The 72,089-nt window shown below is 35.4% G+C and overlaps 2 protein-coding genes, 1 long non-coding RNA gene and 1 other non-coding gene across 4 annotated transcripts; 2 read left to right on the top strand and 2 right to left on the bottom strand.

Moving 5' to 3' along the window:
- The first annotated feature begins 27,605 nt into the window (after positions 1 to 27,605).
- On the top strand, positions 27,606 to 30,093 carry LOC115709215 (large ribosomal subunit protein eL24-like). The gene is made up of 5 exons (XM_030637272.2): positions 27,606 to 27,773; positions 28,525 to 28,600; positions 28,749 to 28,850; positions 29,041 to 29,189; positions 29,676 to 30,093. The coding sequence occupies exons 1-5, from the start codon at positions 27,763 to 27,765 to the stop codon at positions 29,824 to 29,826; spliced, it is 489 nt and encodes a 162-aa protein (XP_030493132.1). The 5' UTR covers positions 27,606 to 27,762; the 3' UTR covers positions 29,827 to 30,093.
- A 2,433-nt stretch (positions 30,094 to 32,526) lies between these two features.
- LOC133036411 (small nucleolar RNA R71) lies at positions 32,527 to 32,633 on the bottom strand. The gene has a single exon (XR_009687068.1). It is a non-coding gene; the product is annotated as a small nucleolar RNA R71 (small nucleolar RNA).
- Positions 32,634 to 47,823: 15,190 nt separating this feature from the next.
- Positions 47,824 to 48,994, bottom strand: LOC115710752 (uncharacterized). The gene is made up of 2 exons (XM_030639105.2): positions 48,900 to 48,994; positions 47,824 to 48,325 (listed from the first exon to the last, which is right to left on the bottom strand). The coding sequence occupies exons 1-2, from the start codon at positions 48,992 to 48,994 to the stop codon at positions 47,824 to 47,826; spliced, it is 597 nt and encodes a 198-aa protein (XP_030494965.2).
- A 15,652-nt stretch (positions 48,995 to 64,646) lies between these two features.
- On the top strand, positions 64,647 to 66,858 carry LOC115709219 (uncharacterized). Its single transcript, XR_009686647.1, has 3 exons — positions 64,647 to 64,923; positions 65,323 to 65,479; positions 66,535 to 66,858. It is a non-coding gene; the product is annotated as an uncharacterized LOC115709219 (long non-coding RNA).
- The last annotated feature ends 5,231 nt before the right edge of the window (positions 66,859 to 72,089 follow it).

Raw genomic sequence — 72,089 nt, 5'->3', positions numbered from 1 at the left:
ATCTGCTATGCTGTTGGAATCGTGAGCAGGTATCAGTCTAATCCAGGACAACAACATTGGAATGTAGTTAAGTATATTCTGAAATACTTAAAGAGTACAAGGAATCTTGTGTTAGTCTACAAGGGTGGTGCTTTAAATCCCATAGGCTACACTGATTCAGATTTCCAGGCAAGTCTTGAAGACAGGAAATCAACATCTGGGATGGTGTTTACTCTTGGGGGTGGAGCAGTGGTTTGGAGAAGTGCTAAACAAACCGCGATATCGGACTCAACTATGGAAGCTGAATACATAGCTGCAGCCGAAGCTGCTAAAGAACTTTTCTGGCTAAGAAAGTTCTTCACCAGCATAGGTGTTGTTCCTGGAATGGAAAAGCCTCTGGTACTACTCTGTGATAACAATGGATCAATAGCAAATAGTAAAGAACCTCGAAGCCACAAGAGAAGCAAACACATTGAAAGGAAGTATCACATTATCAGAGAATACGTGGCAAGAGAGGATATACTAGTTGAGAAAGTTGACACAGAGGACAACCTAGCTGATCCATTTACCAAAGTCCTGGCCGTGACAGCCTTTGAAAAGCACCGTCAGAATTTAGGATTAATTGATATGTACTAATTAGTTTTATATTAGTGCAAGTGGGAGTTTGTTAGGTTTTATGCCCTAAATAAAACTCCATTTCAATGTAATCTATTTTATTAAACATCAATAAAGAAACAGAAGTATTTTTTATTCATTTGTGTATGTTTTGGCTCACTTTATCAATTGCTTGTCTAATTGATTTATAAATTCATCTTAAACCCTTTTCACATACTTGATCATGTTTATTGTGCTGTCATCACATTGGAAAGTAAACATGACTATGTGAATAAAGTTTTCTAGATTTATCAGACACAGGGTTTTACTGATATGATAATCTACAACAAGAGTTTACTTGTATTTGGAGAAATACTATGTTCTTTCCAGAACATTAGTTAAAGTAAAGCTCAGGTTGGATGCATGGAGTATGCATCGGAAGGGACCGATATTGAACTTTGATTTAGATTTAATTAAACTTACCATAAAATCTATTCAAGTCAATATCGCCAAGTTGATCCTAGATCAAATGATCTTAATCCTGTTATGATTAGGCTCAATCTTGAAAGGCTATTCGTGTTCTTTGATTTGTTAGTTAAGCCTACTTTTAGGTCAGGGTGATACGTACATTTTGGGAACACGGTAGTGCAATTGAGTGGGAGCGCTAGCATAAACATGGAATCTATAGCTTCTATCTAGCGAATAGTAAGCAAAGGATGATCTCCTTCGAGCTTGACCAAACGAAAATAAATGGTGGAGATCTCATTTCACATAAGCTGAAATATCATTTATACGGGGTCAAGTGTTTTAAGGATAAAATACATAGTAGGGTGTTACGGTAATTTAATCCCTTTACTGTGTAGATCATTCATATAGAGGATCATTGATCACATTAGGATTATAACAATGGATAACTAATGATGTGTCTATATGGTGGAACATATAGAGCATTCTATATACTGAGAGTGCAATTCTAAGTTTTATGCGTGGATTCAACGAAGAATTAATAAGTTAGTGAATTTTAGTGCTAAATTCTTGATCTACTTATTGGAAGCTCGGTTATATAGACCCATGGTCCCCCCACTAGTTGAGATAATATTGTTTGTAAGACTCATGTAATTGGTTTTGATTAATCAATTATAATTCGCGAATTAGACTATGTCTATTTGTGAAATTTTCACTAAGTAAGGGCGAAATTGTAAAGAAAGAGTTAATAGGGGCATATTTGTTAATTATGATACTTTGTATGGTTCAATTAATAAATATGATAAATGACAATATTATTTAATAATTATTTATAGTTATTAAATAGTTAGAATTGGCATTTAAATGATTGAATTAGGAAATTGGCATTTTTGAGAAAATCAGATACAAAAGGTGTTAAAATTGCAAAATTGCAAAAATCAAGGCCCAGTCCACCTAGCCATGGCCGGCCACCTTTATAGGTATTTTAAGTTGATTTTTTCATTATTTTAATGCCATATAATTCAAATCTAACCCTAGTGGAATGTTATAAATAGATAGTGAAGGCTTCAGGAAAATTACACTTTCTGAATCAGAAAAACCTAAGCCTCCACTCTCTCTTCTCTAGCCGCCACTCTCTCTCTTGCTTGTTCCTTTGGATTTCGAAATTACTTTAGTGATTAGAGTAGTGCCCACACACATCAAGCAATACCTCAATCATAGTGAGGAAGATCGTGAAGAAAGATCATCAGCAAAGGAGATTCAGCATCAAGGATTCAGAGAAAGAGATCCAGGTTCAGATCTTTATAATACTCTGCTACAGAAAGGATTCAAGGGTTAGAGATCTGAACGGAAGGAGTCATTTAATTCCGCTGCACCCAATGTAAGGTTTCTTGAACTTTATATGTGTTTAATTTATCGTTTTAGAAAGTTCTTATTTAGGATGTTAATAAACATACTTGTGAGTAGATCTAAGATCCTGGTAAAATAATTTCCAACAAGAATTCATGTGATTAATAGCAATGATTATATTGCCTATTCGGATCCTAAAAGGAAAAGGGTTGATGGTAAGGGTGTTAGTGGAGTGGGTGGGCTAGTTGGTAATATTGGGCCAAGTGGTGGTGGGCCTGTGGTAGGTGATTTGAATTATGAAGACATGGAACAAGATGGACTTCGGTTGGAGACGGGTTCAAAAAACGAGAAGTTGGCGGGTTCTGGTTTCCAGACTCGCCTTTCATCATGATCACTTTGAGTTGGAATTGCCGTGGGCTTGGGAACCCACGGGCTGTTCAATTCCTAAAGGACTTGGTTATTCAAAAGAGGCCCGATGTTATTTTTCTATGTGAAACTTTATGTAGAAAAGATGTGGTGGAGAGAGTAAAAGTCCAATTGGGCTTTGAGGGTTGTTTTGTTGTGGAAGCCCAAGGTCATAGTGGTGGGCTTGCGTTATTTTGGAAAGAGCAAAAGATGGCCATGTTGAGAGGTTTTTCTACAAACCATATTGATGCAATTGTTGGGTTTTAGGCCCTAAATAAAACTCTTTACAATCTGATTAGTTATCACTATAAGAAATTTGAAGTGATTTATGTTTGCATGAATTTTACATGTTAATGGTTTAATATGTTTATTACATTTACACACAAAATCAGTTAAATCCAGATCATATGTTTATTCACAATTACAGTATTGTCAACACAGTGGAATGTGATTGTGATCATATGAACCAAAAGACTAAGTCCATGTTTCATCAGTGTTTTGGATTTACACTAATGTGATAATCAGCGATGATGTGTACTTACACTTGGAGTATGTAACACCCTAACTAACATAGGCGTATTACGTGATTTTTAAACATGCTGTGCAGCTCGTTGCTAATCAACGAGGTTTATGGAAAACGTGATTAATTAAAATTTTTGCTTTTTAATTAAACTTATAAAATAATATTACAAAAGACTCGGGATCTCGATTATAAAATCATTTACAAAAGTTTACTGTTCATACAAAATAATTGTCGCCTAGCGACTAGTTACAAAAATCAGCCTTGCTGTCCCGAGAATCGTACGCTCCAGGCCTAACCACCCCGACATGTACAATCTTCATAAGCTCGCTCACGGTCCATCAGCTTTAGCCTTGCCTTTACCTACACATAAACGTAGAACTGTGAGTCGACAGACTCAGTAAGAAAAGCATAATAATATTCATACATAAAACCCGGTCATGATCAGACGCCCATACCCCTGATCATAACCCTAGCTTCTTGTGTCCGGCACGATGCGAGTCCCACTACTTGTCGTGTCCAACACGGTGCGAGTTACGAACGTTCATAGGGATGGTACTATTGACACGTAACGGCTGATCGGTCGAGCCGGTCATACTCATTGCTTGGTCATACTCCGGCTGTACCGACGTGTTCTTGTATCCACCGATCGGTCCGAACCGGTCCATACTCCGCTGCGGTCATACTCCGGCTGTACCGACGGGATACGTCAATAGTACGGAACCACCAACCTAAGTGTCGGCTGATCGGTCGAACCGGTCATACTCATTCTTGGTCATACTCCGGCACATGTACCGACGTGACAGGGTTGGATGGTTCGAAGCCAACATACATAACCAATGTAATCTAACAGGCTTCCTACATGCACGCTAAACATGTAATCTACATATGCATACTGTTATACTAATCTTACTCGGATTCCGAATTCGTGTGTGCGTCAACCCGTTGGAACTTATCCGCGCGGCGGACATGTGCTCCTAAACCATAAAAATCACAACACTATAAGTGACACGCTAAATCACTTCCCGGGGACTTAAACTAGGAACTAAAAGTTTCCCTATCGATAAAAAGCATGGCAATACCCCCTAAAACATAAAAACGAGGAAAACTAGGGTTTCAGAATTTTCCCCAACCGGTAGACCGGCTGCCCAACCGGAATTTCGGTTCTGGGAAAATTCAGAACCCCATCTGGAATTCCGGATGCACAACCGAAATTCCGGTTCCTCACAGGCAGCAAACAAAAAATCTCATATCTTGCTCAAAACAACTCCAAATCACTTCAAACATTCCAGACCTATTCCATATAACCCAAATAACATTTCTAAGGCATTAAACCTACCCAGAATGCACAGAAATGAAAAACACCATTAAAGCTCAAGCTTTGAGTTCTAAACTCAAACTTGAGCAAACCTTGCTAACATGCAACCAAACTAGCTCAATTCTACTTAATCAAGCTTAGAATAACCTCTGAAAACAATAACAAATATCAACAACATCACAGCAACAGATTCAAATCATTTCTCTTTGAAAACCATATTTTTGAGCTAAAAATTCCAAACTTGAAGCAAAGCAATTAACATGCATTACTAACAACCTAAATAACTTCAAATTAATATGCTTAAATCTCAGAAACAACAACAAGATCACAGCAGCAACAATATCAAAAATTCATGCATGCATCAACTATTTTCATCATTTTTTTCAACAATTTAAAGAAGAAAATAAGAGGAGCTAACCTAGCTTGAAATGAACCTTAAAGAGAGATGAATTCACAAGCAAAACTTCAAGGAAAAGGCCAGCTCCTTGCTGTTCCAAGATGGCCGAAAGTGAGAGGAAAGAAAGAGAGAGTTTTGTTTAACTGACTAATTATTAGATCACTAAACACCATTTATAGGTAGCTAAGTGTTTTAAGGGGCAAAATACATTGAGGGGTGAGAACGGTAAAATTATCCCATCTCGATGTAGATCATCTATATAGAGGATCTTTGATCACAATAAGATTATAACAATGGTTAAATGAGATAGCATATCTATATCGTGGAACATATAATATGCTCTATATAAGTCTGAGAGTGCAATTCTAAGTTCTAAGAGTAGATTCAACGAAGAATTAATAAGTAGGAATTTACTTGGTAAATTCAGTTCACTTATTGGAAGCTCAGCATATAGATCCATGGTGTAACACCCTAACTAATTTAGGCGTATTACGTGATTTTTAAACGTACTGTGCAGCTCGTTGCTAATCAACGAGGTTTATGGAAAAACGTGATTAATTAAAATTTTGCTTTTTCATTAAACTTATAAACCATTTTACCAAAAAGTCTCGGGATCCCGATTTATAAAAATATTTATAAACGTTTTCACTGTTTAACTTTTACATCAAAATGAAAGTCGTCTAACGACAGTTACAAAATCTCAGCCGTGCTGTCCCGAGGATCGTACGCTCCAGGCCTAACCGCCCCGACATGTACAATCTCATAAGCTCGCTCACGGTCCATCAGCAACTGCCTTGCCTTTACCTACACATGAACATAAACTGTGAGTCGACAGACTCAGTAAGAAAAGCATAATAATATCATACATAAAACTGACTGCCGTGTCCAACACGATGCGAGTCCCGCTCTTGCCATGTCCAACATGGTGCCGAGCACTACTGCCATGTCCAACATGGTACTGAGTTTTGAACGTTCAGGGGACGGTACTATTGACACGTAACAACCTGATCGGTCGAACCGGTCATACTCATTCTTGGTCATACTCCAAATTTCGTACCGACGTGTTACTATATCCTCCCGATCGGTCGAGCCGGTCATACTCCCATTCTTGGTCATACTCCAGACTGTACCGACGGGATACGTCAATAGCACGGAACCACCAACCAAGTGTCGGCTGATCGGTCAAACCGGTCATACTCATTCTTGGTCATACTCCAGCCTGTACCGACGTGACAGGGTTGGATGGTTCGAAGCCTAATACATATCTAATGTAATCTAACAGGCTTCCTACATGCACGCTAAACATGTAATCTACATATGCATACTATTATACTAATCTTACCTGGATTCCGATTTCAGGTGTGCCGGTCAACCTGACTGGAACTGAAGCTGAACGGCGGATTACTGGCTCCTAAACCATAAAAACCACAACGCTATAAGCGACATGCTAAATCACTTCCCGGGGACTAAAACTCGAAACTAAAAGTTTCCCTATCGATAAAAAGCATGGCAATACCCCTAAAAACCCAAAAACGAGGAAAACTAGGGTTCGAAAAATCCCCCATCCGAAGACGGTTGCCCAACCGGAATTAGGTTCGGAAAAATACGAACCCCCATCCGAATTCCGGATGCACAACCGAATTCCGGTTCCTCGCGAGCAAGAACCATAAAATTCCATAACTCGACCAATTTAACCCCAATTGATCCCAAACTTTCCAGACCTGTTCTATATACCCTAAAGAACAAATCCAAGGCAACAAACCTACCCAGAAACCACACATACAAATTTTGCCATTGGAGCTCAAGCTTTGAGTTCCAAACTCAAGCTTGAGCAAACCACCTAAACAAGCATGCAAACCAACATAATTCAACATAACTAAGCATAATCTAACCTCAGCAAACTAACAAGAACAACAGCAACAACACAGAACATAAACACAACACTTTCCATCCAAAATTCATACTTTTTTCATAAAAACAACAAAGCTTAGCTCAATCTAACTATCATGCTTTCAACATAGCTTAAATCCTATCAAAATAACATGCTTGAACTACACAAATCAACCACAAAATTACAGCAGCAACAACATCTAAAACAACATGCATGCAACATCACTTTTCATCATTTTTCTCAAGCAATTTAAAGAGAAAGAGTTAGAATTTACATACCACAACCTAGAGTTCACAATTAGAATGAATTTAGCTTTGAGAATTGAAGAAAAAACCCAGCTTTGCACCCCAAAGTTCCCAGCCGAAAGTGAAGAGGAAAAGAGAGAGAGTTTTCTTTGAAAATTTTCTATTTTTTCTAAGTGTTGAGAAATGAGGGAAATTAAAAGAAAATTGTCATATAACTAAACTTATTTCAGCCAACTCAAAATAACCAAATAATATTTAATTTCCATTTACAAAAATCACATAAAACAAAATATTAATGGGGCAAAAAGACCATTTTGCCCCTCCACCATAAAATCATGAAAATCATACTAAAGGGGTATTTTTGGGACATTCTAAATTCCCGGCCATTCCCGACATTCCCAATGTCTAAAACCCGTCCCCAAAATACTAACATACTAAGTTGTGATTTCTACTGAGCCAAACGCCGCGTTCCAAAATACCGGACACCGGAAATGCGAAATAAAAACTACCGATAACATACTCATGCATATCTGAATTCCATAAATATCCATAATAAATTATTTAAATGGCTATAAATAATTTCCTGATTAACATAAATAACTGCTAATTTCCAAATTAACTAAGCGGGCTTTACAACTATCCCCCCCTTAAAAGGATTTCGTCCCCGAAATCTAACCTGAATAACTCTGGATATTGAGCTCGCACATCTGATTCTAGCTCCCAGGTGGCTTCTTCCACCTTACTGTTTCTCCAGAGAACCTTGACCAACGCTATGGTCTTATTCCGAAGGACTTTATCCTTTCTATCCAGGATCTGCACTGGCTGTTCCTCGTAAGACATATCTGACTGAAGCTGAAGGCCCTCATAACTGAGTAAATGAGAGGGGTCTGAAACGTATTTTCTCAACATTGAGACATGAAATACGTTGTGCACCTTGTCGATAAAGTTTGGAGGCAATGCTAACCGATATGCCACTTGACCTATCTTCTCGAGAATCTCGAAAGGTCACCGTAAATCTAGGGCATAACTTGCCTCTTTTCCCGAAACGTTTAATCCCCTTCATCGGAGATACTCGCAAAAACACATGGTCCCCTACTCGGAACTCAACATCTCTACGTTTCGGATCTGCGTAACTCTTCCGTCCGCTTCCGTGAGGCAAGCATTCTAGCTTTAATCTTCTCTATTGCCTCATTGGTCCGTGAACTTACTGCGGACCTAGGTATTTCCTCTCCCTGTCTCATCCCGGTGGATAGGGGATCTACATTTTCTACCGTACAACGGTTCGTAGGGTGCCATCCCTATCGTACTGCGGTAGCGTTGTTGTAAGAGAACTCTATCAACGGTAGATATTTATTCCATGAACCCTCAAAGTCCATAACACAGGCTCTCGGCATATCCTCCAATATACCGAATTGTCCTTTCGGACCGACCATCCGTCCGAGGATGAAATGCCGTACCTTGAATTTTAGCTTCGTACCCATTGCCCGTTGCAAACTCTGCCAAAATTTGGAGGTGAATTTCGGATCCCTGTCCGAAACTATAGACTTCGGTACCCCGTGAAGTCTCACTATCTCCCTGACATATAACTCTGCCAACTGATCCACTGAAAACGTTGTTCTAACCGGCAGAAAATGAGCAGATTTCGTAAATCGATCCACCACTACCCAGATGGAGTCATACATACCCGTGGTCCTAGGTAACCCGACCACAAAATCCATCGTAATGTCCTCCCATTTCCATTCTGGTAGGGTTAGAGGCTGCAACAACCCTGCTGGTCTCTGATGTTCAGCCTTGATCTGCTGGCACGTGAGGCATCTCGATACGAATTCTACCAAATTCTTCTTCATACCGCTCCACCAGAAGTACGGTTTCAAATCTTGGTACATCTTGGTGGTGCCGGGATGTAGAGAATATGGAGTAGAATGAGCCTCCTCAAAGATCTCGTTCCTCAAGTCCACACTGTTCGGGACACAAACCCTGGCTTTATACAAAAGCATCCCACTATCTGACACCGAAAAGTCTTTGGCTTGACCAGCCAATACCTCATCTCGGATCTTCACTAACTCCGGATCTGTTGTCTGAGCAACCTTTATTCTTTCTAACAGATCAGATTGCAGCGTTAAGTTGTGAAGCTGACCTACCACAAACTCAATGCTGGACCTAACCATATCCTCTGCTAGCTGAGGTGAGATCTGAACCATATTAGCTACTTGCCCGGGACCCTTTATGCTCAGGGCATCGGCCACAACATTGGCTTTCCCGGGATGGTAAAGGATCTCACAATCATAATCCTTCACTAATTCCAACCAACGCCTTTGTCTCATGTTCAAATCTTTCTGAGTAAAGAAATACTTGAGACTTTTATGGTCGGTATAGATCTCGCACTTCTCACCATACAAGTAATGCCGCCAAATCTTCAGTGCAAAAACCACTGCGGCCAATTCTAAATCATGAGTCGGGTATCGCTGTTCATAATCCTTTAACTGACGGGAGGCGTAAGCGATAACCCGATCGGCTTGCATCAATACGCACCCCAAACCCTGTTTGGATGCGTCACAATAGACCACGAACTTCTCCTTGTCCGAAGGCAAAGCTAGTACCGGAGCAGTAATCAATCTCTGTTTCAGCTCCTGAAAACTAGCCTCGCATTTATCTGACCAGATAAATCGCTGATTCTTCTTTGTAAGCTCGGTTAGGGGCATTGAAATTTTGGAGAACCCCTCCACGAACCTACGGTAGTACCCAGCTAATCCCAAGAAGCTTCTGATCTCTGTCACTGTCTTCGGTCTCGGCCAATCCCTGACGGATTCGATCTTCCCGGGATCCACCTTGATCCCGTCTTTACTCACAATGTGCCCTAGGAAGGACACCTGAGACAACCAGAACTCACATTTCTTGAACTTGGCGTAGAGTCTATGTTCTCGAAGTCGTTGCAGTACCATCTGAAGATGTAACTCATGCTCCTCTTCTGACTGAGAGTACACGAGGATGTCGTCGATAAACACAATTACACAGATATCGAGGAAATCCTTGAATACTCTATTCATCAGGTCCATGAATGCTGCAGGAGCATTGGTTAGTCCGAATGACATAACCAGGAACTCGTAGTGTCCATACCTAGTGCGGAAAGCCGTCTTTGGAATGTCCTCCTCTCGGATCCTCAACTGATGATAACCCGAACGGAGATCAATCTTAGAAAAGACCGTCTTCCCTTGAAGCTGATCGAACAAGTCATCGATCCTAGGTAATGGGTATTTATTCTTCACCGTCAGCTTGTTCAACTCTCTGTAGTCGATGCACATCCTCATAGAGCCATCCTTCTTCTTCACGAACAAAACCGGGGCTCCCCAAGGTGACACACTGGGCCGAATGAACCCTATGTCAAGCAACCCTTGGAGCTGAATCTTCAATTCCTTAAGTTCAGCTGGAGCCATCCTATACGGGGCTTTAGAAACCGGATCCACCCCTGGTGCCAAGTCAATCACGAAGTCAATCTCCCGATGAGGTGGTAACCCTGGAAGTTCTTCGGGAAAGACGTCCAGAAATTCCCGAACCACACTGATGTGCTCTGGCCGAATGGTGTCTGGTCGAGTGGTGTCCACCACCACGGCCAGAAACCCTAAGCACCCACCGTGCAATAATTCTCTCGCTGACATAGCCGAGATCACCGGGATCCGAGATCCCTGAACCGAACCCACAAACACGAACGGTTCTTCACTTTCCGGTTGGAAGACCACCATCTTCCTCTTACAATCAATGCTCGCCGAATATTTAGATAGGAAATCCATTCCTAAAATAATATCAAATTCGACTAAGCTCATCTCTATCAGATCAGCGCTTAACTCTCTACCATCTATCCTGATCGGCATAGACCTAATCCACCTATTGGAGATAACCAATTCTCCGCCAGGTAACAGGGTCCCAAACCCTGATTCATATCTATCAAAGGGTCTACCCAACTTACTAAAGACTCTGGCCGCCACATAAGAACGTGTAGCCCCAGAATCAAACAGCACTGAATAAAACGAGTCGTTAATAAGAATCTGACCTGTAACAACTGATGGGCTGGCATCTGCATCAGCCTGCGTGATCGCGAACACCCTGGCTGGAGTGGGTATCGCTGGAGCTCTCGGTGCCTCTGACCGGAGCTGGGGACATTCCCTCTTGAAGTGCCCGGGCATGCCACAATGAAAGCATCCCTGCCCCTTGCACTCTCCCCGATGGTGCCTCTTGCAGATAGGGCACTCGGGGTAGGAGAATCGGGTCTCATTACCACCAGGACGACTCCTCGTTCGGTTCCCCGGAACCTCTTGTTCGACTCGAGCCGCCGAAGCGGTGGGTGCCCTCTTCCTCCGATCATTGGCCGAACCACTACTCCCCCTGCTAAAGCCTGATGCAGGAGGGGTAGGAGCTCCGCCACCAACCGGAGTACTGGCTGAATCTGACATGCACCCCACTGCGCCCTCAGCTCGCAGTGCCTTCTCCACCATCTGAGCATAGGTGGTGCTGTCGTCTGTGGTAATCATCAGGTCATGCCTGATCTTGGGATTCAACCCGTCCAGATACTTCTCCTTCCTGCTGAAGTCGGTCGGCACAATTCCCAAGGCTAACCTCGCCAACCGGTCAAACTGAGTAGTATACTCAGTGACACTCATGTTCTCCTGCTGAGTCAGGTGAACGAACTCTTTCCTCTTGGCGCTTCTAACCGCCTCATTGTAGTACTTCGCGTTGAAGAGTTCTTGGAACCTCTCCCAAGTCATGGTGGTGACGTCGTGAATCTGAGACACCATGTCCCACCATACCAGGGCATCCTCCCGGCCCGGAATGTGGCGCACACCACTTCGTCGTTACGGGTGACACCCATAAAGTTCGAATTCGGTGATCACCGTAAGCCACTCGGCTTTCGACACATCCGGACCTCCCGGGAATACCGGAGGTGCTTGCTTCGAACCGCTCATACAACGGCTCCAATCTATGGGCCGCCACTACCATCTCGGCACAGGCGGCGGGGGCGGTGCCGCCGGAACTGCGGCACCGGGCTGCGGGAGCACCCCGCTGTCTCAACCTACGAATCTCGAGGTCTTGCTCTTCGATCTGGCTTGCATCTCCGCAAACCGTAACTCCCGGTTCGGGGCTCCCCGATCGGCCGGGGAGCACAGGCGACTGTGGCGGGTTCTCATCACCCCGGCCACGAGCCCTGCCTCGGGGACCTCTACCTCGGCCCCCAGCGGGTGGGGAACCGAGCTCCCCGTCCCCTCGATTCGACCCTACGGAGTTGCCCTGACTCCTCGTGGTCCGCCTGGCGTCCATCTAGTTAGAACCGCCTGCGAAACCAAGAGTTGGCATATCAGGTCGTATTCAGGGCGAGCTTACTAATGCCGCTTAATTTGGAAATTAGAAATGAAACATGCGCCTATTCTACTATCAGGCTACTAACATGCTTCCTAACAGGCTTTTCTTTTTCATAACTGAATAAAATAAACTACTAAAGCAATAAAGGCTTACTGAACCGTGAACCGAGCTAGCTGCGATGATGATTGTACATGTCGTGACGATCTTCGGAAGACAACTGGCGGCTACGATACCAAATTGTAACACCCTAACTAATTTAGGCGTATTACGTGATTTTTAAACGTCTTTGTGCAGCTCGTTGCTAATCAACGAGGTTTATGGAAAAACGTGATTAATTAAAATTTTGCTTTTTCATTAAACTTATAAACCATTTTACCAAAAAGTCTCGGGATCCCGATTTATAAAAATATTTATAAACGTTTTCACTGTTTAACTTTTACATCAAAATGAAAGTCGTCTAACGACAGTTACAAAATCTCAGCCGTGCTGTCCCGAGGATCGTACGCTCCAGGCCTAACCGCCCCGACATGTACAATCTCATAAGCTCGCTCACGGTCCATCAGCAACTGCCTTGCCTTTACCTACACATGAACATAAACTGTGAGTCGACAGACTCAGTAAGAAAAGCATAATAATATCATACATAAAACTGACTGCCGTGTCCAACACGATGCCGAGTCCCGCTATCGCCATGTCCAACATGGTACCGAGCACTACCGCCATGTCCAACATGGTGCCGAGTTTTGAACGTTCGGGGGACGGTACTATTGACACGTAACAACACGATCGGTCGAGCCGGTCATACTCCGCCTTGGTCATACTCCGGCTGTACCGACGTGTTACTATATCCTCCCGATCGGTCGAACCGGGTCATACTCATTCTTGGTCATACTCCGGCTGTACCGACGGATACGTCAATAGCACGGAACCACCAACCAAGTGTCGGCTGATCGGTCAAACCGGTCATACTCATTCTTGGTCATACTCCGGCCTGCAGACGTGACAGGGTTGGATGGTTCGAAGCCTAATACATATCTAATGTAATCTAACAGGCTTCCTACATGCACGCTAAACATGTAATCTACATATGCATACTATTATACTAATCTTACCTGGATTCCGATTTCAGGTGTGCTTCGTCAATTTGGAAGGCGAAGCTGAACGGCGGATTACTGGCTCCTAAACCATAAAAACCACAACGCTATAAGCGACATGCTAAATCACTTCCCGGGGACTAAAACTCGAAACTAAAAGTTTCCCTATCGATAAAAAGCATGGCAATACCCCTAAAAACCCAAAAACGAGGAAAACTAGGGTTCTGAAAAATCCCCCATCCGGAAGACCGGTTGCCCAACCGGAATTCGGTTCTGAAAATACGAACCCCATCCGAATTCCGGATGCACAATCCGAATCGGTTCCTCGCGAGCGACAACCATAAAATTCCATAACTCGACCAATTTAACCCCAATTGATCCCAAACTTTCCAGACCTGTTCTATATACCCTAAAGAACAAATCCAAGGCAACAAACCTACCCAGAAACCACACATACAAATTTTGCCATTGGAGCTCAAGCTTTGAGTTCCAAACTCAAGCTTGAGCAAACCACCTAAACAAGCATGCAAACCAACATAATTCAACATAACTAAGCATAATCTAACCTCAGCAAACTAACAAGAACAACAGCAACAACACAGAACATAAACACAACACTTTCCATCCAAAATTCATACTTTTTTCATAAAAACAACAAAGCTTAGCTCAATCTAACTATCATGCTTTCAACATAGCTTAAATCCTATCAAAATAACATGCTTGAACTACACAAATCAACCACAAAATTACAGCAGCAACAACATCTAAAACAACATGCATGCAACATCACTTTTCATCATTTTTCTCAAGCAATTTAAAGAGAAAGAGTTAGAATTTACATACCACAACCTAGAGTTCACAATTAGAATGAATTTAGCTTTGAGAATTGAAGAAAAAACCCAGCTTTGCACCCCAAAGTTCCCAGCCGAAAGTGAAGAGGAAAAGAGAGAGAGTTTTCTTTGAAAATTTTCTATTTTTTCTAAGTGTTGAGAAATGAGGGAAATTAAAAGAAAATTGTCATATAACTAAACTTATTTCAGCCAACTCAAAATAACCAAATAATATTTAATTTCCATTTACAAAAATCACATAAAACAAAATATTAATGGGGCAAAAAGACCATTTTGCCCCTCCACCATAAAATCATGAAAATCATACTAAAGGGGTATTTTTGGGACATTCTAAATTCCCGGCCATTCCCGACATTCCCAATGTCTAAAACCCGTCCCCAAAATACTAACATACTAAGTTGTGATTTCTACTGAGCCAAACGCCGCGTTCCAAAATACCGGACACCGGAAATGCGAAATAAAAACTACCGATAACATACTCATGCATATCTGAATTCCATAAATATCCATAATAAATTATTTAAATGGCTATAAATAATTTCCTGATTAACATAAATAACTGCTAATTTCCAAATTAACTAAGCGGGCTTTACACATGGTCCCCATTCTAGTTGAGAACATACTGCTTGTAAGACTCAATAATTGATTCGTGATTAGTCAATTATAATTCTAAAGTTACACTATGTCTAATTTGTGAATTTTCACTAACCAGGGGTGAAATTGTAAAGAAAAGAGATTCTAGGTTTATTTATTTATTAATGGACTTTATATGTCTAGTTAATAATTAAATTAAATGACAACATTATTTAATAATCTATTTTAGTTATTAAATAATTAGTTTTGGCATTTAAATGGTTAGAATTGAAAAATTGGCGTTTTTGAGAAAATAGAAATAAAATTTGTTAAAACTGCAAAATCAACTGGGGCCCATTGTTAGGTTTTATGCCCTAAATAAAACTCTATTGCAATGTAATCTATTTTATTCAACATCAATAAAGAAACAGAAGTATTTTTCATTCATTTGTGTATGTTTTGGTTCACTTTATCCATTGCTTGTCTATTTGATTTATAAATTCATCTTAAACCCTTTTCACATACTTGATCATATTTATTGTGATGTCATCACATTAGAAAGTAAACATGACTATGTGAATAAAGTTTCCTAGATTTATCAGACACAGGGTTTTACTGATATGATAATCTACAACAAGAGTTTACTTGCATTTGGAGAAATGCTATGTTCTTTCCAGAACATTGGTTAAAGTAAAGCTCAGGTTGGATGCATGGAGTATGCATCGGAAGGGACCGATATTGAACTTTGACTTAGATTTAATTAAACTTACCGTAAAATCTATTCAAGTCAATATCGCCAAGTTGATCCTAGATCAAATGTTCTTAATCCTGTTATGATTAGGCTCAATCTTGAAAGGCTATTCGTGTTCTTTGATTTGTTAGTTAAGCCTACTTTTAGGTCAGGGTGATACGTACATTTTGGGAACACAGTAGTGCAATTAAGTGGGAGCGCTTGCATAAACATGGAATCTATAGCTTCTATCTGGCGAATAGTAAGTAAAGGATGATCTCCTTCGAGCTTGACCAAACGAACATAAATGGTGGAGTACTCATTTCACATAAGCTGAAATATCATTTATACGGGGTCAAGTGTTTTAAGGATAAAATACATAGTAGGGTGTTACGGTAATCTAATCCCTTTACAGTGTAGATCATTCATATAGAGGATCATTGATCAAATTAGGATTATAACAATGGATAACTAATGATGCGTCTATATGGTGGAACATATAGAGCATTCTATATACTGAGAGTGCAATTCTAAGTTCTATGCGTGGATTCAACGAAGAATTAATAAGTTAGTGAATTTTAGTGCTAAATTCTTGATCTACTTATTGGAAGCTCGGTTATATAGACCCATGGTCCCCGCACTAGTTGAGATAATATTGTTTGTAAGACTCATGTAATTGGTTTTGATTAATCAATTATAATTCACAAATTAGACTATGTCTATTTGTGAAATTTTCACTAAGTAAGGGCGAAATTGTAAAGAAAGAGTTAATAGGGGCATATTTGTTAATTATGATACTTTGTATGGTTCAATTAATAAATATGATAAATGACAATATTATTTAATAATTATTTATAGTTATTAAATAGTTAGAATTGGCATTTAAATGGTTGAATTAGAAAATTGGCATTTTTGAGAAAATCAGATACAAAAGTGTTAAAATTGCAAAATTGCAAAAAACAAGGCCCAAATCCATTAAGCCATGGCCGACCACTTTTGTAGGCATTTTAAACTGATATTTTCATTATTTTAATGCCAAATAATTCAAACCTAACCCTAGTGGAATGCTATAAATAGGTAGTGAAGGCTTCACGAAAATTACACTTCTGATTCAGAAAACCTGAGCCTTTCTCTCTCTACCTTGGCCGCCACCCTCTCTCTCTCTCTTCTTCCTTGATAATTTCGAAATCCTTAGTGATTAGAGTAGTGCCCACACACAGCAAGCAATACCTCAATCATAGTGAGGAAGATCGTGAAGAAAGATCATCAGCAAAGGAGTTTCAGCATCAAAGATTCAGAGAAAGAGATCCAGGTTCAGATCTTGATAATACTCTGCTACAGAAAGGATACAAGGGTTAGAGATCTGAACAGAAGGAGTCATTTAATTCCGCTGCACCCAATGTAAGGTTTCTTAAACTTTATAAGTGTTTATTTCATCGTTTTAGAAAGTTCATATTTAGGGTGTTAATCAACATACTTGTGAGTAGATCTAAGATCCTGGTAAAATAAATTCCAACAACTGGCCTCAGAGCCATGGTAATTGATTTACTTGCAAGAAATTTGGACTTTAAAACGATTGTTTGTTTGTTTTTGGATGGTATCATGTTGTATTGAGTGTTATTTGATGATTGATTTGTGTTTGTGAATTTTCGTGAAAATAATTAAATATCTGTTTCTGAAATTATTTTTATTGGATAGTATGGAAAAAACTAAGCAAGTTACTTTTTTACAGAACTCAATTTCGATTTAATTTGAATTAGTTATGATTTTTTGAAGTTTCGAAAAATATCGGGGTTGAGCAACAGGGTCACGCGCGCGCATGAGGCTTGTGCCTCGGACAGCACGCGCGTGGAGAGGCTGCTAGCAGCCTCCTGCGTCGAGCTCCCTCGGCCATGCTCCCCACCCTGCGCGCGCGGACAGTATGCAATGCATACTGTCCGTACAACTCCCAAATTTTTCGTTTTTCTTCGTTTTTTCATGCTTTTTCATGGAATTAATTTCTGATTTTTTGTGTAGTTCTGTATTTATATATTTACTATTCCTAATTCAACTCTAATTATCATAATGAATTAATTTAATATTTTTTAAATTTAATTCATGATATTAGTGTAATTTGAATTTGAAATAGTCAATATTTATCTTTTTTGCTTAATTATCTATCTTATTTTTAAATTTGATTATATCTTATCTTATTTTAAAATTTAAGGTCAGATTTTAAATTTAATTTTTTTTAAAAAATAATTTGACCTTATTTAAATTTAAAATAAGATAACTATAATCATGTAATTTTAAATAGATGTAAGATATTTTGCTAACTTTTAAATTTTGTTATTTTATTTATTTAAATTACATTTAAAATCTGAAAAAGATATTCATTTATCCTTTCTAATTTTTTATTTATTTTTTTTTATAAAATAACATTTAAATTTTAAAAGTAGTTAGCAAATTTTGAAATGATATTTAGGTTAGTTGAAACCTAATTTTTCAAAATTGTAGGTTTAATTTTAAATTTAATTTTTTTTAATTTCGAATTTTTTATTAATTATTTTCGAAATTAATTATTTAATTTAAAATTAAATAAATCCTACATCCAACTATCCAGCTAACCTTGTTGTAGAAGTATGTGTTTTAGCTTATGTGTAAGTTTTTAAAACCTATTATTGCTTGATTGCAAATAGCCATGGTTAACTTGTTGACAGATCCAATGATCTGATTTTAACTCATGGCTCCCTTGGTCAAGTTAATAATTTGTAACAGGTATATTTACAATCTTCTTTCATCTGTGTATGACCTAGCAACATGATAGGACCCATCCAAAGTGTGCATGTGTGAGCCTATGTGTTTAATTTCATTATAGATGCATATAGGTTGTTGTTGCTAAATAAAATGTCATAGTTCTTGATAGATTTTATTTAGGCCCATTTAGTTTTTGGGCCTATTCAATTAATAACAGTTGCTCATTTTAAGGTTAAATTCCTCTCTTTTGGGCCTTGTGTGAGAGTTGGGAGCCATGGTAGTGGGTACGACATACTGAACCCAGCACCCCCTCACATGAACCACCCCAATTGTGAAGGCCCATTTGCCTGATTTGAATAACTGTACTAGGTTAATTACACTAGTTTAACCTAATAAAATTGATTAGCAACATAATTAATTTCATTTATTTTAAAATTAATTTAAGAAAACCATAGTTTAAAGAATTTTATATTCTAAGCTAAACTATATGTATTTTCTTGTATTTAATTAAATATAGAATTATAACCATCTAGATTCAATCTGAAGCTTAATTTAAATTTTTCATTAAATATTCCTATTTAAGTTGATATTTAGTTATCTACAACTAACCAACTTAAATTTGAATATCTTTTGGATTTAAAATTTCAAAATTAAGTTGAGGAATTTTAGGCATTGGTTATTAAGATTCTTAAGATATTTTTTAAGAATATCTTTTCGAATATTAACATAAAATGGAATATTTTTAGATATTTTTTTTAAGTTAATATCTTTTCGAATATTAACTTAAAATGGAATATTTTCAAATTAAGTGGTTACAACTTAATTTTAATTTAATTAAATCTGATTTGAAAGATATTTTTTTTTTTAGATTCTTCTAAAACAACTTAAACAAGATATTTTCAAATTTGTTCCATTTATCATTCGAATTTAAATAATAATTGAAAATTAATTAAAGTTGATTTTTTATTTAAACCAACTTTGATTTGTAATTTTTCATTATTATATTATGGAACTTGTTCGATATTTATTCGAATTTATTTTTCGAATTAAATAATAATTGAAGATTAATTGAAGTTGATTTTTTATTTAAATCAACTTTAATTTGTAATTTTTCATTATTATAATATCGAATAACATGATTATATAAAATACATACATATATATTTTTTTTAAAATAATGAGCTTTTAATCAAAAGATATTCGATCTCCATTGTTGGTCTTACAATAGTTAAATTTTTTCAATATAACCTCGAGACGTTAGACTTCGCCCCCCTATGGATGGTTATTCGTTGAACACTTTTAACACCGTAAGATTTCATGTGATAAGTGTTTTGTGAGTTTTCGTCTCTATTAGACTCTCCCCTACGGTGACTACTTAGAGATAAACTCATAAAACATGAAACAATGGTGGAAGCTCATAAAATGAGACTAACCTTGACTCTCGCCTACCGGGACAACGTTGGATTCTCATTTTGATCGAATAAAAGGTTGCTAAAATGGTTTTATTTTAGATGAGCTGACAACTCTATTCAACTAATGTTATCTTTGACTCTCGCCTACCGGGACACTGTATTTCATTATGTTGGAAACCTTGGAAAATAAACTATGTTAGATTTAGTATTTTTATAACATATGTGATTATTTGTTATTTTCTGAACTTGTGTATGAATTTTGAACCTAAACCTTACTTCTGTTTTATTGATGTGTTGTAGTGTCTATAACCCTCTTCCCATTCCAGTCCTAGTTAATATCTTAACAATGGAACTTGAAGTTATAAACTCCTTGTCAGAGTAATACTTCACATATGCTCATGATGGACTTTAAATTCCAGAAAGCAGGTAAGCTGGGAATTGTTCACTCTGAAGAGCAAATAGTTCATAACTCCATAAATCCTACTACTTCAAGCTTAGTTGAGAAGATAAGAGAAAGTGATTCCACTTCCTCAAGTTATACTTCACAACAAAATGAACTAGCAAGAACAACAATTAACAAACGAATAAGTAGTAATGCTTTAGCCTTCGAATCATGTGTGTTAGAGAATGATAAATCCATTTGGATTCTTGATTCTGGGTCTACAAACCATGTATGAGAATTGGAATTATTTGAAATCCGGAGAGTTGATACTTGTTGGTAATGGCGAAATGGTTTCAGTTAGAGCTAGAGAAAAAGCCAAACTCAAGTTTCAAAACAGAATTTTGGAATTAGATAATGTCCTATACATTCAAGATTTCAGTAGAAACTTGGTTTCTGTTTCATGCTTACAATTGCAACAATATAAATTAGATTTTTCAAGTTCTGGTTCTACCATTTCTCGAAATGACATTCAGATTTGTGTTGCATCCATGGAATAGGGGCTTTATGTTCTTAGACCAGAAACACCATTTGCCCTACATAACGAACTTTTTAAAGTAGCTAAACCTAGAAATCACAAAAAGCAAAAGATCGTTGATGATAATGAAACATATCTATGGCATTTACGTTTAGGTCACATTGGCTATGACAGACTAAACAGGCTAACCAAAGACGGTCCATTGAAAAATGTCGTCTTAGGTGAACTGCCAGTATGCGAGTCCTGCCTGAAAGGAAAAATGACTAAACGTTCTTTCTCTGCAAAGGGAGAGCGTGCCAAACAACCCCTAGGGTTAGTACATTCTGATGTCTGCGGACCTTTGAATGTCAAAGCCCGAGGTGGTTATGAGTACTTTGTCACTTTCATTGACGATTACTCTAGATATGGACATCTTTACCTTGTGCATAAGAAATCTGAAACATTCGCAAAGTTTCAGGAATTTCACGCATTGGCTCAAAACCAATTGGTTAAAACATTAAAGATCTTGCGAACTGATAGGGGTGGAGAATATATGGATATGCAGTTCAAAGATCATTTAATTGAACTTGGAATTGAATCCCAATTAACCGCCCCTAGCACTCCACAGCAAAATGGAGTTGTAGAAAGACGGAATCGCACGCTTTTGGAAATGGTTAAGTCCATGCTTAGTTTTTCAACTCTACCTACGTCCTTCTGGGGATATGCAATTCAGATGGCAACCGACATTTTAAATGTTGTTCCATCTAAATCAATCCCTAAGACACCTTTAGAACTATGGATTGGTCGTACACCTAGTTTACGCCATTACAGAATCTGGGGGTGCCCTGCTCATGTCTTAAGAAAGAAAGACGGCAAACTTGAGTCACGAACTGAAGTTTGCATGTTTGTCGGTAATTCTAAAGAGACTAGGGGTGGACTATTTTATAGTCGCAAGGATGATAAAGTATTTGTTTCTACAAACGCAACTTTCCTTGAAGATGACTATATTAAGAATTTCAAATCACAAAGTAAAGTAGTGTTGGAGGAAATGCTTTCAGATATAAGTCCTTCCAATGTTCCGTTCTCTTCCACACGTGAAGAGGACAATCCCACTCCCTCAGTTGAACCAACTGAGAAATCTACTACTAAAGTTTCTGTTCAGAAGATCACCGCACCTCGTCGTAGTGGGAGGGTTTCAACAAAACCTGCTCGTTATGGCTTGGATGGTGAAATCAATATGGTCGTAGGTGACGGTATTGAAGGCGATCCATTAACCTATAAACAGGCAATGGCTAGTCCGCAACGGAAACGATTGTCGGCCGGCATGGATTCAGAAATGGATTCCATGAAAAAGAACAAAGTCTGGGAATATGTAGACGCACCTGACGACTATCATCCGATAGGATGCAAGTGGGTTTACAAGAAGAAAAGAGGAGCTGGAGGCGAAGTCGAAACTTTTAAAGCTAGACTTGTAGCCAAAGGTTATACCCAAAGAGAAGGTGTGGACTATGAGGAAACTTTTAGTCCTGTTGCCATGCTCAAATCCATCCGAATTCTTCTCTCCATAGCTGCTGCTTTCGATTATGAAATCTGGCAAATGGATGTCAAGACTGCCTTCCTTAATGGGGTACTTGAAGAAACCATTTATATGGAGCAACCGGAAGGTTATGTTCTTCCTGGGCAGGAAAAGAAAGTTTGCAAATTAAAGAGGTCTATCTATGGACTTAAGCAAGCTTCTCGCTCATGGAACAAAAGGTTTGATGAAATCATCAAGACCTACGGCTTTCTTCAAAATGAAGATGAACCTTGTGTTTACCAACTCAAGGAAGACCAAGTAGTAGTATTCCTGGTCCTTTATGTTGATGACATTTTGATTATTGGAAACAATGTCAAGAAAATGACTCACATCAAGGAATGTCTCAACACTCAATTCGATATGAAAGATTTGGGTGAAGCAGCCTATGTTCTTGGTATTCAGATTATTAGAAACCGGAAGAACAGATCTCTTGCTCTCTCTCAAACAACCTACATAGACAAAGTCTTAGAGAGATTCTCCATGAACAACACCAATGGGGCAAACATGCCTTCTAGATATGGTATTCGTCTATCTAAGGAACAGTCTCCGACTGATCCTCAAGAGATAGAGGACATGGCAAAAATTCCCTATGCTTCTGCAGTTGGAAGTCTAATGTATGCAATGTTATGCACTAGACCTGACATCTGCTATGCAGTTGGAATCGTGAGCAGGTATCAGTCAAATCCAGGACAACAACATTGGAATGCAGTTAAGTATATTCTGAAATACTTGAAGAGTACAAGGGATCTTGTGTTAGTCTACAAGGGTGGTGCTTTAAATCCCATAGGCTACACTGATTCAGATTTCCAAGCAAGTCTTGAAGACAGGAAATCTACATCTGGGATGGTATTTACTCTTGGGGGTGGAGCAGTGGTTTGGAGAAGTGCAAAAGAAACTGCGATATCGGACTCGACTATGGAAGCTGAATACATAGGCACGTAGAAGGCGCTAAAGAACTTGTACCGGCTAAGAAAGTTCTTCACCAGTATAGGTGTCGTTCCTGGAATGGAAAAGCCTCTGGTCTTACTTTGTGATAACAATGGAGCAATAGCAAACAGTAAAGAACCTCGAAGCCACAAGAGAAGCAAACACATTGAAAGGAAGTATCACATTATCAGAGAATACCTGGCAAGAGGGGATGTACTAGTTGAGAAAGTTGACACAGAGGACAACCTAGCTAATCCATTTACCAAAGTCTTGGCCGTGACAGCTTTTGAAAAGCACCGTCACAATTTAGGATTAATTGATATATACTAATTAGTTTTATATTAGTGCAAGTGGGAGTTTGTTGGGTTTTATGCCCTAAATAAAACTCCATTTCAATGTAATCTATTTTATTCAACATCAATAAAGAAACAGAAGTATTTTTCATTCATTTGTGTATGTTTTGGTTCACTTTAGCAATTGCTTGTCTATTTGATTTATAAATTCATCTTAAACCCTTTTCACATACTTGATCCTGTTTATTGTGTTGTCATCACATTGGAAAGTAAACATGACTATGTGAATAAAGTTTCCTAGATTTATCAGACACAGGGTTTTACTGATATGATAATCTACAACAAGAGTTTACTTGCATTTGGAGAAATGCTATGTTCTTTCCAGAACATTGGTTAAAGTAAAGCTCAGGTTGGATGCATGGAGTATGCATCGGAAGGGACCGATATTGAACTTTGACTTAGATTTATTAAACTTACCGTAAAATCTATTCAAGTCAATATCGCCAAGTTGATCCTAGATCAAATGTTCTTAATCCTATTATGATTAGTCTCAATCTTGAAAGGCTATTCGTGTTCTTTGATTTGTTAGTTAAGCCTACTTTTAGGTCAGGGTGATACGTACATTTTGGGAACACGGTAGTGCAATTGAGTGGGAGCGCTAACATAAACATGGAATTTATAGCTTCTATTTGGCGAATAGTAAGCAAAGGATGATCTCCTTCGAGCTTGACCAAACGAACATACATGGTGGAGTACTCATTTCACATAAGCTGAAATATCATTTATACGGGGTCAAGTGTTTTAAGGATTAAATACATAGTAGGGTGTTACGGTAATCTAATCCCTTTACAGTGTAGATCATTCATATAGAGGATCATTGATCACATTAGGATTATAACAATGGATAACTAATGATGCGTCTATATGGTGGAACATATAGAACATTCTATATACTGAGAGTGCAATTCTAAGTTCTATGCTTGGATTCAACGAAGAATTAATAAGTTAGTGAATTTTAGTGCTAAATTCTTGATCTACTTATTGGAAGCTCGGTTATATAGACCCATGGTCCCCGCACTAGTTGAGATAATATTGTTTGTAAGACTCATGTAATTGGTTTTAATTAATCAATTATAATTCACAAATTAGACTATGTCTATTTGTGAAATTTTCACTAAGTAATGGCGAAATTGTAAAGAAAGAGTTGTTAGAGGCATATTTGTTAATTATGATACTTTGTATGGTTCATCTAATAAATATGATAAATGACAATATTATTTAATAATTATTTATAGTTATTAAATAGTTAGAATTGGCATTTAAATGGTTGAATTAGAAAATTGGTATTTTTGAGAAAATCAGATACAAAAGTGTTAAAATTGCAAAATTGCAAAAAGCAAGGCCCAACCCCAATAAGCCATGGCCGGTCACTTTTGTAGGTAATTTAAACTGATATTTTCATTATTTTAATGCCAAATAATTCAAACCTAACCCTAGTGGAATGCTATAAATAGGTAGTGAAGGCTTCAGGAAAATTACACTTCTGATTCAGAAAAACCTGAGCCTCTCTCTCTACCTTGGCCGCCACCCTCTCTCTCTCTTCTTCCTTGATAATTTTGAAACCCCTTAGTGATTAGAGTAGTGCCCACACACAGCAAGCAATACCTCAATCACAGTGAGGAAGATCGTGAAGAAAGATCATCAGTAAAGGAGTTTCAGCATCAAAGATTCAGAGAAAGAGATCCAAGTTCAGATCTTGATAATACTCTGCTACAGAAAGGATACAAGGGTTAGAGATCTGAACGGAAGGAGTTATTTAATTCTACTGCACCCAATGTAAGGTTTCTTAAACTTTATACGTGTTTATTTCATCGTTTTAGAAAGTTCATATTTAGGGTGTTAATCAACATACTTGTGAGTAGATCTAAGATCCTGGTAAAATAATTTCCAACAAGCGTGCCTTAGCATTAGGGCGTTACACTGTAGCGTGTTTTATCATCTTATGAAACCTGGTTTAAGGGAGTGGAACGAGGAGTTAATATAAGATATTTTTGCTTCCAGGGACAGCCATATCATCCTTAGTATTCCTCTTAGCTCTTCCATAAGTGAGGATGTCTAGTTTTGGAAAATGGAAGCTTCTGGTTTTTACTCTGTGAAAAGCTCATACCAGCACCTTCAATATTTAAGAGGGGATTGGAATATTCAGTTGGAATCTGATCTGTGGAAGCAACTTTGGAAGCTCAAGGTCCCCCAAAAGTGATCCATTTTGCATGGCGTGCACTGTCAGGTTATCTCCCCACTCGAACACCGCTTAACAGCAAGCACGTACCTATTGATATGCAGTGTGTATTCTGCAATGGAGAGGTTGAATCAATCCTCCATATCATGGTTAATTGCCCCTTTGCTCGGTCATGTTGGAATAGATCTGTAATTGGTCTCTTCCCTCTGTTGCTTCGTGTTTTCATGACTGGTTTGTTGAGTTTTGGTCAAAAAAAGAGACGGAGCAGTTGAAGAATTTCTGATGGTGGGATGGTCAAGTTGGAAAGCTCGTAATGAGCTTTTATGGAAGAATTGCTCGCGGTCAGTTGCTGATGTTGTTGCTGTGGCACATAACGTTCTTGATCAATGGCGATATGCTCAGTCTCGTCGTATTGAGCCGGCTCTATACAAACCTATTATTGTTGGCAGCAAAGATTGTTGGACTAAATCCGTGTTAGATATGATTAAGATTAATGTGGATGGAGCAACTTTTTCAATAGAGAATGCGTGTGGAACTAGTTTTATTGCTAGGACTTGTGATGGTTTTATCATGGAGGCTTTTACTATGTATTCAATTGGTGGTTTACAAGCAACAATGGTTGAGATATTGAGTATCAAGGAAGCCCTAAGTTGGATAAAGAGGAAGATTTTGAACAATGTTGTGATGGAAACTGACTGTTTTGTGGCCATTCAAGCTCTTATTAGCTTTGTTGAAATGTCATCTATCTTCGGTCTTCTCGTCCAAGATTGCAAAAAGCTCTTATTTTCTTTGAACAATGTTAAAGTTTGTCATGTTAAATGATCTGTTAACAAAGTCGCACATTGTTTGGCTTGCGATTCTAATTATCGGTCTAGTCGTATTTTTCTGGGAGCAATATTCTTTATGCTCTTTAGTCTATTGTATTAGCGGCTTTAGCTATTCAATGAAATCTCTATTTTCATTAAAAAAAAAGACTTAAAATATGGTATTTAAAAACTTAATTACAGAAGTATGGCATAAAAAACCCATATAAATATAAAAAAGAACAAAAAGTTTATAATCTCAATACATTAAAAAATTATGCTATAAAAAAATTAATTCTTAAAATTTTTTGATATATTGTATAATTTCTATTTTTTTTTTTGTTAAAATTTTCTTAGTAGTATTTTTTGAGGAAATTAAATTATAAACCCACTTTACTTTATATATTTTAATTTTTACCTTTCTTTCTATATTCTTTAAGATATACTTTTATTATGATATCCTCATATCCCTTAGATTAATATACAATTAATTTATATATAAAAAAAATATTGCTCAACTTATTCCATATTTTTTTACTTAAAAAAAAGGTTAATTACACAAGACACTATTTTTTGTAAAAAATTTATATTTTTACGTTTAATGAATTTGTTTTATATTTTTACGATTTTCCATAAAAACAACACAAAAACAATAAGAAAACTACATAAAAGTAACATAAAATAACATCTAAATAACATCAATATAACAATAAAAAATAACGTACAGATAACAAAAAATCAACAATAAATTGACAAGAGTATAGCATTAACAAGACTGTATTTTCTATAAATAAAATCAAAAAAATCGTAAAAATATTTAAAATTCCCTAAAATTGTATTTTTATAATTTTTATTATTATTTTTGTGTATTTGTAAAATAATTTCAAAAAAAAAAAAAAATTAGGACTCCAATTATTGGGCCGTAAAGCCACAACTACTCTACAGCCCTACCCAAAGTGGTGGCATTTTCGTAGTTTCCGAAACTCAGGAGGTCGATTCTATCTATGTATTATTCTATACTTTCCTGTGCTTTATATTTGGGCTCCTAGGGTTTCCGCACCAGAGGCAGAGGACGAGGAGGAGGAGGCAGCGCCATTAGTATCAACATCAGCGGCCATGGTTCTCAAGTGAGCCTCTATTCCTCTGTTGCTATTTGGATCTGATATCAGATCATTCAGCTTATATTCTCCGAAAAGTCGTAAATTTAAGCTGATGGTTTACATTTCATAGTTTGATCAAGTTTCATTTTCATTGTTAAACTTGTATTGCTTCTATCGATTTTGCATGGTATTGTGGTGGAGAAATGAAGCTTGGAAGTGAATTAAAATATGGTTAAACATTTGGGATTTTAGGGTTCTGATGGTAGGTTAAATTGTGATGCAGAGTATTAAAGTGAGTACTAAGATTGGGTGTATGATGTTTATTGGTATTTCTAATGTATCTTGTATTAGAACCAGGAAGTATAGAAATTTGTTTTCAAAATTAACAGAATAAGGGCAGGCTTAGTAACATTCTGATATATATATCTATATAGTATATGCATTTAAGTATATATGATGCTTGACCAATCACAAAAGAAGATTACTTGAATAGAATTTTTGAAATGTGATTATTTGGACTTTATTTTGAGATCTTGGCTTGAAGTTATTTGTTGTTCTACACGAGGGGTTTGTTGATTGTTGAATGGTAGTGCACATGGTTTGCTCCCATCAGCCCTGGGATTCGACTTTCACGAGTGCCTACTGAGCAATTGCTAGAGTTTTGCACCTAAAACAAAAAATGACCTGATATTATCTTTGCTCTCTCAGTTGAGAGTGTCTTGTGACTCTGTAATTGATTTTCAATGCAGTTTATTAATATTTTGGTTTATGCTTGTAGGACTGAACTTTGTAGGTTTAGCGGTGCCAAGATATACCCAGGGAGAGGCATCAGATTTATTCGTTCTGATTCTCAGGTGAGAATCATATTGTTTCATCTTTCTTCAACTTTGCTGTTGACTAATTATTCTGCTTTCTTATTTCCCTTTTTCTTTATCTTGAGGAAGGAAGCTATCATTTTGCTTTGTCTGTGATAACGAGCTTATTTTTCCCATTGATCTGCAGGTGTTCTTGTTTGCCAATTCCAAATGCAAGAGGTATTTCCACAATCGCCTGAAGCCATCTAAGCTGACCTGGACAGCCATGTACAGGAAGCAGCATAAGAAGGTAGATTTTGCATCCTTCATTGTAAATTTGAAACGTCAGATACTGTCTTATAAAGGGGAATTTTGATGTGGTCCCATATGAGCTTGTCTAAAAATGACCATTGGGATAATGATGGACCATTGAGGGGCCAGTTATGATTGATTTGATCAGTTGGCAATTGATTATGTTTATGATTGTGGGTTATATTTAGGATATCGCCCAAGAGGCAGTGAGGAAGAGGAGACGTGCCACAAAGAAACCTTATTCTAGGTCTATTGTTGGTGCCACTTTGGAGGTTATCCAGAAGAGAAGAGCTGAGAAGCCAGAAGTTCGTGATGCTGCAAGGGAAGCTGCCCTTCGGTGTGTGTTCTGATCTTTTCCGCTAATTTTTTACTTCCTAATATTCCCATTTTGTACATAGTATAATTGCAAGTTCATGTTCACCTAATATATATAAAAGCAAGGATTGAATCTCTCTTTTAATAGTTCCATTTTTTCAAGAACTTGAAGTTTGTGATTTCAATCAAGTTCTTGCCAATGAAATCAATCAAAACAGCTATATTTTTCATATCTGTAAATCTAAATCTAAATCTAAATCTTATTTTATATAACAATTATAAACTATTACTACATTTCTCTGTTACATTGTTCTTATCACTCAAGGTCTTTTTTTGGCTGTGGAAATAGAATGGACTTGATCAAAATATTTAATTTTCGTTCTGTTCCTTCTAACACGTTAGCACAGTCATTATGAATATTTATTCTTTCTGAAAATGAGATAAGATTATTCTCAGCAAAAAGAGTGCTTACTGAATCTTTCCATATTTTATGTCTTGTGCTGTCTAGTGAGATCAAGGAAAGAATCAAGAAAACCAAAGATGAAAAGAAAGCCAAGAAGGCTGAAGTAGTGGCCAAGTCACAGAAGGGCAGGGGTAACGTTTCGAAGGGAGCTGCACCAAAGGGGCCGAAGCTTGGTGGTGGTGGTGGGAAGCGCTAAACAGTTGAAACTGCTTCATCGTCTATTTATTACTACTCCTAAGTACTAGATAGGGGATATTTTTGTAGTTTCAAGTCAAAGAAGGTTTTGTAAGGATTTGATAGGCCTTCTGTTGTAGGTTGGCCAAAGAATTTTTGTTTCTGTGGTTTTTTAGTTTTGGAATTCTTAGTACTTTTGTTATCTTATTATCAGGATATGGGAGATGAGTACATTTATAGTTCTTGGCCCTTGATTCGTATTCTATTGAAGAAGCTGCAATTACCATCACCTTCATCCCATAGAATAATGTGGCTTTTATGTTTAAAAGTTGTTTTTATGGTGTTGTAAATGGTAATCAAATTGTATATCATTCAATAGAATAACATATATTTATGTACGAGAGATTTGAATAAGAAATTAAGATAGAGAATAGGCAACTAAGTAAAATTATTCTTAATTTTTACAATTAATATATTCTAATACTCCCCTTCAAAGCTAAATCATATATGTTAATAATGCTGGTAACTCTAAGATTTAGAGTTGTTTTCATATCTTTAAGCTTGAATTTAATGTGAATTGTGGAGCAATTAATGTTTATATTGTGTAATTGTGTCTAGTTTGTTGTGTCTTTGTAATAAATGGAAGTGTGTGTGTTAGTAAGTGTTAAATAGACTTATGTTATTGTTTTTATGTGTTTTAAGCAGAAAAAAAATACAAGAATAGGTATTTGAAAATGTTTGGGACAAGGAGAAAAAGGAGCAGGAAAATGATTATTGCTGACTGGCATTGCTGTAGCAATCATCGCGTAGCAATTTGTCAGCCCAGTAAGTTTATTTTGGCAGATAGTCCAGCTGGCTTTAATGAAAAGAAAAACGAGCTGAGGTGGCGGAATTTGGCTATTGACTCAACAAACATGTGGAAAATGAAGGACAAGTGGGTGATGATTGGGATTTCCAATTAGGGTAAACTTTGGTACCCTAATTGGGGTGCAAAAAGAGAAAAAAAGAGGAAATAGAGAGGAGGCTGGCTGCACTTGAATAGGAGTACGAAAAACTTACAGCAGAAAAAAAAGTTTCTAAGTACAAAGAAGGAAGAGAGTACAAAGAAGAAGAAGATTGAGAAGAAGGAGAAGAAGGCAACATTCAAAGAAGGATTTGAGCTCAACACTCATCTCTCTTGCTCTCCACTTCGTTTTGTATCATTTTCTTCTCTTTAAGCTTTTCTTTAACTTCATGAACAATACATTTTCTGGTTTTGAGTTTCTAATTTCAGCTATGAACTAAACTTTTTGAGATTTGGGTGGTTATAAACCCTTGTATGGACTAGTGTTTTGGCTTTGCAATGATGAAGTAATCTTGTCTTTGTTCAATTAGATGTGATGAAATGTTGAATGAATGTTAATTCTTGGCCATTTTTAACATTTAGCAAGCTAGATCTTACTTGGAAAAGCAAGACCTAGTTGAACTCCTCTAATTGATGCATGATTTTTACCTTTTCTTTTAGGTATTAATTAGTAGTGAAATAGGAATATTTTGCTACCATGTATAACTAAGGATTTGATGCTTTATTGGGCTATTTGTGATCTAAACTGATGTAGGAATGCATTGTGAGATTATGAATGGTTATTCGCAAGTTTTGGAAAAAGCTTGCTGGTTTTTGTTGAAATTTGTTAACTGCCAGATTGCTTTGATTCATTGCTTTGGGTCATTCTTTGTATCAACTGGGACATGCAAGTGGAAATTAATCACCCAAGTCTAATTCCCAAATCTGAAATTACCACCATTTTAATCACTTTTAGTTTCTTATTTTTAGTTTATTTAGTTTAAAAAAATTAGTTCTCAAGTTTAGATTCAAGGCTATAAATTTTTCTTGTGAATTGATGTGTGATTTTATTTTATTTTTATTTGAAATTCTTGGAATTACTTTTAGTTGATTTAACATTATTTAGTAAAAAGTCCCTGTGGAGACGAACTTTGATTACTTATCATTGTATTACTTGTTTGTGATTGTGTACACTTGCGCAATTATAAAGCAATATAATTTTCACAACAAGTTTTTGGCGCCGTTGCCGGGGACTTTAAGTTCTAAATTTTGTTTTATCAACTAATTGACATTCTAAGAATTTTTGTGCTTTTAATCTTGCTGGTTTGTCTTTGAAATCTCAGGTATCTATAGTGTATGAACCAACAAGAGGATTTTGAACTTGCTCCTATTGATCTCGAGATTGAACGCACATTCCGAAGAAGAAGAAGGGTCCAAAAGGCTAAGGGCCGAGACATCATGGCTGAGAATTTTGATGATGATGGGGTTGCTCCACAAATTGTTAATCCCATCATATTGGCAGATGATCGAGCGAGGGCTATAAGGGAGTATGCAGCCCCCATGTTTAACGAGCTCAATCCAGGCATTGTGAGGCCTGAAATACAAGCACCGCAGTTTGAGCTCAAGCCAGTGATGTTTCAAATGCTCCAAACCGTGGGGCAATTTAGCGGGATGCCAACTGAAGATCCTCACCTCCATCTCCGTTCATTCTTGGAGGTGAGTGATTCTTTCAAGATCCAAGGAGTGAGTGAAGAGGTGTTAAGGTTGAAGCTATTCCCATTCTCACTACGAGACCGAGCTAGATCATGGCTCAACACTTTGCCGCCTGATTCTGTGACCAATTGGAATGACCTTGCTGAGAAGTTTCTGAGGAAATACTTTCCTCCTACTAGAAATGCAAAATTCAGAAGTGAGATCATGTCTTTTCAGCAACTTGAAGATGAGTCCACAAGTGATGCGTGGGAGAGGTTTAAGGAAATTTTGCGAAAGTGTCCACATCATGGCATTCCACATTGTATTCAGATGGAAACTTTTTATAATGGCTTGAATGCAGCTTCTCGAATGGTGTTAGATGCATCGGCCAATGGTACTATTTTGTCGAAGTCTTACAATGAAGCATTTGAGATTTTGGAGACCATTGCAAGTAACAACTACCAATGGTCCAACACTAGAGCTCCAACAAGTAGAAAAGTGGCGGGGGTCCTTGAGGTAGATGCAATAACAGCTTTGACAACTCAAATGGCTTCCATGACGAATGTTTTGAAGAATTTGAGTATTGGAAACGCTAAAAATATTCAACCAGCTGCTGCCATTCAAAGTGATGATGTCTCATGTGTGTTTTGTGGAGAAGGGCATGTGTTTGAGAAGTGTCCATCTAATCCGGAGTCCGTTTGTTACATGGGAAATCAGAATTTTAATAGAAACAATGGGGCATTCTCAAACTCTTACAATCAATCTTGGAAGAATCATCCTAATTTGTCTTGGGGAGGTCAAGGAGCAAGCTCAAGTACCGCACCAGCCCAAGGAAGACAAGCATATCCACCGGGTTTTTCACAACAACCCCGACATTCACAACATGCTCAAAATGCCCAACCAAGCTCTTTGGAGAGTCTAATGCGGGATTATATGGCCAAAAATGATGCGGTGATACAAAGTCAAGCTGCCTCTCTTCGAAACTTAGAGTTGCAACTTGGACATTTGGCCAATGAATTAAAAGCTAGGCCGCAAGGTTCTTTGCCTAGTGACACGGAGAATCCAAGGAGGGATGGGAAGGAGCAATGCAAATCCATTCACTTGAGGAGTGGCAAGCATCTAAAAAATTCCGAGGAGGAAATAAAGGGTAGTGGGGAGCCCACTTCAATCCAAAACGACGAAAAATTGAGTAAAAAAACTGCCCAGGAAATTGCTGATACCAGACCAGTTGATACAGCATCGGGTCAGCAATGCGACGATCGACAATCCGCACCAGTATGTACTAAACCACCCCTTCCATTTCCTCAAAGATTTCGGAAACAGCAGCAAGATGGGCAATTCAAGAAGTTTTTAGATGTGTTGAAGCAGCTCCATATCAATATTCCCTTGGTGGAAGCATTGGAGCAAATGCCGAACTATGTCAAGTTCTTAAAAGACATTTTGACAAAGAAAAGGAGGTTGGGGGAGTTTGAAATTGTAGCACTTACCGAAGGATGCAGCGCCATGTTGAAAAGTAAGATTCCACCGAAGTTGAAGGATCCGGGTAGTTTTACAATCCCTTGTTCTATTGGGGGGCGGGATGTTGGAAGAGCTTTATGTGATTTGGGTGCAAGCATCAACCTCATGCCTATGTCGATTTTTAAGAAGTTGGGTATTGGTGAAGCACGTCCTACAACTGTTACATTGCAACTTGCTGACAGGTCCATGGCCCATCCGGAAGGAAAAATAGAAGATGTTCTAGTACAGGTTGACAAGTTCATTTTTCCAGCTGATTTCATCATCCTAGACTATGAAGCTGATAGAGATGTGCCTATTATCTTGGGTCGACCATTCCTTGCTACCGGGAGAACTCTGATTGATGTGCAAAATGGGGAGCTCACAATGAGGGTGAATGACCAAAAAGTCACCTTTAATGTGTTCAATGCTATGAGATTTCCGGATGAGATAGAAGAGTGCTCCCGCATAAGTGTAATTGACTCGATAGTGGCTGAAAAATTTCACAAGGAAGCTTGGAGGGATGAGAAATTTATAAGTTCTTTTGAGGAGCTTGAAGACTTGAGTGAAGATGAAGACAACCAAGTTGCTTGGGTGGAGCCATTGCAACCTATTCCTAACTTCAAGAAGCCCTTTGAATCTTTGGAGTTGAAGGAAAGTAATTTTAAGCCCCCAAAACCCTCCATCCAAGAACCACCGAAGTTGGAGTTGAAACCCTTGCCAAGCCATCTGAAGTATGCCTATTTGGGGGAGAATGACACGCTACCAGTTATTATAGCATCAAACTTGGTAGTTGAAGATGAAGGTGCTTTGCTAGAGGTGTTGAAAAAGCATAAGAAAGCAATTGGGTGGACTATGGCGGACATAAGGGGTATTAGTCCAACGATTTGCACGCACAAGATACTTTTAGAAGCTGGTTGTAGCAATTCTGTTGAGCATCAGCGAAGATTGAATCCCGTCATGAAAGAAGTGGTGCGAAAAGAAGTGATCAAGTGGCTAGATTATGGTATTGTGTACCCAATTTCGGATAGCTCATGGGTTAGTCCTGTTCAATGTGTGCCCAAGAAAGGAGGAGTCACGGTGGTGGCTAATGCAAACAATGAGTTGATTCCTACTCGAACCGTGACCGGTTGGAGGGTGTGTATGGACTACCGGAAGCTAAACAATGCTACTCGGAAGGATCATTTCCCGCTGCCATTTATTGACCAAATGTTGGATCGTTTGGCGGGAAAAGAGTTTTATTGCTTTCTTGACGGATATTCGGGTTACAATCGATTTCTATAGCCTTAGGAAGATCAAGAGAAAACCACCTTCACTTGTCCATATGGTACCTTTGCCTTTAGGAGGATGCCATTTGGATTGTGCAATGCTCCCGCAACTTTCCAAAGGTGTATGATGGCTATTTTCTCGGATATGGCTGAAAGTATTTTGGAGATATTCATGGATGACTTCTCTATCTACGGGGATTCATTTGGGGTGTGTTTGGAGAATTTGGAAAGAGTGTTAGCAAGATGTGAGGAAACCAACTTGGTGCTTAATTGGGAGAAATGCCACTTCATGGTTCAAGAGGGTATTGTGTTGGGTCACAAAGTGTCTAGCAAGGGGATAGAAGTTGACAAGGCAAAGCTAGAAGTGATTGAGAAGCTACCAGCCCCTACCACGGTGAAAGGCATAAGAAGCTTCCTTGGACACGCGGGTTTCTATAGGCGTTTCATTAAAGACTTTTCTAAGGTGTCCAAACCCTTGTGTAACTTGCTGGAACAAAATAGACCATTTGAGTTTACCGCTGAATGTAATGAAGCATTTTTGAAGTTGAAGACAGCCCTTGTTACGGCCCCCGTGATTGTAGCACCCGATTGGTCATTGCCCTTTGAACTCATGTGTGATGCAAGTGATTTTGCCGTTGGGGCTGTTCTTGGGCAGCGGAAGAATAAGATCTTTCATTCCATTTATTATGCAAGCAAAACTCTTGTTGATGCCCAAATTAACTACACCACTACTGAGAAAGAGTTGCTAGCGGTGGTTTTTGCCTTTGAGAAATTCAGATCGTATCTTGTGGGAACCAAGGTTGTTGTGTATACTGACCATTCGGCAATCAAGTATTTGATAACCAAGAAAGATTCTAAACCGAGGCTTATTCGTTGGGTTTTGTTGCTACAAGAGTTTGACTTGGAAATTCGAGACAGAAAAGGGACAGAAAACAAAGTGGCGGATCATCTCTCTAGGTTGGAAACTAACAATCACAGCAGCCACTTAGAGGGAGAATTACAAATTCAAGACTCATTCCCAGATGAGCAACTGCTAGTGGTAGAGCAAACACGGGTACCATGGTATGCAGACATTGTCAATTACTTAGTTGGAGGTGCCTATCCACCTGATTTTACCAAGCGACGGCTCAAAAAGTTCCTTCATGATAGCAAGTTTTATTTTTGGGATGAGCCATACTTGTACAAGCAGTGCCCCGATCGTATTATGCGGAGATGTGTGCCAATGGGTGAAGTTAGAAGTATCTTGGAGCATTGTCATTCAGCTCCTTATGGTGGCCATTTTGGTGGACAACGCACGGCGGCCAAGGTTTTTCAATCCGGGTATTATTGGCCTTCTATTTTTAAAGATGCTCATGCTTTTGTTCAACAATGTGATCGCTGCCAGCGAGTTGGAAATATCTCCGCCAGGAATGAAATGCCTCTTAATTGTATCTTGGAGGTGGAGTTGTTTGACGTGTGGGGTATCGACTTTATGGGACCTTTCCCACTATCCTTTGGGAATCTCTACATTCTAGTGGCGGTGGATTATGTGTCAAAGTGGGTGGAGGCAATTGCTAGTCCCAAGAATGATGCTCGAGTGGTTATGAAGTTCCTTCATAAACATGTTTTTACAAGGTTTGGGACTCCTAGAGCTTTGATAAGTGATGAGGGAACACACTTTGTGAACAAAGTGTTGGCTGCCCTCTTGGCAAAATATAGTGTAAAACACAAAATTGCTACTGCCTATCACCCACAGACTAACGGGCAAGCTGAAATATCTAATCGGGAAATTAAAGGCATATTGGAGAAGGTTGTAAATCCCAACAGAAAAGATTGGTCCCAACGCCTCGATGATGCACTTTGGGCGTACAGGACAGCATATAAAACTCCTCTAGGCATGTCTCCATATCGCCTAGTTTATGGGAAAGCATGCCATCTTCCCGTGGAGTTAGAACACAAGGCATTTTGGGCACTAAAAAATCTCAATATGGATATTTCAGCAGCTGGAGAAGCAAGAAAGTTACAGCTGAACGAGTTGGATGAATTGCGTTTGTTTTCCTATGAGAATGCTAAATTGTATAAGGAGAAGACAAAGAGATGGCATGATGATAGAATCAAGGAAAGAGTTTTTGCAAAAGGACAAGAAGTGTTACTCTTTAATTCAAGGCTCAAACTCTTCCCTGGAAAATTAAAGTCCCGTTGGTCTGGCCCGTTTACTGTGCAAGAAGTGACTCCTTTTGGTGCGATTACAGTGAAAGATCAACAATCCGGGAGGGAATTTAAAGTGAACGGGCAGCGGCTGAAACACTATTGGAGAGGCGAGGTCAACCGAGAGAAGACCTCGATTTCTTTAAAAGATGCTTGATCATTGTAATTTGGGGTGCCTAAAAAAAAAAAAAGATTGAATTGAAGAAAGAAAATTTTTTGAAAAAGAATGAAAAAAAAAAAGAAAGAAAAAACGAAAAAGAAAAGAAAGAAAAAAAAAAGAAATTATATCTTTATATATTATAATTAGCTATAAATAATTGTCATGGTGAAATTGACAATTTTCTTTTTTTTTGTGCAGGGAATCAAGTGAAAAAGGCTGTGGAATGAAGAAATTTTGATTTGGGCAAAAGCACTAAGTTTGGGGTGTCAGGTTGCTGTTCAGTTGCTATAGCAACAGCTTAGCAAGAAGTGTTTTGGTGTTAGGCTGATCAAATGAACTGGGGTTTGAAAAAATAAAGTGAATGGTCTGTCAGAAAAAAAACATGTGATTGTCATGGTGTTCATGATTCAATCATTGGATAGGTCTATTATTGTTCAGACAAATTATTTGAGGTTGTACTTTAGTGTTGAATTGAGTGAGCCCAAGTAATTTTTGGAGATACAAAGACCCCACTTCACATTATTTAAATCAGTTTTGGGCCAAATTCTTTGGTCAACTGGGCCCCAGCTAGTTTGACCAGCCCAATTCTTTGGTCAGCCCACCCTCAACCCTACCACATTCAACATCATCTTCTTCATTTCTCTTGAACAACCCTCCAGCCCGAACCAGCCGAAGATTCCTCCACCCTCAACCCTACCATATCATCATCTTCATTTCTCATCCCTGTACCACCCGAAGCCACCACCACAACCCAGCCGTTCCCTTCATCCATTCAACCACGAATCCAGCCTCCAAACCCGTACCCTCCACCGTGACTACCTACAACATCAGCTCACCACTTCACCCACTTGACTGAGTTTCCACCCAACCACGAAACGGAGTCACCATTCGACTCAACTCAGCCACTTCATTCAACAGCAGTAGCACCCCCGAAGTCACCCAAGCACTCACCATTCGCACCATCTTTGTTCACGCCAAGCACCAACCTCGAAATTCCCATTCGAACCACACTACACCCACTTCCAATTCAAACCAGAGCCCACACTCGATTCTCCCAAACACGAACCATGACCGAAGCAGCAAACTCCACACAGCAAGGCTCCCTCCACTAACCCAGTTGTCGAGCACGAGAAGAGAAGGAAATTCATAGCCAACACATCTTGCCATACTCGAATCAATAGCTCGGTTGCACAGAAAAAAAAAATTTGAGCCAGAGAATCAAAACTAGCAAATTTCAGCCAGCCCGAGCTAAGTTCTGGTTTGGTGAGGTAAATTGAAAATTATTTTGGTTGAATTGCATACTTGGTGGGTGTAGTTGGACTGCTAGTATATGCTATATTAAAATGGTGTTAAACATTCTCATTATGATTCACGGGTGGTAACCGAGTGTGATAATGTTGGTTTGGAAGATTTGAATTGGAATTTGGTGGAATTTTTGAGTATTGGGCTGAGAAAGATTGGAAAATTTGAGAAAAGTAGTGATTGTGAAATTGGGGTTGTAATTTGGAATTTTTTTTTGTGTGGTTTTGAATGTTTCACTGTTCTCTGCCGTGTTTGTATGCTGGTGATTCTTAGTGCAATGGTGTTGAATTGGCAGTGGTAGTGTTAGACATAGTGCAAGTGTGAACTGAGTTGTGGTGTTGGATAAATTAGACATTGGAAGAGTTCCACAGGGGAAGTATCATGGCCAAGTACTACATGGATTGTGTGTAAGGTGTCAAAATTTTACTTGGTGTGGTGTGGGTTGGCAAAAGTAGTAGTTTTTGAACAAGATTGGGTTGGGGACAGTGAAGCACATTGTAAGAGTTCTTGTTGTGTTGAGGGGCAGCCGTGAGTAAAACAGCAAAGAAAAAATTCATTGTGTTGGGGTAGTGTGCACGTGAAAAGAAAAGAAAATGCCCAAAGTTAAGAAGACCGCCAACAAGAATAAAAAGAAATCCCTGCATGAAATTCCTAAGTTTCATTGCCCGGCAGCTGAGACAAAGTATCACGAGAAGGTGGACAATCGGGAATTTTATATGGAGCGTGGATTAGTAGCCGATATTGAGGATATTGATGAGTTGCCCGAATGGGTCAGTGCCGCGATTCATAAGCGAGATTGGGGACTTTTTGTCCAACAAAGAGAGCAGGCGGTCATGGAAGTTGTCAAGGAATTTTACGCCAACTTCCTATCCCAAGAATGGCCCACTGTAGTGGTGGTGCGTGAAGTCCCAGTCTCATTTTCAGCTGCAGCAATCAACGACCTGTTTGGGCTTCACTCTGTCGAGTGCCAATACTCCGCGCAAAAAGGGCAGGTGAGCGACGAGACTGTGGGTGACATGATGCCGATGCTCGTTAAGCCAGGATCTGAATGGAGTTTTGATAATTATGGCAATCTTCGATTTCGGCGCACTGATTTGGAGCACGAGTTGAAATGTTGGTATACATTCGTGCAAACTGCCCTCTGCCCCACTTCACATGATTCGACCGTCAGCAGAGACCGCGCCTGGATGCTCTATTGCATTAGAATGGGCTGGGATGTTGACGTCGGGGCTGTCCTTGCCCAAGAGATTGCTGATTGTGCACACAGGGGGAAGGGGAAGTTATTCCTCCCTGCTACCATTACTGCTCTTTGCCGCAAGGCAGGTGTACCCATATGGAAGGAAGAAGGCGCCCTGAATCCTCGGGGGCCTATAAATTTTGGTCCACCTCGAGCCCCGAAAACAACGCCTACCCCAGCGACGTCCTCAGCCACGGAGCCTCCCGTAGATCGCTTTGCTCGCTTTGAGCAAGTGCAACAACAAATGTGTGGTCGATTGCACGCGATGTAGGATTATGAGCAGAAGCGTGACGCCGTCATGGAGCGTGCATTCAAGAGGACTACGCCCCGTTTTGATCCCAAGTTCCCGGACTTCCCTCAGCATGTTTTAGACCCGTGGGGAGGCCCATCAGCTTCGAATACAGAGGAGCCCCACGAGGACTCCGAGTAGAGGGAGTTTTCTCATACCTAAACTATTTTATATTTTTCTGTTTTGTGTTGTTTGTTTTTAGATTGTATTGTGCTCGTTGTATGTTGTCGTTTGTGCTTGGAACTTTTATTCTATGTTGTTTATGTGTTTGTTAGTTTGGCATTGAGAGTTTTTTTTAAGTTTTTCGGTGGCCTAGTGTTCTGCTCGATGATGATACTTTCCGCCCATTCCATTATTGTTGCTGCCTAATTTTACTTGTTGCCTTATCATGCTGCATTGTTGGATATTATGGATGTTTTCCCTTAGTCTCTCCTCACTAGTTTATACTTGTATTTTTCCACCATGCTTTGCATTTCTCATACGATTATTTCACATGTAATTTTAGCATCTAGAATTGGTTAGTGCATCTCCTTGAAGCGAAATCCTAGTTCGACTTGTCCCTTAGAAATGATTTAGGCCATCCTTGGACGTTTGAGCTTTTCTAACCTTCCCTATAAAATGAATTTTTCCCTAGTCACCCAAGTTTGAGCCGTTTAGCCTATTCTTGTTGTGCAACCCGATCATCCATATCACATCCATTCTAAATTGCATTTCCACATATATCCTAACTTAATTGCTCACTTGTCAAGAGCCAAGTTTCACATTAAGTTTAGGGTGAGTGCGGTGAGTGTAATTTGTGGCGAGCTAATTCAAGATCATACTTTTAGCCACATTGGGGACAATGTTGGGTTGTAAGTTTGGGGTGGGGGAATTAGCTCACAAGGTATATTAGTATGCATTTTTAATAACTTTCTCTTGCTATATATAAGTATAATATAGTACTAAATTCCTTTCTAGTTCAACAAAAAAAATCAGCAAAGAAAAAAAAAAAAAAGTATATATATATTTGCAACTAAGTTTGGGGTGTTTCACCCATTTGAATTAAAAAAAAAAAAAGAGCATAAACATAGCAAGAGAAGTTGACTTTAATATTAAGTACTTGTGAGTATAATGAATTAGGGAAGTGAGTCAAAAGAAAAAAAAAATTTTGGAAGAGGCTCGGTTTTTGACAAGTGAAGTAGTTAGGTGTTGAGCTAGCTAAAATACATCCTTGACCATACCCTAACCCAAGCCTAACATTACAAGCCTAATAAAGTCCTATTGATCAAGGGGATAAGTTTAGACTACATTAGTAGAGAGGAGTGCACTATTCCAACTTATGGAGCTGAATTGAAAAAAAAAAAAAAAAGTTTAAGGTAGTTGGAGAGAAGTTCAAAGTTTAGGTGGGATATACTTGTATAAATTGTTGATTAGGTGATTTTTGGGAAATATTAATGTTATCCAATGACAAAAACGTTAAAGGGGCAGCATATAAAGTTACGGCAAGCAATTTCATATTCCATTTAATTCCATTTTTTTCTGAGAGCGTCAATGTTCGCTAGGCCATCTTGAATTTCTATAGAATCTCTCATGTGTCTTGTGTGTGAGTCTTTGTGTAAAATTTGTTGTGTGTTTTATTTTGTTTATTTTTTGTTGTCATTGCTCGAGGACGAGCAAGATTCTAAGTTTGGGGTGTTGATAACTCTAAGATTTAGAGTTGTTTTCATATCTTTAAGCTTGAATTTAATGTGAATTGTGGAGCAATTAATGTTTATATTGTGTAATTGTGTCTAGTTTGTTGTGTCTTTGTAATAAATGGAAGTGTGTGTGTTAGTAAGTGTTAAATAGACTTATGTTATTGTTTTTATGTGTTTTAAGCAGAAAAAATACAAGAATAGGTATTTGAAAATGTTTGGGACAAGGAGAAAAAGGAGCAGGAAAATGATTATTGCTGACTGGCATTGCTGTAGCAATCATCGCGTAGCAATTTGTCAGCCCAGTAAGTTTATTTTGGCAGATAGTCCAGCTGGCTTTAATGAAAAGAAAAACGAGCTGAGGTGGCGGAATTTGGCTATTGACTCAACAAACATGTGGAAAATGAAGGACAAGTGGGTGATGATTGGGATTTCCAATTAGGGTAAACTTTGGTACCCTAATTGGGGTGCAAAAAGAGAAAAAAAGAGGAAATAGAGGGGAGGCTGGCTGCACTTGAATAGGAGTACGAAAAACTTACAGCAGAAAAAAAAAGTTTCTAAGTACAAAGAAGGAAGAGAGTACAAAGAAGAAGAAGATTGAGAAGAAGGAGAAGAAGGCAACATTCAAAGAAGGATTTGAGCTCAACACTCATCTCTCTTGCTCTCCACTTCGTTTTGTATCATTTTCTTCTCTTTAAGCTTTTCTTTAACTTCATGAACAATACATTTTCTGGTTTTGAGTTTCTAATTTCAGCTATGAACTAAACTTTTTGAGATTTGGGTGGTTATAAACCCTTGTATGGACTAGTGTTTTGGCTTTGCAATGATGAAGTAATCTTGTCTTTGTTCAATTAGATGTGATGAAATGTTGAATGAATGTTAATTCTTGGCCATTTTTAACATTTAGCAAGCTAGATCTTACTTGGAAAAGCAAGACCTAGTTGAACTCCTCTAATTGATGCATGATTTTTACCTTTTCTTTTAGGTATTAATTAGTAGTGAAATAGGAATATTTTGCTACCATGTATAACTAAGGATTTGATGCTTTATTGGGCTATTTGTGATCTAAACTGATGTAGGAATGCATTGTGAGATTATGAATGGTTATTCGCAAGTTTTGGAAAAAGCTTGCTGGTTTTTGTTGAAATTTGTTAACTCTGCCAGGATTGCTGATTCATTGCTGGGTCATTGCTGTATCAACTGGGACATGCAAGTGGAAATTAATCACCCAAGTCTAATTCCCAAATCTGAAATTACCACCATTTTAATCACTTTTAGTTTCTTATTTTTAGTTTATTTAGTTTAAAAAAATTAGTTCTCAAGTTTAGATTCAAGGCTATAAATTTTTCTTGTGAATTGATGTGTGATTTTATTTTATTTTTATTTGAAATTCTTGGAATTACTTTTAGTTGATTTAACATTATTTAGTAAAAAGTCCCTGTGGAGACGAACTTTGATTACTTATCATTGTATTACTTGTTTGTGATTGTGTACACTTGCGCAATTATAAAGCAATATAATTTTCACAACAAATGCCTAGCTTCTAACAAAGATATTTGATAAACCTCCACTCACTTTTGTTTACGCTAGGAAATGGTATAGAAAGCCTAAGGATGGGGGCAGTAGAGGATAACTCCTCAGGGTAATTTCTGCTATGTGGGGTTTGTTTGGGTATAGCTGAGGTGTATTATAAACCTCTGGAGTCAAGCTATAAATAAGAATGAATTTCCTTTAGTGGGTTTTGTCAAGTATTTTGTAATAGCAAAGAGGAGAGTACAAGCCCTCGAATACCTGAGGATTTCATCAATATAATTTTTTTTTTTCACTTTTCTTCTCTTCATTTCACAATTATTTTACTGGTTTGACTAATTTGATAGGATAATCCTATCAATATTACCTTGCAGTCCATTTAAAGCTTTGGTAAAAATATTTTCTAATTGTTCTCCAGTCTTCACAAACAAAATGACAGTTAATGTCAATGTATTTTGTTTGCTCATGGAACAAGTGATTTGAGGCAATATGAATGGTGACTTAATTATTACACACTACAATTTTACTAGAAATGAAGTCATAAATTATACTTTGGTCAAAATAAATCAACACTATCTCACACACAAATTGTGTAATAAAGTAGTTCATGTGATTTTGTTTCTTTCCAAGATAAAAAGCTTTGCAAACATCATACATATGAGATAGATTGTCTTTTACAGAAAATAAAAATTCCAAGCAATCCATTAGTTCTTTGACCAATTTACAATAATTGATCAAACTAATTACCTCATTATCAATAGAATTTCAAATTTGAAGAAGCAAGCAAGCATTCTCTCGTAGTTACATTTTTCTTGAATCATCTTGTTCTTTAGGAGGATCATCAACCAAGTGATCATCTTTGTCAATACTTAGATAAATTCGAATCGTCTTACTCCATTTCAAATAATTCGAACCAATCAATTTATGGTTTGTAATTTCAGACATCACAGGAACCACATCAAAAACAACCACTGGTGTTGGATTTGATTTGTCTCTACCATAACCTCAAAAGAAAATATCGGAAGAGACAAGATATAAACGAACAACAAACAAGAAGTAAAGAACACCCAAATAAAAAGAAGGGAGAAATACCAAACCACAACCTGAGACAAATGCGACTAGGACTAAAGGGGTCGAAAACGAACCAGAGACTAATTACCACCCGAAAAACCGTCGGACGTGCCTACACACGTCGTCGCGTGGGATGGGTGGTAGCAACAACGGGCGGTGCGTGAGGTACACGCGCAAGGGACCCAACGATCGGACTTCGGGGGTTTGTAGATTAGTGGCTGGGTAATCAATCTGAGTGGGTGGTGATAACAAAGACTTACTTCAACTAGGGTTTTCAAGAAAAGGAATCCTAAGGACAAAGAAGAACAAAGCCTTAAACCGAAACCCAATTTTTTGAGATGAACTAAGTCCTAATTTTTGAACTCTAATCTCAAACCAGCTCTGACACCATGTTGTAATGTAAAAACAACTTGATTTGATTTTCAAGTTGAAATAAGATGTTACAAAAACAACACAAAAAAAACTTCCAATATATAACATGAAAACAACTTAATGATTCTTTGTAGATATTGTGTAGTTTTGTTTTTATTGTTTTAAACCAAAACAATATCAATTGATGAATAAATAATTATAGATTTTTCAATATTCAACATCTTCGGGGATTTGCTTTTGGTTATTTTCTTGTTGGTTTATGGTTGTTTGCGCTGTCAAAGTCATAGTATCAACCAAAATAACATCTTTTAAAACAAATCCCCCCTTAAAGCAGATAAAAGTTTTTTAATTGTTGTTGTTGTGTTGTTGTCAGGTTGTTGCACATGTGAGTATACTGTGTGATTGTCACTTTCTGTCATTATCACATTGTTGCACTCCATTGTTTGGGTAGCTTCCAAAAAAGATTGTATAAAACAACAGACTTTTGTCATCCTTAATTTAGAGTGGTTGCCTAAGAAGCAACTAATATTTTGAAGTATGGTAAATAAAATATGTTCATGTTAAAATAATATTTTTTGAAACTGATTCCCTCCTTGGAGCAGATTAAAGTTATTTAGTTGTTGTGTTGTTGTCAGGTTGTTGCACATCTGAGTGTACTGAGTGATTGTCACTTTCTGTCATTATCACATTGTTGCACACCATTGTTTGGGTAGTTACCAAAAAGGATTGTGTTTCTATCTTGTTGAATGTGTTCACATACAATGGATACTGTGTGAAATCAGTTTCATTGGTTAATAACTTTATGTAAAACAACAGACTTTTGTCATCCTTGATTTGGAGTGGTTGGCAGCCTTCCTTCAGTTGGTATTTCAGTTGTATTTGAGTTGTTTTATGGTTTCATTTTAGTTTCTCCATCATTATATGCACTAGTTTAGCAAAAGTGCAATCTCTTGATATTAATTCTTCACTTAATTTGTAATCAACATAGTGGTTGTTGTCATCCCAATGATCATTGCTCTGTACTAAATTTTATAAGGGTTTCATGCCTGAAACTAGTGTATTAATTTTTTTATATTGTTAAGCAACCAGTTTAATACATGAGAACAACATATAAACAACTATATATGACAGTAATCAGTAAATGACCTTAAATGAATTACTATTTTTTAAAATTTAAATTATTTGCACCAATTTATTCAGATCAACTAATTTTCAGTATGAATTTGCTTTAAAATAATTCAAAACTACTAAGTTACAACCTGATTACAAAAAAAAAAAAACATTTAAAATATTGGTACCTTGTATGTTTATTTGTCAAATTCTTCCGAATTGTTTTTAATTTTTCGTTGAAAATTTAGGAAAAGTTAATCATACTGTTAAAAATAATTATTTCTTTATTTCATTATTTATTGTTCTAAATAATAAAGTTATATTCGTCATTATTTTATTATTATTATTATTGTGTTATTCATACATTTGTTATTTCACGATCATGGACAACAACAAAAAGAAAACATAAAAACAACATAATTTTATTTTGAAATTTCAACACAAACTCAATATTCTCATTATACTACCTAAAAAAAACAATTTACATGGTTATCATTCTAGATTTACAAAAAACACTGAAAAACAATAACAATATATTAACTAAAACAACTAATATATGTGAATCAACTCAATAACGTTAATAATAATAGATTAAAAAACAATTAAATCAAACACAATTAATAATATCAGATTTGTTATTTTTCTAAAAAGAAAAAAGAAAATAAAGAAAAACCCAATTTTTTTTGAGTAAATGTTCATGGGCATCTCCTCTCAGTTGTTGATCCTCTTTCGTTGGCTTTTCATAGAGATCTCTGATCGTTGGTCGCGCTGCCATAACTGAATATCAAATCAAAATTTCTTACCGGCGTTAATGGTGATCGACAAAAAGCTTTCCGCCGGCGTTCATGGTATTCGACAAAAACTTCTACATTTTTGATGGTGTTGTTTGGAGAATACGTCGATTATGGAGGAGATCTAAGATTTTCTAGAGGTGATTCATATTCATATTGATTTCAAATCTAAAATTTTTGGAATAAACTATTTTGAGAAAGTCTCATGTAGAGACCGTATTTTTGAAAAGAGAAAGTTTACTTTTCTATTTTTGTTTATTTGCACCTAGAGATAAAAAAGTAAAGTTTAAATGTAATAAATGTATAATAGAAAAAACCCCTTTTTTTTTATTATTATTTTGTGTGTTTTGTTTTTTTTTTTTTTTTAAATTATCCCTATAATAAATCAATTATAAGTTTATAAATTAAAGTTACAAAATATGTTTAAAGGTATATTAAAGTTATTTATATTTCTATAAATACTTTTTATCACCAAAACATAAATTGATATATGAAACTAGATTTTATAATATACAACTCTCTAATTTATTTTTGGTTAAGAAGTTAATATTTCTGTATATGTATTAAGCTATAGTTTCACATTTTCTCTAAATCCAAAACATTATATCCCAAAACCTAAACAAAGTTTAACAGTTCTTTGTATCTTTTTGTATTACTCTTCAGAAAGTTATATCCCAAAACCTAAACATTGTATCTTTTTATATTATTCAAGGAAGCTATATATATATATACTTCTTGCCTGCTAGAGCACCCGACACCATTTCTACGTCGACCACATTAATTTCTCCAAGGTAGGTGCATCTTCATATCCCACTTATTTTTTAACTATATATATATATGTGTGTTTTGGGTACAATAAGATATCTGTTTTTTTTAATGTACATTTCGGTTAGATGAGTATATATTTCACTAAATAAAGTTTTTTTTTTTTATGAATTAATGTATTCATTGCTCGAAAAAACTCACTTTTACAACCTAAAAGCACCATAAAATGCCTTAATTTTATCTATACAACATTATTTACAATAGTTGGAACCAATCTCTATCTTTTTGCTTTACTTTTTTTGGCATTGCAAACATTATTCTATTTTTAACAGCCCATTTAATCTGCTTCACAATCTCAGCACTCTGCTGCCTGTTCGAGTTCCAAAACAAGTCATTTCTAGCCCTCCAAATCGAATAGACAAGAGTTGCAACAGTAGCCATTTTAACATTCTTTAGAAACTTGGAATTATTTGACTTCCTAATCCATTTCAGGAGCCCTTGCAGAGAATCCAAATTCACCTGCCAATTTAACCAATCTTTCAGTTGTTTCAAGCAGTCAAGTGAAGTCTCACACTTGAAGAATAAGTGATCCACAATCTCTTTGTCATTGCTGCATAAAATGCAATCAGGAGAGTCTATGATTTTGTATTTGAAAAGCCTTTCACGAGTCTTCAACCTGTTTTGAACAGCAAGCCATGTCAAGAAACTATGCTTAGGTGAATTTAGTCTGCACCAGACCTCATTACACCAAGCAACTCTGTCATTTTCAGTGCCAAACCAGCAGTATCCCACATTAATTTTGTATTCAGTAACAGAGTACATTGCTGGCTGCTGCACTTGCTTGCTAAATTTTATCTTTAATCTCCACCATTTTCCTCCAATACCAGTTGTTGGTTATGGGAGCTTTATACTCCCACCAGTCATGTTGTTTGAGGTACACACAATGCACCTACTTAACCCACAAGTTATCTTTTTTATTAGCCACAACCCACATATGTTTAGCCATTGCTGCAATGTTCGATGTAGCAATATTCATAAGTCCAAGGCCACCAGCTTTTTTTGAAGTACACATTTTCTACCAGGATACCCTACCACCCCCTATCATTTTGTCCTTGCCTGTCCATAGAAAACTTCTACAAACAACTTCAATTTCTTTTATGACTTTTTTTGGTAGTATCATCGTTTGGCTCCAATAAATGTGGATAGTAGAAAAGAAACTAAAATCAAACCTTATATCGAAGACCAACTCCATCTTGATCATTTTTTTAGCATCATCTTGAGGAATTTTTTCATGGGCAGCCACCTTTGATTTCTTCTTTGGAAGAGCTCACCCACGTTTCGACAATGGAGGAGCAAAATCAGAGTCATCCTCCTCAACAACAGGTCGTTTACTCTTGTTTCTATTAGCTAAAGATTTCAACTCCATTTTAGAATTTTTTTTTTTGAACAGGGGAAGGAGTTGATGAAGGATGAGTTACAACCATATTTATATATAGATTAAGAGAAAAATAAAAAGAGGGAAAACGGTTAATGAGAGTTGAAAAAAAAATTGAAGAACAAAAAGAAGAGGAAAAAATGGAGTTGGGATTGTGGAGAGGAAAGTGTTCAGCTATGGAGGTTACTATTTTTTTAAAAAAAAAACTGAAAAGAAATGGAAAATAAAAAGAAAAAGAAGAGAAAAAGGAGAGAAATGATGTATAGAGTGATTGATGTGACGTGTCAAAAAAGTTGAATTGTGTGTGCATGTGGTAACATAGTAATAAAATATAGAACATGAGTAAAAAAGTTGGTTTAGCCGTGTATAGGTATTTATGTAATAAAGTTATCATTTTAAATTTTTGGTGTAAAAATTTCTAATTTCAATAGAACCATTATAATTTTCTTAAACTAATGATGTCGATATTGGCTAGAGCTTAGAAGGTTCTTAAACTTGTCCACATATATCAAAACTTCATTTTATTATATGAACTCAATAATATTAAAATCAACCACTTAATTTACCAGTTATTTGTTAAGAAATGAAGTGATGATTATTATACTTTAATAGAAATATATTATATATTGTTGGAAATTATTTTACCAGGATCTTAGATCTACTTACAAGTATGTTGTTTAAACACCCTAAATATGAACTTTCTAAAACGATAAATTAAACACATATAAAGTTAAGAAAACCTTACATTGATGCAGCGGAATTAATGTCTCCTTCCACTCAGATCTCTAACCCTTGTATCCTTTCTGTAGCAGAGTATAATCAAGATCTGAGCCCGAATGTCCTTCTTCTTCAAGTTTGATCCTTCACAGTCTTCCAATCTATGATTGGGTTACTGCTTGCTGTGTGTGGGCACTTACTCTTTCACTAGAGTCACGAAAGATGAAGGGAAAAGAGAGAGGGATTTCGGCCAGGTATAGAAAGTTGGGAAGGCTCAGTTTTTCTGAAGAGAGAAATTTCTGTCAGAAAAGGTTATTGAAAACTTGTGTTTTGACTGAGCCATCACTTTCTATTTATAGGCAACTACTAGGTTTAGGTTAGAAATTATTTGGCATTAAAATAATGAAAATATTAATTTGAAAAACCTATTTAAGTGGCCGGCCATGGTGTGTTATTGGGCCTCACTTAATTTTGCAGTTTTATCAAATTTTATCTCTATTTTCTCAAAAACGCCAATTTTTCAATTCTAACCTTTTAAATGCCAAAACTAATTATTTAATAACTAAAATAGATTATTAAATAATATTGTCATTTAATTTAATTATTAATTAGACATATAAAGTCCATTAATAAATAAATAAACCTAGAAACTCTTTTCTTTACAATTTCACCCATGCTTAGTGAAAATTCATAAAATTAGACATAGTCTAACTTTAGAATTATAATTGATCAGTCACGAATCAATTAATGAGTCTTACAAGCAGAATGTTCTCAACTAGAATGGGGACCATGGATCTATATGCTGAGCTTCCAATAAGTGAACCAAATTTACCAAGTAAATTCCTACTTATTAATTCTTCGTTGAATCCACTCTTAGAACTTAGAATTGCACTCTCAGACTTATATAGAGCATATTGTATGTTCCACGATATCAATATACTATCTCATTTAACCATTGTTATAATCTTATTGTGATTTAAAGATCCTCTATATAGATGATCTACATCGAGATGGGATTTCTTTACCGTTCTCACCCCTCAATGTATTTTGCCCCTTAAAACACTTAGCTACCTGTAAATGGTGTTTAGTGATCTAATAATTAGTCAGTTAAACAAGAGCTCATCCATTTACTTCTATTTGCTAAGCTCGAAGGGAATCATCACTTGACTTCTATACACCAGTAGAAGCTATAGATTCCATATTTATGTTCAGCACTCCCACTCAATCATACTATCATGTTCCTAAAATATACGTATCACCCTGACCCAAAAGTAGGCTTAACTAATAAATCAAAGAACATGAATAGCACTCCTGAGTTGAGCCCAAGCATATCAGGATTTAGATTCTTTTAATCTTAAGATCAACTACTGATATTGACTTGGAAAGATATGTATAACGGTAAGTTTGTAATATCTTAACTTAGTTGCAATATCGGTCCAGTCTAATGTATACTCCATACATTCGAAACTAGTATACTTTACTAATGTCCTGGAAAGAACATAACACTTACTCCAAGTGTAAGTATACATCATCGCTGATTATCACATTAGTGTAAATCCAATAACACTGATGAAACAGGGACCAAAACTTTTGATTCATATGATCACAACCACATTCCACTGTGTTGACGATACTGTAATTGTGAATAAACATATGATCTGGATTTAACTGATTTTGTGTGTATGAATGTAATAAACATATCAAACATATTAAACCATTAGCATGTAAAATTCATGCAAACATCAATCACTTCAAATTTCTTATATTGATAACTAATGAGATTGTAAAGAGTTTTATTTAGGGCATAAAACCCAACAAACTCTCACTTGCACTAATATAAAACAAACTGTGCAAATAGGTCAATCTGATGTCTTGATCTTCAGATCAAGTGTAGTATATTTGAATCCACCCAAACTTCTGGAAACTAGTTCATAAATACACATATGAAACATCCTTTACTATATGCTTTACTTATCAAGGGATACTGAAATCTTTACTGTTTTAAAAGTACATCTGAATTAACAGAAGACATATCTCTCATATTTTAAAATATGTAATTGAGATAATACAGTGTAGACTTTTCTTCAGTGATATAACTTTCTGGTATTTTCGAATAGACCAAGTTACAATTCTTCTCTGGTAGAGCTTGAATTATTATTCAATAATTCCTCCACCCCCAAAGTTAGCACCATCTCATAGAAATCGAAATTAGATGGTGAGATACAAGGACAACTGATACACAGTTCCTTAATATCTAACATATAGATCACTTTCATAAATCTTTCTTGAATATCTTCTAATGTTCCTTATTTGATTACATCTCAGATAGCTCCCACTCAATAGCAGATGTCTGGTTAAATAATACTTTTAACCTCTGATTGTTTGGAGAGTTACCTAGTTGTGACTTTTGTATTAGTCTGAAACTTTAAGTCAAGACTAAGTCATCAACATAGCAGACTAGTATTTGAAGTGAAAAATACATGCCAGAGATAAAGTAATCAAAATTAAGATACCATAAAATTTTATGAGGATTAAGAATTCTTGGTTCAAGTCATTCGAATGGACTGAACTAGAGTTCTTTATCTTATTCTCATAATTCTGATAAGCTATTCCTATCCATGTGAATGGTTAGATTTGCTTTTCAGTAGTGTTCTTAAGTACCTATCACAATTATCAACCTAATAAAGATGGGTATAGAACTTTAAAATTCTCCCACTCAATTAAGGTAGTGTGAAACTTTAACAAAGAACTTTCAAAGGTATCGAACTTTTACTTACAACAGTAAAATCGAAATGGAACATACAATCAAGATTAAGAATTTATATTGATAACAGCTAACTCATTATATTACTTCCATGTTTAAAGAAGATATGTGTTACATAGGGAATTGTGGAATGGACTCCACCCCTAAGAATATACATATAGGGTACTATGGATAACCTCCATCCCTAAGTATATAGAGATTATGATCCACCACTAAAAGGTTGTAAAGATCATGATTCTCTTAGTGTGATAGAGTTTATGTGGAGTTGAATACTATCCAGAGTTCATTAGATATAAAAGATCGTTGAACTGCATAATTTTCTTAACTTTTCTCCACCCCTATCAGATCAAAAGATCCTTTTATTAAACAAATTCTTAATAATTGTATGAGAATTAACAATTATTAATAAACATAGAAATAATTTCTAGTGTTTATTTAATATAACTCGATGAAGAGTTGTAAATATTATAGAATTTGCATCAATAATAAAAACACTTACACATACAAACATATAAATATAATGTGGTAATAATTGATGAAGATAAATTAAATGAAGCTCAATCTCATAATTTGCAATGGTGATTTCGAAAATAAAACTTTATTAATAATAAAAAAAATATTGCAACAATATGAGTGAAACGGGGATAAATATCCCTAACTAAAATTTGAAATCCAAATTGTCTTTAAACTAAAACAATTAATTCAAAAAATTGAAGAGCTTCATCTTCATCTGGACGATTTCACCCTTGGTCCAGCTTTCTAATCCAACTCAATTGAGTTTAAGTAGCTTGGCTTATAAGAAGAAGAAAACAAATAAACAAAGTTAGTCCAGAATCATAAATCCAATTGGATAATAATTCACTAAAACTCTTAAAGTTTATAAATGGAAATACCTTGTTTCTTTGCAAGAAGTTTAGGACACTGGGGTTTCCAATGACCTTTCTCATTGCAGTAGAAACACTTTCCTTTAAGTGTAGCATCACCAGAAGGAACATCCTTTTTATTCTTCATGGCTTTAGTTCGCTTCTTGGTGTTGTTCCACTTCTTCTTCGATTTGGGCTTTGAAGCAGAGGCAACATTTGCTTCAGGTTTTATCGTCCCATTACCATTCCCAGGATTGTGAGGTTTACTCCCTTTCTTCTTGGGTCCTCCAATCAAATTTTCATAAGTTTGAAGGTCATTGACTAATTCATGAAAGTCAATTTCCTTCTTATTCATGACATAATTTGATGTGTATGGTAGAAATGCTGGAGGCAGGCTATTCAAGATAAGACTAACTTGAGTAGCACTGTCCATTTCAGCACCATGATCCTGGGCTTCTTGGAAATAACTAGACATGAGGAGAACATGGTCACACACGTTTTGATGAGGTTCCATCCGTGCATTAATGTACTTCTTAGTCGCGTCAAAGCGTGACTGAAGCGATGCCTTACCGAATAGCTCATTTAACTTCGTCATAACTTCAGCAGCCTTCTCAGTTTTAGAAAACCGAGTTTTGAGGGTGTCAACCATGCTAGAAAGCATAAAGTATAGAGCTTTGTCATTTGCTTTCTGCCAACGCTCATACTTTTCTTTCACAGCTTTGGATGCATTATCCCCAGGCACTTCAGGTGACGGCTCAGTTAAAACAAACAAGGCACTTTCTCCTATGAGAGCAATATTAATGTTCTCATTCCATTTATTAAAGTTAGATTTATTCAGCTTATTTTCAGTCAACAATGATAATATGGGATTCATTTTGACAAAACAGAATACTACAAAATAATAGAAATCAACAAATAGAAATTAATAATGGTTTAACACACAAAATCAATTCAGAAATTATAAGCACATAGCAAGTAGGAATGATATGAGAAAATACTTAAAAAATTCAATCCTAAATAATTTCCAAGGTTTTCAACAAGGCGATATCGGTTGTCCCGTTTAGGCGAGAGTCAAAGCTACCATCCATTGAATAGAGTTGTCAGCTCATCTAAAATGTTAAACATTCTAGCAACCTTTTATTCGATCAAGATCAGAATCCAGCGTTGTCCCGTTTAGGCGAGAGTCAAGGCTATTCTATCTCATGAGCTTCTACCATTGTTTCGCAATTTGCAAGTCAAATATGGCCGCCACAATTAGGGTGATCTATACCATATAAAACACTTACAAACCACTTATCATGCGAGATTAAACGGTGCGAAATTGCTAATGAACGTTCCTCCATTAGGGAGGATTACTCACTAAAACAAACGCGGTGTAAAACCCATAATGGAGATCGAATATCTTAATAATAATAAAGCTCATTATTTAAAATGTATTTTCTTTATTATTCTAATAAATAAATCTCATTAAATTCTAAATTTAGAATTGAAATTCAAAAATAAGAATTTAATATAATATTTATAAAATTATACTTAGATGGTGATTGAAATAAAATTAATTATTTCCATCTTAGTAATAATCTTAAATATAAATATTAAGGAAATTAATTTAAGTTGAATTAAATAAATAATTAGCAACTTAAAAATTTCCTTTGAGAATATATTTATTGGGTTCGAAAATTTAAAGTATATAAAAATACAATTTTCGAAAATAATAAAATAGAAAAGAAAGACTTCAAGCAAAAATATCACCTATCTAGATTTTCTTTTGACTAGTTAATTCAATTTCTAATAATATATATATTTTAAATTCATTTATTTTAAATTAATCAATTAAATGAAAAAATCATTGATTGTAGTTGGTCCAAGAATTAATTAAAATAAATAATTGATTTACAACTCAATCTATTTTTCAAAATAAAAAATTCGAAAATATTACATAAATAAAATGCAAATTTCAAAATTGATTAATAAAATAAAGAAAAAATATATATATTGAAAATTATTTAAATTTAATTTGAAAAATTAAATTTCAACCTAAAAAAAATAATTTTCTATTTAATTAAGTGTCATGAAAAATCAATAAATATTTAAGTATCATGATGAAAATCAACTTAGATATTTAGATTCTTCAAGTTAATTAAATGTATTAAATTCAAGAAATAATAATTAAGTGTAGAGAAGGCTTAATTATTTATTTCTAGTTTAATACTAGGAAAAATATACTTAATAAAATTGTACCAAAATTAATTATTTAAATAATTAATTTCACAAAGTATAATTTTCCTATTTAAATATTAGAAATAATAAGTAGTCTAGAAATTACTATCTAGAAAATATCTTATTTGACTAAGTATCTTTTCAAAAATTTGAAAAATATCTAATTTAAGTTATATAGAAAAAATCTAAAACTTAAATAATTTCAAATTTAGATTTAATTAAATATCAAAAATTAAGTTGTAACCACTTAATTTGAAGATATCTTTTTAAAGTTAATATTTGAAAAGATATTAACTTGAAAAATATCTTAAGAATCTTTAATAACTAATGCCTAAGATTCCTCAACTTGATTTAAAATTTAAATCAAATATTCAAATTTAAGTTAGATAAGAAAAATCAGTTGATACAACTAATTTATAACTTAAATAGGAATATTTAATTAAATAAGCTCCAGAAAGAATCTTAGTTAGTTAAAATTCTATATTTAATTAAATACAAGAAAAATACAAATAGTTTGTCTAGAAATAATATCTAAACTAAAAGTGTTTTTCTTAAAATTAACTTTAAAATATTAAAATGAAAATAAATTTTCATATATTTTAAAAGTTAATTATGTTGCTAATTCAATTTTATTAGGTCAAACTAATATAATTAACCTAGTACATTTATTCAAATCAGGCAAATGGGCCTTCAGAATTGGGGTAGTTCATGTGAGGGGGTGCTGAGTTCAGTATGTCGTACCCACTTCTATGACTCCCAACTCTCACACAAGGCCCAAAAGAGAGGAATTTAACCTTAAAATGAATAACTGTTATTAATTGAATAGGTCCAATAACTAAATGGACCTAAATAAAATCTATCATGGTGTGACATTTTATTTAGCAACAACCTATATGCATCTATATAATAAAATAAACATATAGGCTCACACAGACACACTTTGGATGGATCCTATCATGTTGCTAGGTCATACACAGATGAAAGAAGATTGTAAAATTTACCTGTTACAAGTTATTAACTTGACCAAGGGAGCCATTAGATCATTAGATCTGGCAAAAAGTAACCATAGCTATTTGCAATCAAGTAATAATAGATTTTGAAAAACTTACACACAAGTTTAAACCATATATTCCTGCAACAAGGTTAGCTGGATAGTTGGAAGTAGGATTTATTTAATTTTAAATAAATAATTTCGAAAAATAAATAATTAAAAAAAATATTTATTTAATTTCGAAAATAAAATAAAAATAAATTTAAATTTCGAAATTATTTTTTTTTTTAAAAAAAATATTTAAAATTAAACCTACTATTTTGAAAAATTAGGTTTCAACCAACCTAAATATCATTTCAAAATTTGCTAACTACTTTTAAAAATTAAATGTTATTTTAAAAATAAAAATTAAATAAAAATTAGAAAAGATAAATGAAATATCTTTTCAGATTTTAAATTTAATTTAAATAAATAAAATAACAAAATTTAAAAGTTAGCAAAATATTTTACATCTATTTAAAATTACATGATTATAAATATCTTATTTTAAATTTAAATAAGGTCAAAATATCTAAAAAAGATTTAATTTTAAAAAAAAATATATATAAAATCTGACCTTAAATTTTAAAAATAAGATAAGATATAATCAAATTTAAAAATAAGATAGATTTTTAAGCAAGAAGATAGATACTAATTCTATTCAAATTCAAATTACAATAATATCTTGAATTAAATTTAAAAAATATTAAATTAATTCAAAATGATAATTAGAATTGAATAAGGAATAGTAATAATATACATACAAAACTATACAAAAAATCAGAAGTTAATTCCATGAAAAAGCATATTGTGAACTGTACGGACAGTTTTGCGATCGCAGGAAAATTTCAGCACAGACCCGATTTTTTCAAATCTTCAAAAATTCATAACTAATTCAAATAAAATCGAAATTGAGTTCTGTAAAAGGCTAACTTGCTTAATTTTTTCCATACTATCCAATAAAAATAATTCCAGAAACAAAATCAAAATTATTTTTAACGAAAATTTACAAACATCAATCAATCATCAAATAACACTCAATACAACATGATACCATCCAAAAACAAACAAACAATCGTTTTAAAGTCCAAATTTCATGTAAGTAAATCAATTACCATGGCTCTGAGGCCAGTTGTTGGAAATTATTTTACCAGGATCTTAGATCTACTCACAAGTATGTTGTTTAAACACCCTAAATATGAACTTTCTAAAACGATAAATTAAACACATATAAAATTAAGAAAACCTTACATTGATGCAGTAGAATTAATGTCTCCTTCCACTCAGATCTCTAACCCTTGTATCCTTTCTGTAGCAGAGTATAATCAAGATCTGAGCCCGAATGTCCTTCTTCTTCAAGTTTGATCCTTCACAGTCTTCCAATCTATGATTGAGTTGCGCTGTGTGTGGGCACTTACTCTTTCACTAGGGTCACGAAAAAGATGAAGGGAAAAGAGAGAGGGATTTCGGCCAGGTATAGAAAGTGGGGAAGGCTCAGTTTTTCTGAAGAGAGAAATTTCTGTCAGAAAAGGTTATTGAAAACTTGTGTTTTGACTGAGCCATCACTTTCTATTTATAGGCAACTACTAGGTTTAGGTTAGGAATTATTTGGCATTAAAATAATGAAAATATTAATTTGAAAAACCTATTTAAGTGGCCGGCCATGGTGTGTTATTGGGCCTCACTTAATTTTGCAGTTTTATCAAATTTTATCTCTATTTTCTCAAAAACGCCAATTTTCTAATTCTAACCTTTTAAATGCCAAAACTAATTATTTAATAACTAAAATAGATTATTAAATAATATTGTCATTTAATTTAATTATTAATTAGACATATAAAGTCCATTAATAAATAAATAAACCTAGAAACTCTTTTCTTTACAATTTCACCCCTGCTTAGTGAAAATTCATAAAATTAGACATAGTCTAACTTTAGAATTATAATTGATCAATCACGAATCAATTAATGAGTCTTACAAGCAGAATGTTCTCAACTAGAATGGGGACCATGGATCTATATGCTGAGCTTCCAATAAGTGAACCAAATTTACCAAGTAAATTCCTACTTATTAATTCTTCGTTGAATCCACTCTTAGAACTTAGAATTGCACTCTCAGACTTATATAGAGCATATTGTATGTTCCACGATATCAATATACTATCTCATTTAACCATTGTTATAATCTTATTGTGATTTAAAGATCCTCTATATAGATGATCTACATCGAGATGGGATTTCTTTACCGTTCTCACCCCTCAATGTATTTTGCCCCTTAAAACACTTAGCTACCTGTAAATGGTGTTTAGTGATCTAATAATTAGTCAGTTAAAATAAGAGCTCATCCATTTACTTCTATTTGCTAAACTCGAAGGGAATCATCACTTGACTTCTATACACCAGTAGAAGCTATAGATTCCATATTTATGTTCAGCACTCCCACTCAATCATACTATCATGTTCCCAAAATATACGTATCACCCTGACCCAAAAGTAGGCTTAACTAATAAATCAAAGAACATGAATAACACTCCTGAGTTGAGCCCAAGCATATCAGGATTTAGATTCTTTTAATCTTAAGATCAACTACTGATATTGACTTGGAAAGATATGTATAACGGTAAGTTTGTAATATCTTAACTTAGTTGCAATATCGGTCCAGTCCAATGTATACTCCATACATTCGAAACTAGTATACTTTACTAATGTCCTAGAAAGAACATAACACTTACTCCAAGTGTAAGTATACATCATCGTTGATTATCACATTAGTGTAAATCCAATAACACTGATGAAACAGGGACCAAAACTTTTGATTCATATGATCACAACCACATTCCACTGTGTTGACGATACTGTAATTGTGAATAAACATATGATCTGGATTTAACTGATTTTGTGTGTATGAATGTAATAAACATATCAAACATATTAAACCATTAGTATGTAAAATTCATGCAAACATCAATCACTTCAAATTTCTTATATTGATAACTAATCAGATTGTAAAGAGTTTTATTTAGGGCATAAAACCCAACATATATTTCAGGTGAAATTGAATATTGGAGAACAAGGCAACACAAGTAAAGAAATAACTAACCAGTGAAGAAAAAAATGATCATAAGGTGATTTGCATTTATAAGAAATTAAGTAATGATTATTAGACTTTGATCATAATATATTATATACTTCAGGTGATGTTTTTGCATAAATTTATAACTTATTTATTAAGTTATAACCATATATTTATACTAGGCGGTAACTACGTGCAAGACACGTTTTATCTTCTCTATTTGGTATAATTTTTATTATAATTTTGATTAAATCTTTCGTTGTATTTTTTTTGAGCTCCTTTGGATGTAATTGTATTCAGAGTTTTATTTTTATACGATGAATAGATACAACAATTTGAAAAAAAAAATTGATTCTGTTAAAATTGACAATTATATAGTATATTCTGTCAAAAAACATAACATAAAGTTAATATTGACAATTATTTTTTGAATGGTTGTCTTGCTCTGAAAATAATTTTTATAAATGGAATGAGTATCTGTTAAAGTTAACTTTTTTTTGGTATATTCTGTTAAATATATAACAATCTGTTAAGTACACAACAAAATCTGTTAGATAGACATTTTATATATTAGGTAATAAGATCTAATTTTAAAGTTTGTAAAAGTAAAAATAACTAATGCCGTTTTTTACATTTTATTTGTGGACATTCAAAATTAGTTTTTGTTGTCAAGAAGTTAAGCAATAATATTTTCAATTTTTATTATTATGAGATCATTTATGTTTTTCATTATCGATTGTTTGGGTCAAAAGTTATTGTTATTATTTTTCTGATCTTTTCATCTTCTTTTCTCTTTTCTTGGAGTTTTGCTGTCAATTTTGTATAAAATTTTGCTGCCTTGATTCTATGAGGACTCGATGATTTCAAATTAAAGTATTTTATTGTATTATAAAATGTCTAACTTATTTATTTTTGTAGGTTAATTATGCTATGTTGATTTATTGATAAATGGATGTATGTAATTGATCAAATGTTTGTTTATTGATGTAGATACTACTAAACAAAACAAGTACCTAATTTTCATTTATTTACTTTATTTTTTCCTCTGAATATAGAGTAAATTAACAATGACCTCTATATATGGTACTCCTCTAGGTTAAGCAAGTGGAAATTGCAGTGGAATAATGAGAGAAGGTGATATAAAATTATGTGATGAGCTTCTTGAGGCTATTTTTAATAAGGAAAGTCACATATATTTATACAATACTTGTGTATTTATTTTCTCAATGATTAATGATAGTTTTGACTATTCAATTTGGTGTAATGTTTCTATTACAGTTGAAGAATTGTGGTGCAGGAAGTGATTCCTGAGTTCAAAAAATATTCAGAGAGAAAGGCTCAACAGATATACTAAATTAATTGATTTTTCTTTTAGTGCTGAAACATTTCTAAGTATGTTAGAATGACTATTTGAATGTAAAAATAAAAAATGGAGAAATATGCATATTTTATCACTTGTTAAATAAAATTGAATACATATGACTAAGCATACGTGCAATGCACGTAACTTTCGCCTGATATAATATAAGTGTATGAATAAGAAAATATAAGATATTTATCTCACAAATATTTTTATAATATATAGGATAAATAGCGGTATAAGTACTAAAAGTTTAAGTTTGTAAGCGGCATAAATTTTATATTTATTTTTAGCAGTATAAGTACCTAATATTTGTAAAACTATAATTTTTCTCTAATTTTGTCAGTACTGACTCTGTTATTATCTTAAATAGGGCACATATAAGATCTGAATTCTAAATCATTGGGTCTAGATAGAAACATGTAGTATCAGTTACTTCCAAATATTTTTTTTAATAAATTCAAAACGGAATTTGTATTGACGAAAATAGAAAAAAAATTACAGTTTTAAAAAAATTGGGTACCTTTGCTGCTAAAAATAAACATTGAGTTTATGTTGCTTACAAACTTAAAATTTTAGGTACTTATACCGCTATTTACCCTATATTATATTTATATTATATAATTAATCAATAATAATCGTTTATTTAATTACATGGTTATAATAAGAATTTAAAAATTGACCTGAATTAGATTTTGAGTAAGATTGAGAAATCTTAGCTATTGATCAAAACTAATTATTCTATTATTTTCATTAAATAAATAATTAACTTAAAACTGAGAGCCTATATAAAAAAAAGGCTAATTAGTAATTTTTCCCCCCGAACTTTGATATGTACTAAATCGTGCTCCCTGAACTTTTTTGGCCGTTAAAAATTCCCCTCGAACTATTGAGATTGTTAAATTAAAGGACTTTTGTCTAATTTTAGTAAAAAATTCTAACATGGATGAAAGTTCAAGGGGCATGATTTAGTACATATCAAAGTTTGAAGGGCAAGATTTGGTAGATATTAAAGTCTGGGGAGCATGATTTAGTACATAAACTGTAAAGCCCGCTTAGTTAATTTGGAAATTAGCAGTTATTTATGTTAATCATGAAATTATTTATAGCTATTTAAATAATTTATTATGGATATTTATGGAATTCAGATATGCATGAGTATGTTATCAGTAGCTTTTATATTTCGCATTTCCGGTGTCCGGTATTTTGGAACGCGGCGTTTGGCTCAGTAGAAATCACAACTTAGTATGTTAGTATTTTGGGGACGGGTTTTAGACATTGGGAATGTCGGGAATGGCCGGGAATTTAGAATTTCCCAAAAATACCCCTTTAGTGGTTATTATGTGATTTTATGGTGGAGGGGCAAAATGGTCTTTTTGCCCCAATGACTTTTTGTCTTTTTGTGACTTTTATTTGGGAAAATAAATGTTAATTGTTTTATTTTTTTGGCTGAAGTAAATGAAATAGGTGGCTTTAGTTTATTTCCAATTTTTACAAATTTATGCTAAGTGTAAAAAAAAAAGAAAAGAAGAAAGAAAATTTCAAAAAGAAACTCTCTCAAGCCTCTCTCTTTTCGGCCACCTTTGAGCAGCAAGGAGGAAGGATTTTTCTTGGTGATTCAAGTCCTCCTTGTGTAGATTTTGTGATCCTTAGTTGCTTGTAAGTGGTTCTCAACCTTTCTTTGTGTTTTTGATGTTTTTAATGTGAAAATGGTAGGTTGCATGTTAGATTTTGTGGCTGTTGTTGTTGCTGTGATTCTATGGTTGATTTCTGTGGTGTAAGCATGTTAAATTGAAATGAATTAAGCTATGTTAGAAGCATGTAGGTTAGATTGTTAAAGCCTTGAGTTTTCTTTGCAAAAGTATGAATTTTGGAAGGAAAATGTTGTGATTCTGTTCTGTGATGTTGTTGTTGTTTCTAAATGTTTTCTGAGGTAATATTATGCTAGTTTAAGGTGAATTAAGCTAGTGGATTGCTTGTTTAGTTGGATTTGCTCAAGCTTGAGTTTGGAACTCAAAGCTTGAGCTCCAATGGTGATTTTTGTGTATGTGGTTTCTGGGTAGGTTTGAGGCTTTAGAAATGTTATTTGGGACATATAGAACAGGTCTGGAAAGTTTGGGACCAATTGGGGTTGAATTGGTCAAGTTATGAGATTTTATGGTTGCTGCCTGCGAGGAACCGGAATTCCGGTTGTGCATCCGGAATTCCGGATGGGGTCCTGAATTTTCCCAGAACCGGAATTCCGGTTGGGCAACCGGTCTGCCGGTTGGGGGATTTTTCAGAACCCTAGTTTTCCTCGTTTTTGGGTTTTTAGGGGTATTGCCATGCTTTTTATCGATAGGGAAACTTTTAGTTTCAAGTTTTAGTCCCCGGGAAGTGATTTAGCGTGTCACTTATAGCGTTGTGATTTTTATGGTTTAGGAGCCAGTAATCCGCCGTTCGCCTTCGGTTCCGGTCGGGTTGACCTAAGACACCCGAAATCGGAATCCGTGTAAGATTAGTATAACAGTATGCATATGTAGATTACATGTTTAGCGTGCATGTAGGAAGCCTGCTAGATTACATTAGATATGTATTTAGGCTTCGAACCATCCAACCCCGTCACGTCGGTACGAGCCGGAGTATGACCAAGGCGGAGTATGACCGGTTCGACCGATCAGCCGACACTTGGTTGGTGGTTCGCTATTGACCTATCCCGTCGGTACAGTGGAGTATGACCAGCGGCGGAGTATGACCGGTTCGGCCGATCGGGAGGATACTTGTCAATAGTACCGTCCCCCGAACGTTCAAAACTCGGTACCATGTTGGACATGGCGGTAGTGCTCGCACCATGTTGGACATGGCAGTAGCGGGACTCAGTATCGTGTTGGACACGGCAGTCAGTTTTATGTATGATATTATTATGCTTTTCTTACTGAGTCTGTCGACTCACAGTTTACGTTCATGTGTAGGTAAAGGCAAGGCAGTTGCTGATGGACCGTGAGCGAGCTTATGAGATTGTACATGTCGGGGCGGTTAGGCCTGGAGCGTACGATCCTCGGGACAGCATGGCTGAGATTTTGTAACTGTCGTTAGACGACTTTATTTTGATGTAAAAGTTGAACAGTAAAAACGTTTGTAAATATTTTTATAAATCGGGATCCCGAGACTTTTGTAAAATGGTTTATAAGTTAATGAAAAAGCAAAATTTTAATTAATCACGTTTTTCCATAAACCTCGTTGATTAGCAACGAGCTGCACAGTACGTTTAAAAATCACGTAATACGCCTAAGATAGTTAGGGTGTTACATAAACAATCACTGAAACAGTAAAATTGAATGAAATTAGACAAAAGTCCTTAAATTTAACAATCTCAATAGTTCGGGGGGAATTTCTAACGGCTAAAAAAGTTCAGGGGGTACGATTTAGTACATGTCAAAGTTCAAGGGGAAAAATTACTAATTAGCCTAAAAAAAAATAAATGAACATAAGTTACATATATATTTAAAGAAATAAGATTTGGGTCGGGTTAAGTACTTATTGATACGTGAATAAAAAATTCAAAAATTAAAGTACTCAAGGGAATGACTCATTTATTAAGTTGTATTCATATTTTAAGATGTAAAATAAGTTAATTTTCATAAATATATCTTTTTAATTTCATTTTAGGTTTTCTTGCTGAATTACTCTTCTCCTTCGTCTTGAACTTGGGTAGAGCAAAAGGGATTCCACAACATAATCAATGCCTCATGGCCGCCGTGGCCTGTGAACTCCGGTTTGGTTTGAGGAGGCAACATACCGTTGAGTACTGGATCTGAAATGGCTGACGCATTTTTTAAGCCCTTCTTTTCATCTTTGAATTTTAATACTCATGGCCATAACATGAGTACTGATCGGGTTGATTGTCAATTGCAGGTATTTCCATGGCTGAATTTAATAGAATTAATGAATTTAGGCTGTAATTTTAATTTTAGGTGGAATAAATGAACAATCTTTGCCCAATTCGAATATATATTTGTCAGAACAGAGATTTCTGCTGTGATTATATGTAGAAATAGCTACACACTTGCAATATTGAGGCAGGTAGGTTGATCTCTTAAATTAACAGTAATCAAGTGAATTTTTAAGGTTGATTAAATATATCTGCCTATCTTATCACAAATTAAATTGTTTGATTTAATATGCATGATTACGGTTATAAATTCTATGTACTTTTGTTTTCCACTTCAGTTTAGTAAATTGTGATACATCTATAAGTATATGTATATGCTTCAATTTTGAATAATCAAATAGTTAAGTGCAATCAAACTGCAGGTTGTGTTGGTTTTGGTATTGGCTAGAAGTTCTCCATAGTAAGCTATTTGGAGGGGACAACGGTTCTTAAGGATCTAATTCAGAAGGATAACATTACTATAAGGCTTTATCTCAATGGTATTGGCTTACAACCCATGTCAATTTTACCCAGAGAATGGTAATTTTTCCATTATTTTTTATACCATTCAGTCGAGAATTAGCATTCTTGTAGTTTACAACATAAATGTAATCTCAATAATAAGTTTGAAAGTGTTCAAATATATAATTTCAATTGATTTTTCATAATGTGTTATGTATATATTTGTTCATTTTTATTTTTAAAAGGAGATTTTGTCAACTGTTCATGATATTTTTTTTTTTGAAAGGGACTGTTCATGATATTATGTGAGAACTTTTTTGGTTATATGATATATATGTATGTATATATGATATATGTGTATATATATATAATGTGTTTATATAAAAAATTAAATATTGAAATCCTAATGAATTATGTTATTATGCTATTGGAGAGTTGTTTTTTGCAGTGACATTGTATCAAGTGTTAATCTTGGTTCTGAATTATTGATAAATGACATTGCACAAATTAAATTAGGTTTGAGTACTTTTAGCTCTAGATATCAGTTTGAGTTTGAGTATAAATCTAAGAACATTTTCTATTTGTGTATTGTATAAATTTTTGTTAATGAACAAAACAAATAATAAATCTGAACAGAAAAAAATCATGATGAAGGATAAGTTATGCAAAATCAGAGTAAATCCTTCCTTTTTTTAATTGTGATTGTTATCTTTCAAATTAAATATGGGTTTCGAATATGGATGATTAAATATGTTTTCCTATCTTATCACAAATTTTGTAATTTCATATTACTCTTTGTAATTTTATGACTTAATAATTTGTTTAACTATGTATAAATTTGTGATGGGTGGGAGTCGTTATTAAGGCTGAGGCTATTCAAATAAATGGCGGGTAATGATGAATGTATTTTTTTTGGGTAATGATGAATGTATTTTGATTTTGGTTATATTTTTTGATTAATTAAAGATAGTATTTTGAATTTTGATGATGCATTTATATATTTTTGTTGAAACTATTTATTGTTTGTTTCTATAAACATTGATGGATAGATAGAGTATATAATATAACATTATGTTTGGTCTACAGATAATCCTATTGTTGCAGTATTCTTACAGATAATCCTATTGTTGCAGCAATGATAGCAAAGAATATTTTTTACTGATTTAGATGCTGAGAGGGAAGATCTGAAAGGGTGAATTTCAAAATACTCTTGTTAAAATGAGAGTTGAGATAGTTGTTCCACTTCACTTTCTTTTAAATAATGGGAGTTGAGATCGTTGTTCCCGTTCACTTTTAAATAATTTACTATAGTATCGTTTGTAATTGTACTTGAAACCCATTCAGTTTCATTCTTTCAATACGTGTTTTAGTTTTATTATTTCTGGAATTATGTGATTATACTATCAAGCTTCTGTATTCAATTCTTAAGTTTTTATATTTATATTCAACATTTTTTACATTTTGTTCTAGAGATAATGTGTATGTGATTAAAATTGTCATTGTTCAACTTTTCAAACAAAATTTTGAACGATGGAGGAAGATTAAGAAATTTTTTTGATGTTGGCTGTGGATTTGCAAGTTTTGGAGTATATCTTTTATTATTTGACATCAGTGCAATGTCCTTAACATCAAATGATGTACATCAAAACCCAATCTAATTTGTTGTTCACTGATGATGAGTTTTTTCATGGCCAAATCTTTTACTCAATGTTGTCTTTTTTTGGGGTTACAAGTAACAAATGGCTACAATATAGTCAAAGAATCTATTGATACGAGAGATGTTTCTTATGTTTGCACAACATTTTCATGTAACAATAGTTTTTACTCATTGGATGTTACATTGAAATGTGTTAAATGAAAAGGGGTTAGAAGAACATATTACTATTATTCATGGTTGTCTTCGTCATATTAATAAAATATCACAGTAATTAATGGTTTTATCTATTTTTGATATTTAAATAATTGAGGTGATACAAAATTAAAAATATCTCCTATAATTATCTTATAATATAAACAAGAATTAAGAATTTATTTTTAAAACTTAACACACTGTTATCTTTTTTCTCTCTTGATCAATATATTATTATGTATTTTTTAAATTATTTTAAAAATGATTATTTATTAAATTATACTATAAATGACATAGTATAGAAATCATAATTCACTATCTAAAAATAAAATTAAAAAATACAACTAAATATACGTGCATTGCACGCGTGTATTTATTTTCTCAATGCTTAATGGTAGTTTTGATGAGACTTTTCTCGTGATCATTTTTGTTTTGACTATTCAATTTGGTGTGATGTTTCTATTACAATTGAAGAATTGTGGTGCAAGAAGTGGTCCATGAGTTCAAAAATTATTCAGAGAGAAAAGCTCTGTAGGAATTTATTCCTAAATTAACCTACACCACATCAAAGGAAATAAATCAAATACAAGGTAAAACCTCACCTTTAATCCTTGGTCAAAGCACAAGTTTGACCCCTGATTTTAAACCCCACAAACGACAACCCCTATTTCATGTACTACAAGTCGTTTCTATATTATTTAGGGCGTCTCCAATGGAGAAACTCAAATTTGGTGTTAAATCAACACCAAAAAACCACTATTATAACACTAATTTTTTTTTCAATTCCAACCACAACACTAAAAATTACACCAAATTTTATATTCTTTATTATTTTATTATTTTATAATATAATAAGAATATTTTAATACTAAATATATATAATTATTTACTTTTTCTTCTTTAAAGTATTATTTAATTATTAAAAACTTTTTTTTTTAAAATAATAGTGTAGTCTACAGTGCCCCACTAAATTTGGTGGGAGACTGTAAACAAAGCCATTTATGAGGATAGGTTTAGTATCTCATTGGAGTAAATATAGTGTGAAACTATACTATATTTGGTGTTTTAGTGTCCCATTGGAGATGGCCTTAGAAACCCTAAATTGCATCAGACATATATATTCTCTTTTTAGCATTCAAACACTCAAACACACACAACCCAGCCTCCACTTTGAAAACCCTAGCAGAGAAACCCTAGAGCTGCCTTCGTCTTCGATGTTCTTCTCTGAAGAGCAAGAAGACAGCAGTACAATTAACAGCCCAGAAAAACCAGAAATTAAACCCAGAAATCACCCTCTGCCCAGTTCGAACAACCCCCTTAAAACTGAGCCTTGTTCTTCGTTGTTCTTCTCTGAAGAACACGAAGAACACCAACAAAATACCCAGAAATTCCCAAGCAGAAATTAAATAAAACACAACAATAAAAGTGCAAAAAAGAAAAGGAAGAAATAACACCGGGTTTTATAGAGGTTCCCCAAAATCGTTCTGGGTACGTCCTCTTCGAGCTCGCCTCGTTCACTATGGATCTTCAATGATCAGATGATTACAAAAGGTGGGATTCCAAAACACACAGGTATTGTTTGGTAATCCGAATATGTTTACAATATTTTCTTCCTCTCTATTCTCTCTGTTTCTCTCAGATTTTGTACTAACTGTTGTGTATTTCTTATTTGTTGCATGAGCAATCTTCCTGAGATCTTGGATATCTGAAGTTCATATTTAGGGTGTTAATCAACATACTTGTGAGTAGATCTAAGATCCTGGTAAAATAATTTCCAACATAAGTAAGGTCAGGTCTAGTACTAACCATCAAGTACATTATGGACCCTACTGCATTAGAGTAGGGAACATTAGCCATCTCTTCTTGCTCTAACTTGGTCTTCGGGCACATAGATTTAGACATAAGGTATTGGTTGGTAATCGGCTGTGAAACAGCCTTTGAATCTTTCATAGAAAACTTTTCTATGGTCTTGTTGATATAGTCTTCTTAATGTAGCATGAGTTTCCCTTTGCGTCTGTCCCTTAGAATGTTGATCCCCAAAATCTTATTAGCCACACCTATGTCCTTCATTTCAAATTCCGACTTGAGCAAATCCTTGACCTTGTTGACATTTGACCTCCCCTTGCTAATTATTAGCATATCATCCACATAAAGTAGCAAGTAAATGACTTTAGAAATTTCCGAACCTTTAAAGTACAAATAGTGGTCATAATAACTTCTATTGAACCCCTGTTTGGTCATAAAAGTGTCAAACCGTTTGTTCCATTGTCTCGGGGATTGCTTCAATCCATATAGAGACTTGTCAAGCTTGCAAACATGGTCTTCCTTGCATTTAGCCACAAACCCCTTTGGCTGCTCCATAGAAATGTCTTCTTCTAGGTCCCCATGTAGAAAAGTTGTGGTCACATCCATTTGGTCAATCTCCATGTCAAACTGAGTAGCTAGTGAGAGCATCAACCTTATAGTCTTATATTTCACCACTGTTGAGAATATTTTTGTAAAGTCTACCCCTTCTTTCTGTGTGAACCCATTTGCCACCAATCTCGCTTTGAACCTTACCGGTTCATCCTCGGTCCTCCCTTCCTTGACTTTGAAAAGCCATTTGCAAGATACCACACTCTTGCCATCGGGTCTAAGTACAACTCTCCAAGTCTTATTCTTTATGAGAGAGTACATTTCCTCCTTCAATATTGCTTTCAACCAAGCCTTGTAATTTCTGTCTTTAAGTGCTTCTTCATAAGATTGAGGCTCATAAATCTCAGCTTTAAGTTTGCACATATAGGCATAGGCAATACTCTCATCCCACACATTGTAACTGTACTTCGGTTAGGTTTAGGAACTCTTCTAGCTCTATCTCTTGTAAGCTGATATTCTTTAAGGTCTTCCTGATTCCTGTCTTCTTCATCTTGAACTTCATGTTCCACCTGAATTGGTTCCACCTGATTTGGTGCTTCTTGAGGTTCCATTTGAATTGGTTCCACCTGATCTGGATTCGGCTCCACTTCAGTTGGGTTGGTTTGAGTGACTCCAATAGATGTACCTGCAGGGTTAGTTTCTGTGGAACCTGCATCAAGCTCATTAGTATTTTTACAAGGAAAATCATTTTCTTGAAAAATCACATCTCTACTAATGAGAGTTTTGAAACCTCCGTTCCCTTTTACCCACAATCTATAGCCCTTTACCCCCTCGTGGTAACCCAGAAACACACATTTTAGAGTCCTAAGCTCTAACTTGCCTACACTTTGATGTGCATAAGTTGCACATCCAAAAACTTTCAAATTAGACAAGTCAAGTGGTTTACGAGTCCACCTTTCTTCAGGGGTTTTACCTTCAATTGCACTAGAGGGACTTCTATTGATTAGGTATGTAGCAGTTACAACTGCTTTTCCCTAAAATCCATTTGCGAGCCCGGCATTGAAAAGCATGCACCTTGCTTTGTTCAATATGGTTATGTTCATTCTCTCAGCAACACCATTTTGTTGAGGAGTTTTCCTCACTGTCTTGTGCCTTTGGATTCCATTGTCTTGACAATAACCTGTAAACTCATCATTACAAAATTCTAGGCCATTATTTGTCCTTAGGGTTTTCAATTTCCGGTTAGTTAGGTTTTCAACAAGTAATTTCCAATGTACAAATTTTTTAAAAGCCTCATTTTTACGCTTTAACAGATAAACCCAAACCTTCCTAGAATAATCATCAACAATAGATAAGAAATAGGCACTACCCCCAAAAGTTAGGATTTTCTCAGGACCCTACAAATCCGAATGAACATAATCTAAGATACCTTGTGATTTGTGTGTGCCAGTTTGAAATTTAAGTCTATGATGCTTTCCTAGTACACAAAATTCACAAAAATCTACCTTGGTTACCTTATCCTTACCAAGTAGCTTTTGTTCACTCATGAGTTGTAGCCCTCTTTCACTAATGTGTCCAACCTTCTATGCCATAAGACAACCTTAGTGTCTTCTATAACATGCTCTTTGGTGTTGTGGCAGCAAGCTACGGGGCTTCCTTGCAAGTAGCATAGACCACCATTTTTGTGTCCTTTGATGATAGTCATAGACCCCTTGGCCAATTTGATTGTACCTACCTCAATTTTGCTAACAACACCAAGATAATCAAGTACACTAATAGAAATTAAGTTTCTAGATAAATCAGGAACATATCTAACATTAGTTAAAGTTCTAATAATGCCATCAAATATTTTAAAGTTAATAGAACCTGAACCTTCAATGATGCATGTTTGGTCATTCCCAATATTTACTTTGCCCCCTCTAGATTCCCTGTAATCAAATAAATAAGACTTATTGTTAGTCATGTGAAATGTACAACCCGAATCTATAATTCAATCACCTTTAAAAGATGATGCAGCCACATAGACATCTCCACTATCATAACCATCACTTAGGTTTGCATTTTGATAGTCATTCTTAGTCTTATTTTGCTTGTTTGATTCCTCTAGATGATCTGGATTTTGTTTCCCATTGCTTCTCTTGTAAAAGTAGCATTCTATCTTGAAATGCCCTAACTTTCCACAATGGTAGCACCCATTAGGATCTTTAGGACCCTTTGAATTTGACCTTCCTTTGTGATGATGATTGTTGCCCTTATGTGAACCCCTACTAGTGCTTGAACATCTACTAGTGCTTCTACCCCTATTTTGCCATGGTTACTTTTGTCCAGGCCTTCCCTTACTTATGTTAACATCTCCATTAGTATGCCCCGGTCTTTCAACTTTCAATTCCAAATCTTTTGATTTCAAAGCTGAGATTACTTCTTCAAGAGTGATCTCAGTTCTCCCATACTTAATGGCTGTCTTAACCTCCCTGTAGGATTCCG

This window comes from Cannabis sativa, chromosome 3 (genome assembly GCF_029168945.1).
Source record: "Cannabis sativa cultivar Pink pepper isolate KNU-18-1 chromosome 3, ASM2916894v1, whole genome shotgun sequence".
Taxonomy (NCBI): domain Eukaryota; kingdom Viridiplantae; phylum Streptophyta; class Magnoliopsida; order Rosales; family Cannabaceae; genus Cannabis; species Cannabis sativa.
Note: the sequence above shows the minus strand (reverse complement) of the source record. Positions and strands in the feature narration are given on the sequence as shown.

Bases quoted from the DNA above. Each gene is read 5' to 3' on its own strand.
- LOC115710752 (XM_030639105.2), bottom strand. From the start codon at position 48,994: ATGGAGTTGAAATCTTTAGCTAATAGAAACAAGAGTAAACGACCTGTT. The intron at 48,326-48,899 runs GTGAGCTCTTCC...TGAAAATGACAG, and splicing joins CCTCCATTGTCGAAACGTGG to AGTTGCTTGGTGTAATGAGG.
- LOC115709215 (XM_030637272.2), top strand. The intron at 28,601-28,748 runs GTGAGAATCATA...ATTGATCTGCAG, and splicing joins TTATTCGTTCTGATTCTCAG to GTGTTCTTGTTTGCCAATTC. The intron at 29,190-29,675 runs GTGTGTGTTCTG...TGTGCTGTCTAG, and splicing joins GCAAGGGAAGCTGCCCTTCG to TGAGATCAAGGAAAGAATCA.